Below are 72,089 nucleotides of genomic sequence, written 5' to 3' on the forward strand. Positions count from 1 at the left end.
CCTCTCCCTATCAATCTCAATGCACGTGTGAAAATGGCGGCGACGCGCGGCTCCTTATATAGAATCCGAGTCTCGCGAGAATCCGACAGCGTCATGATGACGTTCGGGCGCGCTCGGGTTAACCGAGCAAGGCGGGAAGATCCGAGTCGCTCCGACCCGTGAAAAAAAAAGTGAAGTTCGTGCGGGTTCGGATTCAAAGAAACCGAACCCGCTCATCTCTATATACTGGCTACTTTATTTTTACACTGCAATTTAGATTCCAGTTTGAACACACCCAACCCAAATCTAACTCTCTGCATATGTTACATCTGCCCCACCTGCAGTGCACATGGTTTTGCCCATTAGAGAAAAATGTTGCTGCTGCGATCAGGTCTGCATTAGGCTCTTAGTTTGATGCAAAGTTTTACAAGAACCTGTCATAATGTCATACTTGCTCATTTTGTTTATGCCTGTTGTTACATTTTAAATGTTCTTTAATAAATATCATCTAATATAAAGCATAATATAAGAATATAGATAATAGGCTTGATAATCATACACAATGTTAAAACACAGTAAAAAAGGCAAGTAAGATGCTAGCATGCATAAAATGGGGAATTGAGTCAAGGGACTCGGATGTAATCCTACCGCTGTAAAAAGCATTGGTACATCCACACCTGGAATACTGTGTTCAGTTTTGGGCACCACTGTATAAAAAAGATATCGGTAAACTTGAAAGGGTTCAAATGTGAGCTACTAAATTGATTAAAGGCCTAGAGGGACTGGATTATGAGTAAAGGCTTACTAGGTTGAATATGTATACACTATAAAAGAGGCGTCTAAGAGGAGATACTATTAATATCTTCAAATATGTAAAGGGACATCGCAATGAGTTATCGGAGGAATTATTTATTAAAAGAACACAGTTTAGGACACGTGGGCACTCGCTGCGGCTGGAGGAGAGAAATTTCCGAACACATTGGAGGAAAAGGTTCTTCACTGTTAGGGCAATTAGGATGTGAAATTCCCTGCCAGGGAAGGTGGTAATGGTGGACTCTGTAAATGGATTAAAAAAAGGAATGGATACATGCTAAAATATCAGCATGGTTAATCCGGAGGTTATATGAGTTATAGTAGTTAACTTGTCATAAAACATTATTCTGCGGGTATGTAGAATCATCACAACTTAATACAGGTTGAACATGATGGCCAATTTGCCTCTTTTCAACCTCAATTACTATGTTACTATGTTACTATGTACAGTATTATCAGCTCTGTGCTGTCTACTATGATACCAACATCATCTCCCTTACCCCATGACCTCCCCTCCTAAGGCTGCTCTTTGTAGGAAAGATCTTACTAATTTGGGCACATCCAATTTCTCCTGTTTATTGGGCTCTCTGCTTTCCCCATTGTCATCCCCCCACCATCCCTGCCATGAGTAGGCTGCCACCCTCCAGACTCTGCTGTCCATCTAACTTCTATAAAATGTTCAAAGGAACCCTGGCCCTGATATTGACATCAGTGTTTAATGAGGCTTCTGAGAGAGGAAACTTCCTACGTGAGATGTTGGAAGCTAAGATCATAGCTCTTCCCAAAACAGGAAAGCCCCCCCTTCTGTCCAAAATGATCATCTCATTGCATTGTTGAACACTCATGTCAAGTTATACCCTAATCTGGTTGCAAATAGGCTTTGCCCTTTACTCCCATCGTTGATTCATCCGGACCAGGCGGGGTTCATAATGAGCAGATGGGCTCCGGATAGCATCCATCATGTTTTTTTTAATGTTCTAGAATACTGTAATAAGCATAAAGAGCCTTTGTTGCTACTCTCATTGGACGCTGAAAAGGCGATTGATAGACTCCACTGGGTTTATCTTAAGGCTGTTTTGCAAAAATTGGGGTTTGGAGGTAGCATACTCGACTCCATTTAAGCCTTATATTCTTCTCCTTCAGCTAGGATATTTGTTAATGGTTTCTTATCGCGTTTTATAATCCCCAACAGAATTCATCATGGTTGCCTGGTTTCCCCTCTGATCTTTGCGCTTGCTATATAACCGCTAGCAAAAAAAATTAGAAACTCTGACTCTATTTAGGGCCCACATATTGGTGTTATACCGCATAAAATATGTTTGTTCGCAGACAATGTATTATTGTGCTTATTACACCCCGAACATTCCCTGCCAGCACTGACTCCGGTATGAAGTAGTTTTGCAGACATTTCCTACCATAAACTAAATATCAACAAGACTGAGGCCCTCCCATTCCATATCCCCACTAACTTACGCTCTCTTTATAAGTACGCTTGACAAACGCGTTCGTTGAGGTTTATGGGAGTGCAGTGTGAATTTCTGATTATTTCTAATAAACATTTAAATGCCAGCGTTAATATATGCTGCGGAGGCAAGGCTCATCTTATTACCATATACGATAAAAGTGCGCTGAACATTGCAGTACTATATCCCTTAAGAGAAAGCAAGCAGTCACACACATTGTATTACTGAGGTCCAACGCTCAGATATATATATATATATTTGATATTAAAGGTTATGCATACAAAATAACATATGTACAGTATATCATTAGGTATAACATGTATATATTTATGGTTACAGAGTTACCGTTACAAAAGAAGCAGTTGCAGTTACAAAAGAATCAGTTACAGCCAGTATACGTCACCCCATGCTCAGTGAACAGTCATCTCCACTTTAGAATCTGCACCAAAAGAGCTTCCTGGGTGAGGGGAAATACCTATATACTGTGTATGGGGGGAGATACATGTCTGGGGCTGAGTCTTCTGCTATTGGTCCAGGGGAGGGAGGTCTCTCATTCATGGTGTGTTATTGGTCAGTTCATATGCAAGCAACATCCAGTTTCAAGATGCAGTTATAGGGGTTAGCCACTGGTTTTCTGCACACATGCTTTCTTTGTTCTAATAAGAGTGACTTTAGATTTCATACATTTAATCATAACTAATTGTTGCAATGTTCTACAATTTATCCATAGCTATCAAATTAATCCACACATTCTCCTGATCATTTTGACACTAAGCATGATATGATTAACTTGTTCCATTCCAATAATACATTTATATCTGATGTTACACTCTATTATATAAATACATTATAATGTCTGGTGCTTGTCATGTTTTGTCTATGTGTAATTTATGTGTTGTATGAAATATGTGCTAAATATATCTTTGTGGCTTGTCTGTGTGAATGCGCACAGAGACCTCTCTGTTTGGAGTTTGTATGTTCTGTGTATGTAATATGTTTGACTTCGACAGCAGTTAGCTGGTGAACATGATCTTATGTCTTGTAATTATGATCCTTTCCTTGGAGTGTTTAATGGCTTGTTTAAAGATTGGATGTTTCAGGAAGTGTCTTTGATGGGACGATTAGCAGCGGATAAGATGGTTTTACTACCAAAATTTTATTTTTTCTTCCAGACCATTTCTAGTAGACAACTTCTGAAAACACTGTGCAATAAATTCAGTAAAATAATAACAAAAAAGGAAGCAAACCCAGAATTGCAAGAAGAACCCTGTCCCTTCCTAAATTGGAGGGTAGAGTGGCTTTTCCAGACTTGGAGAAATAGCAAGTGGCAAGTCTATTAAATGAAGCTAGAGATTGGATTAATATTGTCTCACCTCAACCATGGGTAATAGCGGATAGAGAGTTAGTGTGGCCTTTTGACCTCCTTGATCTTTTATGGCTGCCTACAGGGCCAGTGCTAGGGTTTTCGGTGCCCCCCTGCAAACTATAAATTTGCACCCTCCCAAATTTCACAAAGGAACAGCTTGTGCTGAAGGGACAGCATGTGCCAGGCATCGCTTCCACATGGTGCCAGTGTCTGAGAGGTAGGTTGACCTAAGCAGCACAGAGGGGGGAACGGTGAGGCACCTGTACCTGTACTGATCATCAGTGACCAGCAGGAGACTGGCGGTAGGAGACCTTAACACACCACAGAAACAGAAGTGTGTGCAGCTGCTGCTGATCTACTATATCATGTAAGCAGAGAAGATTTATGGGAAGCTGCATTCAACAGGCTGCAGTGTCAGAACAGGACATTTTGGCACCCTGTGCCAGAAAGAGAATTTGTGCCCACCTCCCCCATATTTAAAACAGGGACAGTGTGCGCCAAATGTGTGTATCAAAAATATAGGGACATGGCTTCATGGGGAAGGGGCATGGTCACAATATAATACCAATTTATATTACACTGCACAGTAGTCTCCATTATTCAAATTATGCCACATTGTATTACCACTTATATGCATTGCTCCAGGTAGAGTCCCTTTTACACATTACACATTATTCCAGGTAGAGACCTCTTTTACACATTACGCATTACTCCAGATAGAGACCTCTTTTACACATTACTCCAGGTAGAGACCTCTTTTACACATTACTCCAGGTAGAGACCTCTTTTATACATTACGCATTACTCCAGGTAGAGACCTCTTTTACACATTACTCCAGGTAGAGACCTCTTTTATTCATTACACATTACTCCAGGTAGAGACCTCTTTTATACATTATGCATTACTCTAGGTAGAGACCTCTTTTACGCATTACTCCAGGTAGAGACCTCTTTTACACATTGGGGGTAATTCCAAGTTGATCGCAGCAGGAAATTTTTTAGCAGTTGGGCAAAACCATGTGCACTGCAGGGGGGGGGGGGCAGATATAACATTTGCAGAGAGAGTTAGATTTGGGTGGGTTACTTTGTTTCTGTGCAGGGTAAATACTGGCTGCTGTATTTTTACACTGCAATTTAGATTGCAGATTAAACTCACCACACCCAAATCTATCTCTCTCTGCACATGTTATATCTGCCTCCCCTGCAGTGCACATGGTTTTGCCCAACTGCTAACAAAGTTCCTGCTGCGATCAACTCAGAATTACCCCCATTACGCATAACTCCAGGTAGAGACCTCTTTTATACATTACGCATTACTCCAGGTAGAGACCTCTTTTACACATAGGGGGTCATTCCGAGTTGTTCGCTCGGTAAAAATCTTCGCATCGCAGCGATTGTCCGCTTAATGCGCATGCGCAATGTCCGCACTGCGACTGCTCCGAGTAAATTTGCTATGCACTTAGGAATTTTACTCACGGCATTTTCATCGTTCTGGCGATCGTAATGTGATTGACAGGAAATGGGTGTTACTGGGCGGAAACAGGCCGTTTTATGGGCGTGTGGGAAAAAACGCTACCGTTTCCGGAAAAAACGCAGGAGTGGCTGGAGAAACGGGGGAGTGTCTGGGCGAACGCTGGGTGTGTTTGTGACGTCAAACCAGGAACGACAAGCACTGAAATGATCGCAGATGCCGAGTAAGTCTGAAGCTACTCAGAAACTGCTACGAGGTGTGTAATCGCAATATTGCGAATACAACGTTCGCAATTTTAAGATGCTAAGATTCACTCCCAGTAGGCGGCGGCTTAGCATGAGCAAATCTGCTAAAATTCACTTGCGAGCGAACAACTTTGAATGACCCCCATTACACATTACTCCAGGTAGAGTCCCTTTTACACATTTACACATTACTCCAAGTCCCTTTTTTACACATTGCTCCAGGTAGAGTCTCCTTTACATATTACAGCGGGTAGGGTCCATGTCACACATCCAGGTAAAGCCCCCTTTACATGTGTGTGTGTGTGTGTGTGTGTGTGTGTGTGTGTGTGTGTGTGTGTGTCAGTCTGCCTGTCTGTCTGTAATTATACTTACGTTTTGCTACGAAGCACCAGCCAGGAGGGGTGGACTGTAATGAAGGATGGGAATCTGCAGCACTGCCTGGCTACCTATGTCACAAGTAGCTGAGCGCTGCAGCTACAGGGACACACATAGGGCCTAATTCAGCATGGGTTGTAGTTGTACGAAAAATTGCACAACTACAACCATTTACACTGACATGCGTGGGGACGCAGTTTAAGACCTTGCACATGCATGCACCTGCATGCACGCATGCGTACAAGTGCTGAAATTGCTCAAAAGCGATTTCAGCAATATTGCAATTTATGCTGAATGAAGCCCATAGTGTTGAGGCTGCTGCCAGCGAATCTGTGCCCAAAATGCATATGCGCTCTGCGTCAGGCACCGATGGCACAGTGTCTGTGCATCAGGCACCGAAGGCAAGGCACAGCACTAGTTTGGCACCATGCAGGGTTTTGCATGGGAAGGGGGGCACAGTAGCTGGGATAGAACATGGGGGTGGGGTTTACACAATAACTGGGTGACACAGTGACTAGTGCAGAACATAGAGAGGGTGTGACAGAGTGACAGATGATGAGGGGGTAACACAGTGATAGAACATGGGGGGGTTGTGTGACATAGTGACAGAACACGGGTGGGGGGGTGAAACAGTGACAGAACACAGGGATGGTGACACAGTGACAGAACACGGGAGGGTGACACAGTGACAGAACACAGGGGGGTGACACAGTGACAGAACACGGGGGGGTGACACAGTGACAGAACACGGGGGGGGGGGTGACAGTGACAAAACACAGGGGGAGACACAGTGACAGAACACAGGGGGGTGACACAGTGACAGAACACGGGAGGGTGACACAGTGACAGAACACAGGGGGGTGACACAGTGACAGAACACGGGGGGGTGACACAGTGACAGAACACGGGGGGGGTGACAGTGACAAAACACAGGGGGAGACACAGTGACAGAACATGGGGGGGTGACACAGTGACAGAACACGGGGGGAGTGACCAGAGCCGGCCATAGCTATAGGCAAACTAGGCAATTGCCTAGGGCATTTGATATGCCTAGGGGCATCTGCAGCTTCTGCTGATTAAAATGATATGCGGCATGCCTATATTCTGTATAGCATTTCATATGCAGATACAGCCACAGTCTCACACAGTATATAGGCATGCTGCATATCATTTTAATCAGCAGAATCTGCTTGTGCATCCTAGCCACATAGCAATGCAAATAAGATGCATTTTCATAAAAAAAGGTGCCCGACGTTAGCATTGAGGCAAGATTTATGAGGACACATCTGTATCCAAGCAGAGACAGAGGTCACAGTGTTAGTGGTAGTGTGAGTGCTGTGTGCATGTGAGTGGGTTGGTTGTGCAGTAGTGTTCGGAATATGTGTAAGGAGCATTATGTGTGTCATGTAAAAATGCATTAATAATGTGCAACATATGTGTAAGGGGCACTATGTGTGTCATTATGTGTATAAGGGCATTAATAATGTGTGGCATATGTGTAACAGGGTACTACTGTATGTGTGTCATTATGTGTATAGGGGCACTAATAATGTGCAGCAAATGTGTAGGGGGCACTATGTGTCATTATGTGTATAAGGGCATTAATAATGTGCGGCATAAATGTAAGGGACATTATGTGTAAAAGGGCATTAATAAAGGTTGTCATAATGTGTAAGGCACATTATGTTTATAAGGACATTAATAATGTGTAAGGGGCATTACTGTGTGGAATTATGTGTATAAATGCATTACTAATGTGTGGCATTATGTGTATAGGGTGCTCTACTATGTGGCGTTGCGTATAGAAAGGGCACTACTGTGTCATCTAATATGAATAAAGAGCAATAGGGTGTGGTGTAATGTGAATAAGGAGCAATTCAGTGTGATGTAATGTGAATAAGTGGCTCTACTGTGAGGAGTAACGTTTATAAGGTAAAGTGATACTACTGTGTGATGCAATATGAATTATGGACACTATCGCATGATCAAATGTGAATAAAGTTGCAGTACTGTGTGGCGTAATTGGAATTGGGGTTACTATTGTGTGGTCATGCCCCTTGCCAGCAAAAACACACCCTTTTTGGGCTGTGCGCCAAATGTGCGAACTGTTCCTATTTAAAATATAGGGGGTACAAACACCAAAATAAGGACTGCTATGGGTGAGGGGTGATGGTGCTGGGAAAGAGGTGCAACCAGTGGTGGTGCTAGGGGGCACCAGCCAAAATCTTGCCTAGGGCATCATATTGGTTAGGGCCGGCCCTGGGAGTGACACAGTGACAGAACACAGGGGGTGACACAGTGACAGAACACAGGGGGGTGACACAGTGACAGAACATGGGGGGGTGACACAGTGACAGAACATGGGGGGGTGACACAGTGACAGAACACAGGGGGGGGGACGACATTGACAGAACACGGGGAAGTCACACAGTGATAGACCACAAGGGGATGACACAGTGACAGACCACAGTTGGGGGTTGACACAGTGAAAGAACACGGGGGGGGGTGGTGACACAGTGACAAATACTGGGGGGGTGACACAGTGACAGAACATGGGGGAGTGACACAGTGACGGAACACGGGAGTGACATAGTGATAGGACACAGGGGGGGGGTTACACAGTGACAAATATGTGTGTGTGGGGGGGGGGGACAGCGAGACAATGTATCTGCACTATCAATGAGATCCCGTGCTCTCCGCCAGGCCTGATGTCACCCACTTTCACTATGTGTTGGGAAGCTAGGGGCACCATACTCAGATTATACCCCCCTCAACCTAAAAACATTCCCCTTACCACCCCCTTTTGCCGGAACACAGCTGCTGTCACAGGGGAGGGAGGAGGAGGCGGCTCCAAGCTGCCAGCGTTGCTGCCTGTCAGTGTGACAGGCACAGCAGCCGGCAGCAGTAAAGGGGACAGGTGGTGCACTGGCGCAGCAGGGATGCAAAGTAGGAAGCGCCTCTCCTGCCTGGCGCCTACCTGCTTTGCATCCCTTTGTTGAGCGGGTAGCGCCAGGCCTGGCTGCCTAGTAATATTAACCTTCCACAACTTGGTTGCTCTAGAGCAGTATAATGTACTGTGTTAGCCTGGAGGAGGTTTGTGCTTCAATCTGATGACATTTCATTACCTTCTCCTGCTCTGTCTTTAGCAGGTATCACCAAAGAATGTGTTTGCATGTTACATAAAATATCTTATTCAATTCTAAAGTTTCCATATACAGTAATTAGTACTACTAATGGGCTCTGTGCACTCCAGTCTAACACTGCCAGTGTGCACAGGTTTTTTCCCCCCCCATTTTTACTTAGCATGGTCCAAAAAACATATACGCATTGGGGGTCATTCCGGGTTGATCGCTCGCTAGCAGTTTTAGCAGCCATGCAAACGCATTGTCGCCGCCCACTGGGGATTGTATTTTCGCTTTGCAGAAGTGCGAACGTTTGTGCAGCGGAGCGCCTGCAAAATCATTTTTTGCAACACAAGACCAGCCCTGTAGTTACTCTTCATGTGCGTTGATTCTAATGATGGAGGGATGGCTTTTGACGTCACACACCCGCCCAGCATTTGCTCAGCCATGCCTGCATTTTTCCTGGCACTCCCTGTAAACGGTCAGTTGACACCCAGAAACGCCCACTTCATGTCAATCTTCCTGCATACTGCTGTGCGACTGGAATGTTCGTTAGACTCTGTGCAAACCCACGATGCTCATTGTACCCGTATGACGCGCCTGCACATTGCGGTGCATACGCATGCGCAAAAATGCCAAATTTTTAGCGTGATCGCTGCGCTGCGATCAACGGTAGCTAGTGATCAACTCGGAATGAACCCCATTGATCTGTTCTACAGAAACACAATATTGTTGTACAGAGTTGAGGAATGTCAGCGGACATCAACATTTCAGCTAATATAGTTACTGCTGTACTGTATATCCACCATTTTGTAGCCTGAACCGATTTTCACAAGAATGGTAGCCGATGGTGCCACTGAATTGACAAACTGCACTCTTGGTGCTGTCACCAGTCTTGGCTGCAGAGTGAGGAGCATTACAGAAAACATAATGGCAACCAAAATGGCGTCCGAGCAACTGTTGCACTTTAAGTTAATCATCATCATATGGACTATTAATTATAGATTACAGACTAAAGGTGCCCAAACTGGTTCTCAATAAACACAGCAGTGAGGAAAGTAATGTATTTGTGAAGCTGTCCAGTGTTTCAAACAATACATTAAAAGGATAACGGAGCCTTAACTAGCAAATACTTTAAAAACCTACAGTCCAAGAGGGAGATGTACATTATCAAATACATTCAATAAAAATGTTAGATCAAAGCTGATTGGTTGGTATTGGAATGTTCTCCCCCTGTTTCCTTTAAGAGATTGGATACATCTGCCACCCTGATATTCCAAGTCTTGTATGAGATTGGTCAGGAGACCTCCCATTTATGGATTAGTGCAATAAAACTGTTTTCATGTTGATGTCACTGGTTCATAGTGAATTGTTAGGTTGTATTCCTGTGAGATCACATACAAGGTTTAAGCTAAGCGGGCAGTTACGTGGTCTCGGCTGATGAAGGGCTTTTTGCCATCTCTTATTCTACCACAAAGTGGTAATTTTACATCTAAGTGTCATGGTATTCAGGAAAACCATACATTATAAGCTGGAGGAGAGCTGAATAGTTGCTGTCTGTCCCTGAGGGATATGTATCAAGCTATGGAGAGAGATAAACCATCAACCAATCAGCTAATAACTGTCATTTTATAGGATGTGTTTGAAAAATGACAGCTGCTGATTGGTTGGCACTTTATCTATCTTCACTTTATCTCTCTCTGACATTTGATACATTCCCCCTATTTACAGTTAAACCTTCAAGCAGGCATAAAAAATAGTGAATTAAAGTCATTTGAAGAGGGACTATTAAAAGTTTAGGAAAATAAAACATACTAAATAGGACATTTGTGTATCCTAGGGCTCAAAAAATGGTAAAGTACAATGTGTATCCATCTCATTGATAGGCAGATGTACTAAGCTATACTACTCAACTGTCCAAATTTTGGGGACTGTCCCGTTGCCCGTCCAGTGGGCCACATGTCCCGCGGTGTGTGTGTGTGTGTGTGTGTGTGGGGGGGGGGGGGTTGGGAGACTTCAGTCACTAACTGTAGCAGCAGTGACTAGATACTGTGTGCATGCGCACAGCGTCTATTCACGGGAGACAGAGGTACTGGGGGCATGTTAGCAGCTCATAGGGCTCATAGAGCGCTGGCCATGCACCACTGTGACGGAATATGGGGATGTGGCTCATGATAGTGGCATTCCCGTGGAGCCACACCCCATTTTCCATAGGCCATGCCCACTATTCGAGAGTGCGCAGATATGCCGAGCGAGGGAGTCTCGCATCTGAGGGGGAGAATGTTGGGAGGTGTGACTAAGCCTTGGAGATGATAAAGCTGAGAGAGATAATGGGGTGTATTCATAAAGCAGAGAAAAGTCCTGTTTTTGTCACAAAGCAGGTTCCCGACTTCTCAAATTCCACCCATGCTCTACCCCTGATTCGCATTACCATACACTTTAGAATGGAGAGTGAAATTCCTGAAGAAAAGGAGAGCTCAGCTTTCCTGCTTCTCCAGGGACTTCAGATTCACAATCTCTGAATGGCACAATCTGAACTTCAGTGCGGAATCTGCAGGCACTGTAAGCTCAATGCTTTTCTGCTTTCTGCCCAGAATCCGGTGCTATATCTGCCCTCTAAACTCCCAGCACCCTTTGCAGCCTCCTGTGACCTCAGCTGCCAGTGCATGCACAGAAGAGACTTACTGGCTGACTCCATACTTCACAGAAGTGACTGCAGAAGAAGACACCACCGCTGGAGCCATGGATATTGAATTGCATTATTGGAAGGGTAAGGTACATAAATTGACACTTATAAAAGCTATATATTGCATACCCTCCAACTGTATCTTTTTGGCAGGTACAGTACAGTTTTTTTATGGTCTGTACCGGCCAAAAAGGGCTTTGTACCGATTTTTTGACTCTCCAAATTAACATTGAAAGTATAGGAAAGAGGGCATGCCACACCCCCTTTTGCCCATGACCACACCCCCTTTCTTAATTTGTACCGGTTTTCATGTGTAAAATGTTGGAGGGTATGATATTGCCTCAAACTGATGAGATGTCTAGTGATAAGTAGAGATGAGCGGGTTCGGTTTCTCTGAATCCGAACCCGCACGAACTTCATGTTTTTTTCACGGGTCCGAGCAGACTCGGATCCTCCCGCCTTGCTCGGTTAACCCGAGCGCGCCCGAACGTCATCATGACGCTGTCGGATTCTCGCGAGACTCGGATTCTATATAAGGAGCCGCGCGTCGCCGCCATTTTCACACGTGCATTGAGATTGATAGGGAGAGGACGTGGCTGGCGTCCTCTCCATTTAGATTAGGGTTGAGAGAGAGAGAGAGAGATTGACCTGAGGCTGTGATACTGTAGAAGAGAGTGCAGAGTTTAGTGACTGACGACCACAGTGACCACCAGACAGTGCAGTTGTTTGTTTTATTTAATATATCCGTTCTCTGCCTGAAAAAAACGATACACACAGTGACTCAGTCACATACCATATCTGTGTGCACTGCTCAGCCCAGTGTGCTGCATCAATGTATATATATATCTGACTGTGCTCAGCTCACACAGCTTATAATTGTGGGGGAGACTGGGGAGCACTGCAGTGCCAGTTATAGGTTATAGCAGGAGCCAGGAGTACATAATATTATATTAAAATTAAACAGTGCACACTTTTGCTGCAGGAGTGCCACTGCCAGTGTGACTAGTGACCAGTGACCTGACCACCAGTATATATAATATTAGTAGTATACTATCTCTTTATCAACCAGTCTATATTAGCAGCAGACACAGTACAGTGCGGTAGTTCACGGCTGTGGCTACCTCTGTGTCGGCACTCGGCAGCCCGTCCATAATTGTATATACCACCTAACCGTGGTTTTTTTTTCTTTCTTTATAGTCATACTAGTTACGAGTATACTATCTCTTTATCAACCAGTCTATATTAGCAGCAGACACAGTACAGTGCGGTAGTTCACGGCTGTGGCTACCTCTGTGTCGGCACTCGGCAGCCCGTCCATAATTGTATATACCACCTAACCGTGGTTTTTTTTTTCTTTCTTTATACATACATACTAGTTACGAGTATACTATCTCTTTATCAACCTGTCTATATATTAGCAGCAGACACAGTACAGTGCGGTAGTTCACGGCTGTGGCTACCTCTGTGTCGGCACTCGGCAGCCCGTCCATAATTGTATATACCACCTAACCGTGGTTTTTTTTTCTTTCTTTATACATACATACTAGTTACGAGTATACTATCTCTTTATCAACCAGTCTATATTAGCAGCAGACACAGTACAGTGCGGTAGTTCACGGCTGTGGCTACCTCTGTGTCGGCACTCGGCAGCCCGTCCATAATTGTATATACCACCTAACCGTGGTTTTTTTTTCTTTCTTTATACATACATACTAGTTACGAGTATACTATCTCTTTATCAACCAGTCTATATTAGCAGCAGACACAGTACAGTGCGGTAGTTCACGGCTGTGGCTACCTCTGTGTCGGCACTCGGCAGCCCGTCCATAATTGTATATACCACCTAACCGTGGTTTTTTTTTCTTTCTTTATACATACATACTAGTTACGAGTATACTATCTCTTTATCAACCAGTCTATATATTAGCAGCAGACACAGTACAGTGCGGTAGTTCACGGCTGTGGCTACCTCTGTGTCGGCACTCGGCAGCCCGTCCATAATTGTATATACCACCTAACCGTGGTTTTTTTTTCTTTCTTTATACATACATACTAGTTACGAGTATACTATCTCTTTATCAACCAGTCTATATATTAGCAGCAGACACAGTACAGTGCGGTAGTTCACGGCTGTGGCTACCTCTGTGTCGGCACTCGGCAGCCCGTCCATAATTGTATATACCACCTAACCGTGGTTTTTTTTTCTTTCTTTATACATACATACTAGTTACGAGTATACTATCTCTTTATCAACCAGTCTATATATTAGCAGCAGACACAGTACAGTGCGGTAGTTCACGGCTGTGGCTACCTCTGTGTCGGCACTCGGCAGCCCGTCCATAATTGTATATACCACCTAACCGTGGTTTTTTTTTCTTTCTTTATACATACATACTAGTTACGAGTATACTATCTCTTTATCAACCAGTCTATATTAGCAGCAGACACAGTACAGTGCGGTAGTTCACGGCTGTGGCTACCTCTGTGTCGGCACTCGGCAGCCTGTCCATAATTGTATATACCACCTAACCGTGGTTTTTTTTTCTTTCTTTATACATACATACTAGTTACGAGTATACTATCTCTTTATCAACCAGTCTATATTAGCAGCAGACACAGTACAGTGCGGTAGTTCACGGCTGTGGCTACCTCTGTGTCGGCACTCGGCAGCCCGTCCATAATTGTATATACCACCTAACCGTGGTTTTTTTTTCTTTCTTTATACATACATACTAGTTACGAGTATACTATCTCTTTATCAACCAGTCTATATTAGCAGCAGACACAGTACAGTGCGGTAGTTCACGGCAGTGGCTACCTCTGTGTCGGCACTCGGCAGTCCGTCCATAATTGTATACTAGTATCCAATCCATCCATCTCCATTGTTTACCTGAGGTGCCTTTTAGTTGTGCCAATTAAAATATGGAGAACAAAAATGTTGAGGTTCCAAAATTAGGGAAAGATCAAGATCCACTTCCACCACGTGCTGAAGCTGCTGCCACTAGTCATGGCCGAGACGATGAAATGCCAGCAACGTCGTCTGCCAAGGCCGATGCCCAATGTCATAGTACAGAGCATGTCAAATCCAAAACACCAAATATCAGTAAAAAAAGGACTCCAAAACCTAAAATAAAATTGTCGGAGGAGAAGCGTAAACTTGCCAATATGCCATTTACCACACGGAGTGGCAAGGAACGGCTAAGGCCCTGGCCTATGTTCATGGCTAGTGGTTCAGCTTCACATGAGGATGGAAGCACTCAGCCTCTCGCTAGAAAAATGAAAAGACTAAAGCTGGCAAAAGCAGTAGCACCGCAAAGAACTGTGCGTTCTTCGAAATCCCAAATCCACAAGGAGAGTCCGACTCCAATTGTGTCGGTTGCGATGCCTGACCTTCCCAACACTGGACGTGAAGAGCATGCGCCTTCCACCATTTGCACGCCCCCTGCAAGTGATGGAAGGAGCACTCGCAGTCCAGTTCCTGATAGTCAGATTGAAGATGTCAGTGTTGAAGTACACCAGGATGAGGAGGATATGGGTGTTGCTGGCGCTGGGGAGGAAATTGACCAGGAGGATTCTGATGGTGAGGTGGTTTGTTTAAGTCAGGCACCCGGGGAGACACCTGTTGTCCGTGGTAGGAATATGGCCGTTGACATGCCTGGTGAAAATACCAAAAAAATCAGCTCTTCGGTGTGGAAGTATTTCACCAGAAATGCGGACAACAGGTGTCAAGCCGTGTGTTCCCTTTGTCAAGCTGTAATAAGTAGGGGTAAGGACGTTAACCACCTCGGAACATCCTCCCTTATACGTCACCTGCAGCGCATTCATAATAAGTCAGTGACAAGTTCAAAAACTTGGGCCGACAGCGGAAGCAGTCCACTGACCAGTAAATCCCTTCCTCTTGTGACCAAGCTCACGCAAACCACCCCACCAACTCCCTCAGTGTCAATTTCCTCCTTCCCCAGGAATGCCAATAGTCCTGCAGGCCATGTCACTGGCAATTCTGACGAGTCCTCTCCTGCCTGGGATTCCTCCGATGCATCCTTGCGTGTAACGCCTACTGCTGCTGGCGCTGCTGTTGTTGCTGCTGGGAGTCGATGGTCATCCCAGAGGGGAAGTCGTAAGACCACTTTTACTACTTCCACCAAGCAATTGACTGTCCAACAGTCCTTTGCGAGGAAGATGAAATATCACAGCAGTCATCCTACTGCAAAGCGGATAACTGAGGCCTTGACATCCTGGGTGGTGAGAAACGTGGTTCCGGTATCCATCATTACTGCAGAGCCAACTAGAGACTTGTTGGAGGTACTGTGTCCCCGGTACCAAATACCATCTAGGTTCCATTTCTCTAGGCAGGCGATACCGAAAATGTACACAGACCTCAGAAAAAGAGTCACCAGTGTCCTAAAAAATGCAGCTGTACCCAATGTCCACTTAACCACGGACATGTGGACAAGTGGAGCAGGGCAGGGTCAGGACTATATGACTGTGACAGCCCACTGGGTAGATGTATGGACTCCCGCCGCAAGAACAGCAGCGGCGGCACCAGTAGCAGCATCTTGCAAACGCCAACTCTTTCCTAGGCAGGCTACGCTTTGTATCACCGGTTTCCAGAATACGCACACAGCTGAAAACCTCTTACGGCAACTGAGGAAGATCATCGCGGAATGGCTTACCCCAATTGGACTCTCCTGTGGATTTGTGGCATCGGACAACGCCAGCAATATTGTGTGTGCATTAAATCTGGGCCAATTCCAGCACGTCCCATGTTTTGCACATACCTTGAATTTGGTGGTGCAGAATTTTTAAAAAAAACGACAGGGGCGTGCAAGAGATGCTGTCGGTGGCCAGAAGAATTGCGGGACACTTTCGGCGTACAGGCACCACGTACAGAAAACTGGAGCACCACCAAAAACTACTGAACCTGCCCTGCCATCATCTGAAGCAAGAAGTGGTAACGAGGTGGAATTCAACCCTGTATATGCTTCAGAGGTTGGAGGAGCAGCAAAAGGCCATTCAAGCCTATACAATTGAGCACGATATAGGAGGTGGGATGCACCTGTCTCAAGCGCAGTGGAGAATGATTTCAACGTTGTGCAAGGTTCTGATGCCCTTTGAACTTGCCACACGTGAAGTCAGTTCAGACACTGCCAGCCTGAGTCAGGTCATTCCCCTCATCAGGCTTTTGCAGAAGAAGCTGGAGACATTGAAGGAGGAGCTAACACGGAGCGATTCCGCTAGGCATGTGGGACTTGTGGATGGAGCCCTTAATTCGCTTAACAAGGATTCACGGGTGGTCAATCTGTTGAAATCAGAGCACTACATTTTGGCCACCGTGCTCGATCCTAGATTTAAAGCCTACCTTGGATCTCTCTTTCCGGCAGACACAAGTCTGCAGGGGTTCAAACACCTGCTGGTGAGTAAATTGTCAAGTCAAGCGGAACGCGACCTGTCAACAACATCTCCTCCTTCACATTCTCCCGCAACTGGGGGTGCGAGGAAAAGGCTCAGAATTCCGAGCCCACCCGCTGGCGGTGATGCAGGGCAGTCTGGAGCGACTGCTGATGCTGACATCTGGTCCGGACTGAAGGACCTGACAACGATTACGGACATGTCGTCTACTGTCACTGCATATGATTCTCTCACCATTGAAAGAATGGTGGAGGATTATATGAGTGACCGCATCCAAGTAGGCACGTCACACAGTCCGTACTTATACTGGCAGGAAAAAGAGGCAATTTGGAGGCCCTTGCACAAACTGGCTTTATTCTACCTAAGTTGCCCTCCCACAAGTGTGTACTCCGAAAGAGTGTTTAGTGCCGCCGCTCACCTTGTCAGCAATCGGCGTACGAGGTTACATCCAGAAAATGTGGAGAAGATGATGTTCATTAAAATGAATTATAATCAATTCCTCCGTGGAGACATTCACCAGCAGCAATTGCCTCCACAAAGTACACAGGGAGCTGAGATGGTGGATTCCAGTGGGGACGAATTGATAATCTGTGAGGAGGGGGATGTACACGGTGATATATCGGAGGATGATGATGAGGTGGACATCTTGCCTCTGTAGAGCCAGTTTGTGCAAGGAGAGATTAATTGCTTCTTTTTTGGTGGGGGTCCAAACCAACCCGTCATATCAGTCACAGTCGTGTGGCAGACCCTGTCACTGAAATGATGGGTTGGTTAAAGTGTGCATGTCCTGTTTATACAACATAAGGGTGGGTGGGAGGGCCCAAGGACAATTCCATCTTGCACCTCTTTTTTCTTTTCTTTTTCTTTGCATCATGTGCTGTTTGGGGAGGGTTTTTTGGAAGGGACATCCTGCGTGACACTGCAGTGCCACTCCTAGATGGGCCCGGTGTTTGTGTCGGCCACTAGGGTCGCTTATCTTACTCACACAGTCAGCTACCTCATTGCGCCTCTTTTTTTCTTTGCGTCATGTGCTGTTTGGGGAGGGTTTTTTGGAAGGGACATCCTGCGTGACACTGCAGTGCCACTCCTAGATGGGCCCGGTGTTTGTGTCGGCCACTAGGGTCGCTTATCTTACTCACACAGTCAGCTACCTCATTGCGCCTCTTTTTTTCTTTGCGTCATGTGCTGTTTGGGGAGGGTTTTTTGGAAGGGACATCCTGCGTGACACTGCAGTGCCACTCCTAGATGGGCCCGGTGTTTGTGTCGGCCACTAGGGTCGCTTATCTTACTCACACAGCTACCTCATTGCGCCTCTTTTTTTCTTTGCGTCATGTGCTGTTTGGGGAGGGTTTTTTGGAAGGGACATCCTGCGTGACACTGCAGTGCCACTCCTAGATGGGCCCGGTGTTTGTGTCGGCCACTAGGGTCGCTAATCTTACTCACACAGCTACCTCATTGCGCCTCTTTTTTTCTTTGCGTCATGTGCTGTTTGGGGAGGGTTTTTTGGAAGGGCCATCCTGCGTGACACTGCAGTGCCACTCCTAGATGGGCCCGGTGTTTGTGTCGGCCACTAGGGTCGCTTATCTTACTCACACAGCGACCTCGGTGCAAATTTTAGGACTAAAAATAATATTGTGAGGTGTGAGGTATTCAGAATAGACTGAAAATGAGTGGAAATTATGGTTTTTGAGGTTAATAATACTTTGGGATCAAAATGACCGCCAAATTCTATGATTTAAGCTGTTTTTTAGTTTTTTTGGAAAAAAACACCCGAATCCAAAACACACCCGAATCCGACAAAAAAAATTCGGTGAGGTTTTGCCAAAACGCGGTCGAACCCAAAACACGGCCGCGGAACCGAACCCAAAACCAAAACACAAAACCCGAAAAATTTCCGGCGCTCATCTCTAGTGATAAGTAACAATTCACTATTTGTTTTCTACATATATAGACCCCAAAGTACCAGCCAATCAGCCCTAATTGCCATTATTCAAACACTACCTGTAACATATCCATTAGGAGCTGATTGGTTGGTAATTTATCTCTCTCCACTTTACCACTCTCTAAGGCTTAGTATATCTCCCCAACATTATATGTTTGTCATAGTTAAAGTCTTTTCACAATGTTGGTTCTGTTTATTGCATTACCACTATATCGCTTGTGTACTGTTCTTGTGTATCTTATATAGAACACACCATATAGCTGCTTATGTATTTGCCTTACAGTATGTTGCTGTGTTTTCTGGGTGGAACATTAGGAATAAATACTGAAAGTTAAAACAATATGGGGGAGATGTACCAATCCTTGGAGATAGAGAAAATGGAGAGATATAAAGTGCCAGCCAATCAGTTTCTGTAATTTGAAAAATGACAGTTAGAAGCTGATTGCTTGGTACTTTGTGTCTCTTCACTTTATCTCTATGCAATGTTTGATACATTTCCCCCTATATATAGTAAAACTTGCAATCAGACATATATAAACCAGTGAATCAAAGTAAGGAGAAGAGGGACTACTTTAACTTTAAGAAACAAAAAATACCAAACACGAAATCCTAGGACCCAAAAGTTTATAAAGTACGATATATATCCATTCTATTCATACTGTATATATTTGTCGTTGTCGAAGCATCTTTGCTTACTTACTGTTCCCGTGTGCAGTCAGTTGTATGTCAGTTGGAATCTTAGATAGATACATAAATCATGATAATGATGAGTTGGTGGAAAAGTTATCCTGAATGATGGCATTTTATTAAACACCCCCCTGCACCCACTGAAACAATCCCTCAAAAACAATAATTAGCAGTTTTGCAATTCATTTTGCTTTTGTCTAGTGAAAGTTACATGGTGATATGTAGTTTCTGATTGGCTGCAAAGTGCACACTGAAATGCTGTGATATCAGATGAGCATTGCAGCCTCTTAGCTCAATTCATACTAAATACCATATATACAGTAGATGTGTGACTTACGGCCATGATCTGCCTCCAGTAATGAGACATAGGAGGGAAACACTGAGAATTCTCATCCACAGCATCCTGGCAGATAGTGATGAGAGGTGCTGGAGGATGGACTTTTATAGACCACAGCATAGAGGTAGAAAGTGATCATTACCCGTCAGCCTTATAGAGTCATCTCATCAGGTGCCAGATTTGCTTGAGGCAGAGACAAAGTCTTCTCTACAAAGAGGAATCTTTGCCAAGTATGATGCATGGCCAATAAATTAAGTATCAGGTGTTTGGGTTGCAGAAGGAAGCCATGGGGTGGCCAGGCATTTTTATTCAACATCTAAAATGTTTTGATTTCTTCTTCCTCTTCTGTGATGTAGGAGGATACAGCAAGCCTGGGTGCAGAGATAATGCCTCTCTAGCAGGGGCATGTCTAGAGAGGAGGGGACCCATGTGCAGTGTCCAGGTATGGGCCTCCTCCTCTCCTGTCCCGTAGCCGGCAGCAGCACTATTAGCACTCTGTCTGGGCGCTAGAGACTCTGGCACAGTGCCAGAGTCTACAGCTCATGCGCATGTCTCTGACAAAATAGTGCAGCACCCATTTTTTCGGAGACCTGCGTATGCACTGTAGACTCTGGCACTGTACCAGAGTCTCTAGTGCTCAGAGTGCTAATAGTGCTGCTGCAGCTGCCGGCTCCGGGACTCGGGAGAGGAGGGGACCCATACCCGGTCACCAGAAAGGTAAGTATATAGAAGAAATGGGTGCAGTGTGTGCGGTCTGGGACCCCTCTGGCCCAAGGTGCCCGTGTGCACCACACACACTGCACCCATTATAGATATGCCACTGTCCTCTAGACAATGTTCAATGTGTCTTGCATGGCTAGATGCATACAGTCAGTGGTCAAAGTGGAAAATTTGAAGTGGGGGTATGGAAAAGAAAAGGTTGTATTTGTGCTCTGAAAAAGAGGGTGCGGCCACTCAAGTGTACATACCCCTTATACACATTATGCACCACAATAGTAGGGTCCCTAATACTATCTAGTACTGGGGCAACTTTCACATTATGCCACATGGAATGAGCCAAAATTCACATTATGCGACACAGTATGAGACAAAATTCAAATTATATCACACAGTATGAGCCGAAATTCAAATTATATCACACAGTATCAGCCTAAATTCACACTGAATGAGACAAAATTCAAGGACAGGGAGAGTGGCAGCATGGACAGGGAGAGTAACAGAAGAGATATAGGGACAGGGAAAATGACAGCAGGTACAGGGAATTTGACAGCAGGGACAGGGAGAGTAACAGCAGAGACATAGGGACAGGGAAAGTGACAACAGGTACATAGGGACAGAGAGAGTGACAGCAGGGAGATAGGGACATGGAAAGTGACAGTAGGGACAGGGAGAGTGACAGCAGTAACAGGGAGAGTGATAGCAGGGACATAGGTCAAGGGAGAGTGACAGTAGGGACAGGGAAAGTGATAGCAGGGACAGTAAGAGTGGCAGAGAGAGGAACAGCAAGGACATACAGTTGGGACTAGGGAGAGAGAAAGGCAGCAGTGTAAGAGATTACCTAATGAGCAGCGGGGGTGCCGAGGAGAGGAGGGTGTGGGTGGCGGAGGAGGTGGCTGTGGATGTCTGTGGCTTGGACGAGGCTATAGTCATCTGTGGTGTTGCGGATGAGGCTATGGTCGGTGGTGCAGTGGATGAGGAGGCCCTGGGCCGCGGCAGTGCAGAGGAGGTGGCTGTTGGCATCTGCGGTGTGGAGGAGGCTGTGGATGGTGGCACGGGTGAGGAGGCTGTGGTCGGCAGCCTTTGGTGTGGCTCCTATGACTGCCACTATTTTCAAATCTGCCGCGGCCGAGCAGCCAATCAGGAGCATTATGAAACAAGAGTACAACATGAATATAATTCAAATAATTGTATACTTAATACATAGAAAATGGTGTCCATCCAGCAGTTAGACCGTGGGACGTTAATGGAAGGATTAGTTATTGATATCTAGCTTGGCATAAGAGGTATTGGAGACCCACCTTACTGCCAGTGCTGAAAGTAGGGTGGTACGGAGTACCATTAAGAAATATGGTGGTGTTACGGAGTACCACCAACCACCACTGGGACATAATTTATAAGGGGCATTTTTGTGTGTGGGACATAAAATGGTGTCAGTGGCATAACTGTGTGTGGCATAATATATAATAGGCATTACAGTATGTGGTATAATATGTAAGGCATTATGGTGTGAGGCATAATGAGTAATGGGCATTATGGTGTGTGGCATAATGTGTAATGGAGTGTTACGGTGTCTGGCATAATGTGTAATGGGCATTAGTGTCTGGCATAATGTGTAATGGGCTTTACGGTGTTTGGCATAATGTGTAAGAGACATTACGGTGTGTGGCATAATGTGGTAATGCCCCTATTGTCATGTAGCCACTCCACTAGTTTTGTGTGACCACGCCCCCTCATGACACGGGACCAAGTCCATTTTTACTATCAGTACGACTAAGAGAAAATGTCCACTTGCACCACTGCTTACTACTATCATGTGAGGTCCCTCAAATCTGATGGCAAGGTATACATATGGGCCCTCATTCCGAGTCGTTCGCTCGGTAATTTTCATCGCATCGCAGTGAAATTCCGCTTAGTACGCATGCGCAATATTCGCACTGCGACTGCGCCAAGTAATTTAACAATGAAGATAGTATTTTTACTCACGGCTTTTTCTTCGCTCCGGCGATCGTAGTGTGATTGACAGGAAATGGGTGTTACTGGGCGGAAACACGGCGTTTTATGGGCGTGTGGATAAAAACGCTACAGTTTCCGGAAAAAACGCAGGAGTGGCCGGAGAAACGGGGGAGTGTCTGGGCGAACGCTGGGTGTGTTTGTGACGTCAAACCAGGAACGACAAGCACTGAACTGATCGCAGATGCCGAGTAAGTCTGAAGCTACTCTGAAACTGCTAAGTAGTTTGTAATCGCAATATTGCGATTACATCGTTCGCAATTTTAAGAAGCTAAGATTCACTCCCAGTAGGCGGCGGCTTAGCGTGTGTAACTCTGCTAAAATCGCCTTGCGAGCGATCAACTCGGAATGAGGGCCATGGTTAGTAAGAACAAATAAAACCAGTCAGTGGCAATGGGAGTTACTCAGATGTGGAAGCAAACCAAAAAAAGCACACAACTGGGCAAAACCATGCTGTACTGCAGGTCGTAAAGGTTTTTGGAGAAGAAGAAAGACTCTTTTTGTGGGTGTACTCTTATAAATATTAGTAAAATTTAAAACATACCTTTATTCTAATTAGATAAAATTGACAGTGTATCCAAAAAATGACAAAACAGCATACAGCATTTAAATTTGAACACACATTGGCATATGTCCAATATTTTATGGTCACATACAGGAACCACTAAGTGGATCTGTGGACCCTGCTGCTTCGCCTATGCCCTTTATAATTATAGAGGACCACTGGACAGTATGTTCGAACTCACATTAATAGATTGTTAATGGACCAAGGAGAATACCTTCATAGTAATGTAGGCCTGTATTCAGGTGGAAGAAAGAAGTTAACAGTGATTCTGCTGTCAGCGTTAGACACTGGGTAACCCCAAATTGGTATTCTACTGCATTCGGTATTCCCAGGGGGTCCCCCACCCTAGTACTATCCAAGCCCACTCCTGCTTAGCTTCCAAGTTATAAAGGTATTGGGCGTATTCCAGTGTGGTATGATAGTAGAATAGTATGTATCACACCTCCCAGTGAATCACTGATGAGAGACCACTTGAAAAAGATAAACTGAGATTAATGCAGTCAGAAGGAACAAAAGGTGGATCTGCTGCGAGCATTAGGCGGGGGTAGAAATATAACCTCTGGATCACTGGTGAGAGTCCATGAACCAGAAGAAGGGGAAAAAGAGAAAGGAAAAGAAGAGGAAGATATTGGTCAAGGGAAGAGCACGAGAAGGAAGAATAAAGAAGAAACAAAGTACGAATATTGTATTCACGTATTTCCCCCCTGTTCGGAAACATACTTCAGTTGCTAAGCATTTTCATGAGAAACATCAGGGCTCAACCAAGGATTTATGGGTTTTTGGATTGGACAAAATCAGCTTGGGCATCAGAGGAGGGGACTTGTCCAAGGAATTACTCAAAAGAGAAAGCCAATGGACTTTTCGCTTGGGCAGTCTTAAACCCGTGGGTCTGAATGATTTCATCAACTACAGTGTATTCTTGTGAACTCTATATTTACCCAATCCAAACAATTATGGATATCCAGTTACATCCAGGACCATCAATCAGTCTTTTTTGTATTGTACACTTGTTATCTCAGTTGTTTAATTTTGTTGCACATAGTTATTTCACTTGCTGATATAATGGACCACATTTAAAAAAAAAAACTTACTTATATTTTTTCTTTCTGTCTCAGTTAAAAATGTCACAAGGTGTACCTATACAGGTCACACCTACTCCCTTTACATATTACATGTTCAAAAAATACTATTTGACACAATATATTTGCTTTTCTTTCTTTCCCTTTTCTTCACAAGTAAGAAAGTCACGGCGCGTACCCATATAGGTTGCATCAAATTTCCTTTCACATCATCCTTTCTACACAAATGTGCTTTATAAATATTAACCACGTCTAAAAAATTCACATATATGTCACAATAGAGTTGGTGCTTATTAACCAGTTCTTTACTACTAAGTATCACTAAACAGAAAAAACGAGTTTTATGGTAAAAACTTACCCTTGTTAAAACTCTTTCTGTGAGGTACACTGGGCTCCACAAATCTGGACAATGGGGTGTAGAGTAGGATCTTGATCCGATGCACCAACAGGCTCAAAGCTTTGACCTTCTTCCCAAGATGCATAGCGTCGCCTCCTATATCACCCCGCCTTTCAGCACAGGAGCTCAGTTTAGTTAACCAGCCCAATGCAGTAGCAGGAAAAGAGACGACAACGGTTAGTAGCAACATACACCACACTCTCATGACAAGAGAAGTGTCAGCTAATGCCATATCAACCCAAAGAAGCTAAGTGCGTCAGGGTGGGTGCCTTGTGGAGCCCAGTGTATCTTGCAGAAAGAGTTTTAACAAGGGTAAATTCTTACCGTAAAACTCGTTTTCTGCTGCGGGGTACACTGGGCTCCACAAGTCTGGACAATGGGGATGTCCTAAAGCAGTTCCTTATGGGAGGGGACGCACTGTAGCGGGCACAAGAACCCGGCGTCCAAAGGAAGCATCCTGGGAAGCGGCAGTATCGAAGGCATAGAACCTTATGAACGTGTTCCCAGAGGACCACGTAGCCGCCTTGCACAAATGATCAAGGGTCGCACCACATTGGGCCGCCCAAGAAGGTCCAACAGACCGAGTAGAATGGGCCGTAATGTGAACAGGAGCTGACAGACCATCCTTCACATAAGCATGCGCAATCACCATACTGATCCACCTGGCCAGGGTCTGCTTGTGAGCAGGCCAGCCATGTTTGTGAAATCCAAACAAAACAAAGACAGAATCAGACTTTCGAATAGAAGCAGTTCTCTTCACATAGATACGGAGAGCCCTACCACATCCAAAGACCGCTCTTTGGGAGACAATTCTGGAGAGGCAGAAGCTGGAAACACAATCTCCTGATTAAGGTGGAACGAAGAAACCACCTTAGGTAAATATCCGGGATGAGTCCTAAAAACAGCCCAGTCACAGTGAAATATCAGATATGGGGAACTACAAGACAAGGCACCCAAATCCGACACTCTTCTAGCAGAGGCAATAGCCAGCAAGAACACCACCTTAAGGGAAAGCCACTAAAGGTCTGCTGAACCAAGAGGTTCAAATGGAGGCTCCTGCAACACCTCCAAAACCACGACAAGTCCCAAGGAGCCACAGGTGGGACATAGGGAGGTTGGATACGCAACACACCCTGAGTGAAAGTATGAACATCAGGTAAAGTCGCAGTTTTTATCTGAAACCACACCGACAAGGCAGAATTATGAACCTTGAGGGAGGCCAGACGCAGGGCTAAATCTAGGCCCTGCTGTAGAAAAGCCAAAATTTTGGCTGTACTAAACTTGGAAGCGTCATAAAGATTAGATGCACACCAAACAAAGTAGGAATGCCAGACCCGATGGTAAATCCGAGCAGAGGCTGGTTTCTGGGCCCGCAACATAGTTTTAGTGACCTTTTCAGAAAAACCCTTAGCTCTTAAGATGGAAGCTTCAAGAGCCACGCCATCAAAGACAGCCGGGCTAGGTCCTGGTAGACACAGGGGCCCTGAACGAGGAGGTCTGGGCGTTGTGGAAGTAGAAGTGGACGCTCTGACGATAGGCCTTGCAGGTCTGAGAACCAGTGCTGTCTGGGCCACGCTGGAGCTATGAGAAGCAGATTTCCTTTTTCTTGCTTGAACTTCCGAATTACCCTGGGCAGGAGTGACACCGGAGGGAACACGTACGGCAACCGAAACCTCCACGGCACTGCCAGCGCATCCACGAATGCTGCTTGAGTATCCCTTGTCCTTGCCCCGAAGACCGGAACCTTGTGATTGTGTCGAGACGCCATCAGATTCACATCTGGAAGACCGCACCTTTCCACAAGGAGTTGAAACACTTCTGGATGGAGGCCCCACTTGCCGGCATGCATATCCTGACGACTGAGAGAGTCCACTTCCCAATTCAGGACTCCCGGAATGAATATTGCCGATATTGCCGGTAGATGGCTTTCTGCCCAACGTAGAATCCGTGAGGCTTCCTTCATTGCCAAACGGCTTCGAGTGCCGCCTTGATGATTTATGTAAGCCACTGTGGTGGCGTTGTCTGACTGTACTTAAACAGGACTGTTATGAATCAAATGCTGGGCAAGGTTCAACGCATTGAAGTCCGCCCGCAATTCCAGAATGTTGATCGAGAGGAGAGATTCCTCCTTGCTCCACCGACCCTGCAAGGAGTGCTGCTCCAGCACCGTGCCCCAACCTCTTAGACTGGCATCTGTCGTCAACAGGACCCAGTTGGATATCCTGAAGGGACGACCTCTGCACAATTGTCGGTCCAGGAGTCACCATAGCAGCGACAGACGGACCTCCGGAGTCAAAGAGATCATGTGAGACCTGATCCGGTGAGGCAGGCCGTCCCACTTGGCTAGAATCAGCTTCTGGAGGGGGCGAGAATGGAATTGAGCATACTCCACCATGTCGAATGCTGACAACATGAGTCCCAGTACCTGCATTTTCGAATGTATCGACACTTGCGGACTAGAAAGGAAGCAACGAATCCTGTCCTGAAGTTTCAGGACTTTCTCCTGAGACAAGAACAACCTCTGGTTGTGAGTGTCCAACAGCGCTCCCAGATGCACCATGCTCTGAGCAGGGACCAGGGAGGATTTCTTCCAGTTGATGAGCCACCCGTGGGCTTGTAGAAACCGGACCGTCATATCCAGATGACGCAGGAGAAGATCTGGGGAATTTGCCAGGATTAACAAGTCATCCAGATACGGCAGTATCCTGACCCCTTGAGGGCGGAGTACCACCGTCATCACCGCCATAACTTTGGTGCAGACTTGCGGAGCCGTTGTTAAACCAAAAGGTAACGCCCAAAACTGGTAATGGAGGTTGCCAATAGCGAACCTCAGGTATTGTTGATGTGACACTGCTATAGGAATATGCAGGTAAGCATCCTGTATGTCCAGAGAGACCATGTAGTCCCCAGGTTCCAAGGCCAGAACTATAGAGCGAAGGGTTTCCATACGGAACTTGGAAACCTTCACAAACTTGTTCAGTGCCTTGAGGTTGAGAATGGGCCGGGAGGACCCATTCGGTTTCGGGACTAGAAGAGCGGAGAATAGTACCCCTGGCCCCTCTGAGCAAGAGGCACCTGTACTACGACTCCTGTATCCAGGAGGGTCTGTACCACCGAATGCAGAGTGTTTGCCTTTTCTGGTCCGATGGGACGTTTGTCTGGCAAAATCGATGAGGGGGTCAGTTTTTGAAGGCTATGGCGTAACCTCGAGTGATGACTTCCCGTACCCAGGCATCTGAAGTGGTCTTCAACCATTCCTGGGTATACCCTAGGAGCCGGCCCCCCATGCTGGGATCCCCCAGGGGGAGGCCCGCCCCGTAATGCGGCAGGCTTATCGGTCTTGGCTGCTGGCTGACGGGCAGCCCAGGCTCTTTTGGGCTTCGGCATACCAGGTTTGGAAGTGCGGGCCTGCTTATGGTACGCCTGACCTTTTTCTTTACCTGTAGGACGAAAGGGGCGAAAGGACGTGTCTTTGGCCTTCGACACAGAAGGAGCTGTATTAGGCAGACAGGCAGTTTTGGCAGTAGCCAAGTCAGCCACTATCTTATTTAAGTCCTCCCCAAACAGAATATCCCCCTTGAAAGGGAGTATCTCCAGGGTTTTTCTAGAGTCCAGATCCACAGACCAGGATCTCAGCCACAATATCCTGCGAGCCAAGACTGACGTAGTAGAGGCCTTGTCTGCTAGGATACCGAAGCCGCCTCTTTAATATAGCAAGAAGCTGTGACAATAGATGACAAGCATTGTCTAGCATGGTCAGAGGAGATTTCAGCTTCTAACTCCAAGGCCCATGCTTCAATAGCCTCTGCCGCCCATGTAGCTGCAATAGTGGGCCTTTTAGACAACCCTTGACACGTTTATCCGTAGGCTCTTTTAGAGACGTGACGGTAGTGACAGGTAGAGTTGAGGAAACCACCATCCTAGCCACATGTGAGTCTACTGGAGGAGGCGTTTCCCAATTCTTAGACAGCTCTGGCGCGAGGGGATAGCGAGCCAGCATCTTCTTTTGAGGCACAAACTTCGTACCCGGGCTTTGCGAGGGTTCCTGACGTATATCCACTAGGTGGTCAGAGTGAGGTAAAACTTGTTTAATCACCTTCTGACGCTTGAACCTATCTGGTTTCTTAGGAGGAACGGATGGCTCGGGATCATCCGTAATCCTCAGAATTAACTTAATAGCCTCCAAAAGATCAGGAACATCCACATGTGAACTACCCTCCCCATCAGCCGTATCTGAGTCAGAACCTGTGGGGTCAGTGTATGTGCTGTCTTCATCAGACGAGATGTCAGTGACAGAAGTGGATTGTGAGGAGACGACGCTCGCTTAGAGGACCTCTTGGACTTAGGCGAGCGTTGGTCAGACTTTTTAGTAGTAAGGTACTGGTTCAACTTCTTTAATTGAGCAGATAAATCGTCCGCCCACGGCGGGTTAGCTGCATGGACCACATACGATTGTTCTGGCATTGGGGGTCCCATAGGGGTTGTTAGTTTATGAACTAGCGTATGTAGCAGCGTGGAAAAAGTGGCCCACGGAGGGTCAGTATGTGCATCCGTTGCCACAGTCCCACTGGGTGGCAAGGAGCTCCCAGAAACAGAGCCCACAGCTGCTATATTCTCCCCATATGTGCCTGTGGCTTCAGCAACACCAGGCACATTTGCCTAGTGTTGCTGAAGCCTAGTGTGTTCCGCGCCAGAACCGTTACCCTCAGAAGCAGACATGATATAACTTGCAGTATGAGGTAACACAGTACAATTATTAGCAGAACTATATCCCTAAACCCAAACCCCTGCGCAGTGTAGTCAGCACCAGCAGAGATAAAGGAGAGATATGGTGACTAAATCACATAGAAAAATACGTAATACAGTATATCTTTGGGAAAATCCTATATTAAATAACACCTGACGCACCAAGCCCCCTCAGGTTATAGAATATAGTGTGGAAAACACAGAGATGCAGCTCCAGGGCGGGAACACTTGCTAGAAATGGCGCCCTGGGGCTGGGGGAGGGGCTTCAGGTCTAAGCCTTATCCCCTTGCTGGCAAAACCAACGGGTACTGTAGGCGATATTAAAATCGGTTTTAAGAAAAAACCTGACCTGCGCCCATGCCCTGGTGATCTAGTGGGATCGCCTGTATCCACAGTGTCCACCGCCAGCGCGCGCGGCCCGCCTCCCACTGACCGCGCCGGATCGCAATATAGACCGGGTCCCGCGAGCGGGACCCACTTACCACCTCCCGAAGCACGGCCACGCGATCCCGGTGAGCCCCAGCCGTGTGTGTTTAACATGAAGAAAACCGGTGCCTCCGCTGTAGGTACCCAGCAACCAGGGCTCGGGAGTGTACAGCGCCGCTGGGGAGAGCTGGAGCTGCAGCAGTGAATGTCACAAGACATTTACCACCGCTGCTGCCCTTGAAGTCTTCACTTTTTACCTCATAAAAAGCTTTTCTCAGGGCTGCTTGGAACTCTGTTAAGTGCCTGCTTACTGCAGCACCAACTGACAAACTGAGCTCCTGTGCTGGGAGGCGAAGTGATATAGGAGGCGGCGCTATGCATCTTGGGAAGAAGGTCAAAGCTTTGCGCCTGTTGGTGCCTCGGATCAAGATCCTATTCTACACCCCATTGTCCAGACTTGTGGAGCCCAGTGTACCCCGCAGCAGAAATTATTTTTTACACACTAGTCGTCTCTTGGATGGCAATTCACCTGTCACCAGCGATATTAGTTTTTCGCTCACCTCACTTACACATTATAGTTCTAATATGGACCTGGAATACTGGCTCTCCAGAATGTGTTTGAATTTATAGAAGATGACGTCAAGAACCTGCTTTAAGAATAGTACCTAAGTCAACCGCTATAGACATTAGATCCGCCACATTGAACCAGAATGACAGCTTTTATATGTGATGCTGTGATGGCAGCTTGACACCATCAGAAGCTAGGTGACCGAGCCTAGGAAAACGCGTTAAGTGTCAAGCTGCCATCATCACTAGTGTTCCACTCTCTAAAGTATCCAGATATGGACTTTTAACCCTTGCTTTTGGAACTTTCTCTGTGGGATTTTACCATCACAGCATCGATTGGAGAGACCCAGCTTTCACATAAACGTCACAGCTTGCTTGCTGTCAATTTCCAAGCCTCTGGAAGTCTCCGTCATCATGGGTAACACCAGCTGTATCTAACATAATTTTCCCCAGGGAACTTTGCACATTGTTTCAGTCCGGGATCCTCTGTGGACACTTATTAGCAGCTATCACAATTCCATTCTCAGCTCCATTTATGCCTTAACTTCATGTTTTTATTGAATCAAATTTTTTTTTTTTTTTTGTCTGTTGTATGTGATGTTTAGTTAATAAATTGCATGTCTTTTTAAAGAAATTCATCCACAGTTACTCAAAACTATTGGAGAAACACGTAGCGCCAGTATATCTTTCTTTTCAGAAGGAGTAACAGTAACCTCACAATATCTATTAGGTACATATGGATCAATTGGAACATCAGTGTTAATACTCACAGTTAATTCCCTAGCACTTTCTCAAACCTACGGTTTACTATTTTTGTGAAATTAAAGCCAATATCGTTATAAAAACATGGCTTTCTCCAAAAGTGCAGGCAATCAGCCGATGGCCTAATATCATTTATTTGCATTACCTAGAATCCACCCGAACAGGGGTGAAATACGTGAATACAATATTCGTACTTTGTTTCTTCTTAATTCTTCCTTCTCGTGCTCTTCCCTTGTTTCTTCCTCTTTTCCTTTCTCTTTTTCCCCTTCTTCTGGTTCGTGGACTCTCACCAGTGATCCGGAGGTTATATTTCTACCCCCGCCTAATGCTGGCAGCAGATCCACCTTTTGTTCATTCTGACTGCATTAATCTCAGTTTATCTTTTTCAAGTGGTCTCTCATCAGTGATTCACTGGGAGGTGTGATACATACTATTCTACTATCATACCACACTGGAATACGCCCAATACCTTTAGAACTTGGAAGCAAAGCAGGAGTGGGCTTAGCTAGTACTAGGGTGGGGGACCCCCTGGGAATACCGAGTGCAGTAGAATACCAATATGGGGTTACCCAGTGTCTAACGCTGACAGCAGAATCACTGTTAACTCCTTTCTTCCACCTGAATACAGGCCAACATTACTATGAAGGTATTCTCCTTGGTCCATTAACAATCTATTAATGTGAGCTCGAATATACTGACCAGTGGTCCTCCACAATTATAAAGGGCATAGGCAGAGCAGCAGGGTCCACAGATCCACTTAGTGGTTCCTGTATGAGACCATAGAATATTGGACATATGCCAATGCGTGTTCAAATTTAAATGTTGTATGTTGTTTTGTAATTTTTTGGATCCACTGTCAATTTTATCTAATTAGAATAAAGGTATGTTTTAAATATTACTAATATTTATAAGAGTACACCCACAAAAAGAGTCTTTCTTCTTCTCCAAAAACCTTTGCAGTTACTGTATTGTTTGACTTTGGGTGTACCACCAGAACTAATGATTATGAGTGTCTCTCATTGATAGGATATTTCTGCTATTTAATTCTTTATTAAAATTTTGCTAGTGTTTTTGCTATTGCGGAATCACCCGTGTTTGTGTTCTACATATGTACTGCAGGTCGGGCAGATGTAACATGTGCAAAGAGAGTTAGATTTGGGAGGGGTGTATCCAAAAAGAAATCTAAATTGCAGTGTAAAAATAAAATTGTCTAACATTTGTGACTACACTTAAAAGCAGACTGTATTTTCCCTGCACAGAAATAATATACATGTATTTCCTCCCCTTCCATTGGAAAATAGTTTGTTCCAGATACAAACGTACATGCTTTTTCTCCCTTGCTTCAAAATCTGAATCAGGCCCATTTTATTAGACTGCTGTACTGTATGCGAAGCCTGTAGTGAGAACATTGTGTACCTCATTCAGGGAGAGAGAGCACTGGCACCCACACAAAATACTCTGTGTTGGAATAAAAGTCTAACAATTTGTGCTAATGCTCAGACTGTCTCCCACACCAGGACAATACGAGGGATGTGCAAAACGTTTCCAGATGCACAAAAAGTTTTATATTTACAAAGTGAACATAACATTTTTTCAAAGTGTTCACCAGAGGTGTCTATGCAAACTTGCATGTGCTCAAATGACATGGTGAAGCGTTGGAACAATCTGAAGCCAGTAATCCCACACATCTTGCGCTTGATTTGTGGGAACACAAAGAAGTCGCAGGGTGCTAAGTCTGGACTGCATGGCAGAGGACCAAGCACCAGGATGTATTCATGGGCCAGAAAAGCCATCACTTGAATGCAGTTGTATTGTTGAGATGGAGAAGGACACCACAAAGGTAAGTTCTTGGACGGGACGTCATAATGGCTTCCAGAACTTGCAGCAGGCATTGGTTGGCATTCCAGTCCCCAATGCACTGCTGCACGAGTGGTACGGTAGCTACATGACTAGTCTTAGCCATAAAAACAGCCACCATCTGCTTGACCACACTATGCTCATGTCAGAACTTCTCTGTTGGCGCTCCTTCAACTGGGGTCTATTGTGCCAACCTTTATTTGGTCTTGGGGTCAAAACTGTAGATCCAGGATTCACTGAAGATCTCCCAGGTACCATCATCTCCAACATCAAACTTTGCAAGCCTGTTGCATCACCAAGTCACTCGAGCCTTCTTCTTCTGCTCTTGAGTCAGCTGATGGGGCACCCAGAGTAAAGATACCATGCACCATCAAATCTTTTTATGAAGTATCAAGCAGATGGCTCTCAATGAGATGCCTATCTCCCTCATTAACTTTGCCAGTCACCTGATATCCACCTCAACTATGACCCGCATGGCAGCAATGTTTTTCTCAGTGATGGCAAAAACAGCTTGGCATTATGATATCATGATATTCTCATTTCCCACTTACTGTGTAGTGTTATTACTAAGAGTAGGGGAGCAGTGTGTTCTGCCCTCAGGAATCACAAATGCCACCTGGCTATACAGCAACCTTCCAATATTATTCATATCTACCCAGTTCCTCTTTACAAATTTCCTGTATCCTCTAGAATTCCAGATCAATCCAAAACAAACTGCTCACTATATATGACGTCTTCTTACCCAAATCTCCTGCCACACTACTCCACTATCTGCTGCCTGGCACCCATTCCTACATCCTCCTGATGCCTCCAGACTGTTCCTGCTTCTGAACCTCCACTTCTGTCCACAGTCCTCTAGAGCTCTTCCTGATGGTATCCTCTAGAGATGTGCAGCGGGCATTTTTCGTGTTTTGTGTTTTAGTTTTGGATTCGGGTCTGCGGTCGTGTTTTGGATTCAGATTCGTTTTGGCAAAACCACCCTTTCGTGTTTTGGATCCGGATGCGCTTTGGATTCGATTGATTTTTAAAAAAACATCAAAAAAAGCTAAAATCATAGAATTTGGGGGTAATCTTGATCCTATAGTATTATTAACCTCACTAACAATAATTTCCACTCATTTCCAGTCTATTCTGAACACCTCACAACATTATTTTAAGTCCTAAAATTTGCACCGAGGTCGCTGGATGACTAAGATAACCCAAGTGGGCGGCACAAACACCTGGCCCATCTAGGAGTGGCACTGCAGTGTCAGACAGGATGGCACTTAAAAAAATAGTCCCCAAACAGCACATGATGCAAAGATAAATAAAAAAAAGAGATGCAAGATGGAATTGTCCTTGGGCCCTCCCACCCACCCTTATGTGTTAGAAACAGGACATGCACACTTTAACAAACCCATCATTTCAGCGACAGGGTCTGCCACACAACTGTGGCTGAAATGACATGTTGGTTTGGGCCCCCACCAAAAGAGAAGCAATCAATCTCTCCTTGCACAAACTGGCTCTACAGAGGCAAGATGACCACCTCCTCCTCAACGTCCGATTCCTCACCCCTTTCACTGTATACATCCTCCTCCTCACCGAGTATTAATTCATCCACACTGGAATCCACCATCACAGGTCCCCGTGTACTTTCTGGAGGCAATTGCTGGTAAATGTCTCCACGGAGGAATTTATAATTCATTTTGATGAACATCATATTCTCCACATTTTCTGGAAGTAACCTCCTACGCCGATTGCTGACAAGGTGACCGGCTGCACTAAACACTCTTTCGGAGTACACACTGGAGGGGGTGGGGGGCAACTTAGGTAAAATAAAGCCAGTTTATGCAAGGGCCTCCAAATTGCCTCTTTTTCCTGCCAGTATACGTACGGACTGTCTGACATGCCTATTTGGATGCTGTCACTCATATAATCCTCTACCATTCTTTCAATGGTGACAGAATCATATGCAGTGACATTAGACATGTCAGTAATCGTGGGCAGGTCCTTCAGTCCGGACCAGATGTCAGCACTTGCTCCTGACTGCCTTGCATCACCACCAGTGGGTGGTTTTGGAAATTTTATCCTTTTTCTGGCAGCTCCAGTGGTGGTAGAAAATGAAGGAGGAGCTTTTGGCGGTTCACATTCCGCTTGACTTGACAATTGTCTCACCAGTAGGTCTTTGAACATCTGCAGACTTGTGTCTGCCGGAAAGAGAGATACAACGTAGGCTTTAAACCTAGGATCGAGCATGGTGGCCAAAATGTAGTGCTCTGATTTCAACAGATTGACCACCCATGAATACTGGTTAAGCGAATGAAGGGCTCCATCCACAAGTCCCACATACTTTGCGGAATCGCTCAATTTTAGCTTCTCCTTCAATCTCTCCAGCTGCTTCTGCAAAAGCCTGATGAGGGGAATGACCTGACTTAGGCTGACAGTGTCTGAACTGACTTTACGTGTAGCAAGTTCAAAGGGTTGGAGAACCTTGCACAACATGGTAATCATTCTCCACTGTGCTTGAGTCATGTGCATTCCCCCTCCTTTGCCTATATCGTAGGTAGATGTATAGGCTTGAATGGCCTTTTGCTGCTCCTCCATCCTCTGAAGCATATAGAGGGTTAAATTCCACCTCGTTACCACCTCTTGCTTCAGCTGATGGCAGGGGTGTTTGCTGACGCTCCAGTCTTCAGCACATGGTGGCTGAATGCCGAAAGTGGCCCGCAATTTTTCGGGCCACCGACAGCATCTCCTGCATGCCCCTCTCATTTTCAAAAAATTATGCACCACCAAATTAACTGTATGAGCAAAACATTGGACGTGCTGGAATTTGCCCAGTTGAAATGCACGCACAATATTGGTGGCTTTGTCCAATATCACAAATACCCAGAAGAGTCAAATTGGGGTAAGCCATTCTGCGATGATGTTCCTCAGTTTCCGTAAGAGGTTGTCAGCTGTGTGCCTCTTATGAAATGCGGTGATACAAAGCGTAGCCTGCCTAGGAACGATTTAGTTTAGTTGTCAGTGGACTGCTTCCGCTGTTACCCAAAGTTTTTGAACTTGTCAATGACTTCTGATGAATGCGCTCCATGTGATGTATACGGGAGGATGTTCCTAGGTGGTTAATGTCCTTACCCCTACTTATTACAGCTTGACAAAGGCAACACATGGCTTGACACCTGTTGTCCGCATCTCTGTTGAAATAATTCCACACCGAAGAGGTGATTTGTTTTGTATTTTGACCAGGCATGTCAATGGCCTTATTCATCCCACGGACAACAGGTGTCTCCCTGGGTTCCTGACTTAAACAAACCACCTCACCATCAGAATCCTCCTCGTCAATTTCCTCCTCAGCGCCAGCAACACCCATATCCTCATCCTGGTGTACTTCAACAGTGACATCTTCTATTTGAATATCAGGAACTGGATTTTGGGTGCTCCTTCCAGCACTTGCAGGGGGCATGCAAATGGTGGAAGCAGCCACCTCTTCCCGTCCAGTGTTGGGAAGGTCAGGCATCGCAACCGACACAATTGGACTCTCCTTGGGGATTTGTGATTTAGAACGCACAGTTCTTTGCTGTGCTTTTGCCAGCTTAACTCTTTTCATTTTTCTAGCGGGAGGATGAGTGCTTCCATCATCATGTGAAGCTGAACCACTAGTAATGAGGTACATAGGAGAGGGCCTTAGCCATTCCTTGCCACTCCATGTCGTAAATTGCATATTGGCAAGTTTACGCTTCTCCTCAGACAATTTTAATTTAGATTTTTGGGTCATTTTACTGAACTTTTGCTTTTTGGATTTTACATGCTCTCTACTATGACATTGGGCATCGGCCTTGGCAGACGACGTTGATGGCATTTCATTGTCTCTGCCATGACTAGTGGCAGCAGCTTCAGCACTAGGTGGAAGTGGATCATGATTTTTCCCTATTTAACCCTCCAAATTTTTGTTCTCCATTTTTTAATGTGTGGAATTATATACCAGTAATATATCTGGAATTAGATGGCAGTAATGTCTGGAATTAGATACCACTAGATAGATACCAGATACCACTGTGACTGGAATGATGATGAACTATGCACAGTGACAGGACACTACCACAGCATTCTACAGCAGCAAGATGCAGCACAAGACACTCTACTAGTATTAGTAATGTAGTATTACTGAGCACCAGAAGACAGTGCCAGATTAAGGACCACATGGGCCTGGAGCTGAAATTTATGAAGGGCCTATTGTGTACCGTCACAGGAGGAGTGACCAGCAACAGCAGGATTGTGATTAGGGGTTGTGTCACGCAGGGTCCGCCACACATTGGGGGTCATTCCGAGTTGATCGCTAGCTACATTTGTTCGCTGTGCAGCGATGAGTCTAAAAATCGTCACTTCTGCGCATGCGCGACATACTATTACAATGTCCAATGTAGTTTCACACAGGGTCTAGTGAAGCTTTTCAGTCGCACTGGTGGCCGCAGAGTGATTGACATGAAGTGGGCGTTTCAGGGTGGCAACTGACCGTTTTCAGGGAGTGTTTGGAAAAACGCAGGTGTGCCAGGAAAAACGCAGGCGTGGCTGGGTGAACACAGGGCGTGTTCGTGACGTCAAATCCGAAACTGAATGGTCTGAAGTGATCGCAAGCGCTGAGCAGGTTTTGAGCTGCTCTAAAACTGCACAAATTATTTTTGTAGCCGTTCTGCGATGAAAGCAATCGCAATTCTGCAAAGCTAATATACACTCCCAGTGGGCGGCGGCATAGCGTTTGCACGGCAGTGAAAATCTGCTAGCGAGCGACCAACTCGGAATGACCCCCATTGTCCCTTGAGTCTGCCAATAATTATAGCAGCCAGTCTCAAGGCAACAAGTAACTGCAGGTAATTTTTGGCTTGAGAGCGGCTGCTGTAATTGTTGGTGGTCTTGAAATTGGTCTGGAAGAGGACCAAAGCATTGACAACCATTACTATAGCATGTGATGCAGGTTATACTGTTTCTGGTGGTATTACATTTACATTCTTTCTTTTATATCTATCTTTCGATCTCTCTCTATATATATACATAATAAGGTTGGGTATGTGTTACCGGCGGCCGGGATCCCGGCTGCGCTCGCCACAGGTTCTATTTCCACTCTATGGGTGTCGTGGATACCCACGAGTGGGAATAGTCCCTTTTAGTCGACATGCCAACTGTCAGGATTGTCAGGCTTCGGGATGCAGGGGGAGGTATTGTGACCGACAGTCACATAACTACATCCAATATATATCTATATATATCTATAGCTCGATCTCTTTCTATATATCTATCTCCATATATACGCTGGTATATTTTATTAGTAATAAATCAATACAGTTCAATCAATGTATTGTCCCAGAAGTGAGTATCAAAACAATTTAAAAACCTATTAAAGTTGGTGATATAGGTGCTGGCCAATGTTTAATAGAAGTGTGTAGAATGTAATGTGTGTACAACACATACAACATGAAATATTTGACAGTATTCAGGGTGGATGTGTGAGGGAAGTGTATGAAGACAGATATGGGTGTGGAGAGCACCAGCGGTAAGTAGAAGTTCACTAGGGGAACACTTGTATAGCACTGTCCTTGAGATAATAGCTAGACGTCTGGCTCTGAGTGTGGGCTTGCAGTGTTGTGGTGCCTTGCTGATGTTATATGCCGGCTGACAGGTGGTATAACTTACAGTCGGTTGGAGGTGCGTGCCTGTCTGTGCAGCAGCTATTTATCCCGGCTTCCCTTAGCAATAAGCAGCAGCCAGATAGCTCAGTCACGATCTCCCGGGCCATCTTCACGGAGTCCCTTTTATTCACGTTATGCCAGGTAGAGCCCCTTTTATACACGTTACAGCAGGTAGAGCCCCTTTTATACATGTTACACCAGGTAGAGCCCCTTTTATACATGTTACACCAGGTAGAGCCCCTTTTATACATGTTGCGCCAGGTAGAGCCAGATATACACACTGCGTCAGGTAGAGCCGTTAAACAATCTGTGCCAGGTAGAGCCCGTTATACAAACTGCGCCATGTAGCCTCTTTTACACACTGCACCAGGTAGAGCCAGATATACACACTGTGCCAGGTAGAGCCAGATATACACACTGCGTCAGGTAGAGCCCGTTATACAAACTGCGCCAGGTAGCCTCTTTTACACACTGCACCAGGTAGAGCCCGTTATACAAACTGCGCCATGTAACCCCTTATACACACTGTGCCAGGTAGCCCATTTTACACATTGCGCCAGGTAGCCCATTATACAAATTGCACCAGCTAGCCGTCACTCACCATTCGGTGCCTGTGGTCCCGCGGCTCTATGCTCTCCTCATACTTCCGCCCAGCATGAAGCTGAAGGGGAGTAAGTAGTGGCAGGAGGCGGCCGGCAGGAAGCGTCCAGGAGAGGGGGGTAGCCGGCATGAGGAAGCGGTGAGGTGCGGGCAGAGTGAAGTGGCAAGGACAGGGGCCGGCTGGCCCGCAGCAGGAAGTGGTGGGGGGTATTGCGGTGCAGGCAGCAGAGGGGTGTTGATGGCGCTGGTGGGGTAACTGCAGCCTCAGGCCACAGCACCGTGGGCGACCACCCTGCTAACCCGCAAATACTACAGCCACTGGCGGGATCCCCTGTGCTGGATTACCAGCGACCCTCCCCCCCCCCCCCCTGCACCAGCACTCCAACGTCGACAACAAAGCCCCTCCCAGTGCACATAGTGCAGCCAAATGCACAAGGACCGAGTGTCCACAGACATGAAGATCACCCACCTGAGCATAGCCTCCAACGTGAGCAACCCAGTCTGTGCATGCATTAATCCCAGCAACATACCCATGTCACCACAGACACACAAAGCCTGCCCCCCCCCTACACACACAGCCTGTTTCCCCTGTCCCTACACATACAGTACACACACACAAAGCCTGTTACACGCGCACCCCCCCTCCGTCTCCTCCAGTCACCATACACACACTCTCACCCTGTTCACCCCAGTCCCTACACACACCCCCAGCCTGTCCTTTCCAACACAAAATCCTTGTTCTCCACAGTCCTCCCACTCTCCCCCATTTTCCCCAGTCACTGAGCCTTCCGTCCGGACACAGCAGGAGCACCAGACAAACTGGGGGCGTGGCCTAATCACGGACCATGGTCACGCCCCCTTTGAGGGAACACTCCCCCCTACGATTAAGCAAGCATCACTAGCCGGCCCTGCACAGGGGTCACTGTTGCTAAATCACCCTGCATTCCAGCAAGCAAGGTGAGGAGAAGAGAAATCTTTCAGCGCAGGGAGGCTTTCTGGTGCTACTGACTTGCTGGAACAGGAAAAATATTTTTCCTGTTTCCAGCAGCAGGGGATGCTGTGGGCCTATTTTGATGGGGTGGCCTGGAGCTGCAGCTCCATCCGCCCCATTGTTAATCCGGCTCTGCCAGAAGACAATGAGCAGTGATACTGATCGCTGATGTTACTGAGCACTAATGATACTACGGAGAACTGACACTGAGCAGCACGATAAGCACAAGACACTGTACTAGTATTAGTAATGTAGTATTACTGAGCACCAGAAGACAATGAGCAATAATACTGAGCACTGATGATACTGAGCACTGATGATACTGATAATACGGAGAACTGACACTGAGCAGCGCGATTAGCACAAGACACTGTATTAGTATTAGTAATGTAGTATTACTGAGCACCAGAAGACAATGAGCAGTGATATTGAGCACTGATGATACTGAGCACTGATGATACTACGGAGAACTGACACTGAGCAGCATGATTAGCACAAGACACTGTACTAGTATTAGTAATGTAGTATTACTGAGCACCAGAAGACAATGAGCAGTGATACTGAGCACTGATGATACTGAGCACTAATGATACTACGGAGAACTGACACTGAGCAGCACGATTAGCACAAGACACTGTACTAGTATTAGTTATGTAGTATTACTGAGCACCAGAAGACAATGAGCAGTGATATTGAGCACTGATGATACTGAGCACTGATGATACTACGGAGAACTGACACTGAGCAGCATGATTAGCACAAGACACTATACTAGTATTAGTTATGTAGTATTACTGAGCACCAGAAGACAATGAGCAGTGATACTGAGCACTGATGATACTACTGAGAACTGACACTGAGCAGCACGATTAGCACAAGACACTGTACTAGTATTAGTAATGTAGTATTACTGAGCACCAGAAGACAATGAGCAATGATACTGAGCACTGATGATACTGAGCACTGATGATACTAATAATACGGAGAACTGACACTGAGCAGCAGGATTAGCACAAGACACTGTACTAGTATTAGTAATGTAGTATTACTGAGCACCAGAAGACAATGAGCAGTGATATTGAGCACTGATGATACTGAGCACTGATGATACTACTGAGAACTGACACTGAGCAGCATGATGCAGCACAAGACACTGTACTAGTATTAGTGAGCAGTACAAAAGCACTCTGGAATTGTCACCCCCCCAGATACCACTGTGACTGGAATGATGATAACTGATGCACAGTCACAGGACACTACTACCACAGCACCCTACAGCAGCAAGATGCAGCACAAGAGAGACACTGTACTAGTATTACTGAGCAGCAATAAGCACTGATACTGAGCACTGACACTGAGATTTGACACTGAGAGAACACAGCCACGCCCCCTCTGTAAACTCTACAATGCACAAGTTAAAATGGAGGCGACGCGCGGCTCTTTACATGGAATCTGAATCTCTCGAGAATCTGACAGCGGGATGATGATGTTTTGCCTCATTCGGGTTTTCTGAGTCAGGCAGGAACAATCGAGCCTGGCTCGGACCCGTGTTTGACACGTGAAGTTCGGTAGGGTTCGGTTTTCAGAGATCCGAACCCGCTCATCTCTAGAATCCTCCATACACATGACTGGAACACCTTGCTCCCTTACTACTATGGATATCGAGGGTAATTCAGAGTTGATCGCAGCAGCAAATTTGTTAGCAGCTGGGCAAAACCATGTGCACTGCATGTGTGGCAGATATAACGTGCAGAGAGATTTAGATTTGGTTGGGGTGTGCTCAAACTGAAATCTAAATCGCAGTGTGAAAATAAAGCAGCCAGTATTTACCCTGCACAGAAACAAAATAACCCACCCAAATCTAACTCTCTCTGCAAATGTTATGGTTTTGCCCAACTGCTAACAAATCTACTGCTGCGATCAACTCTGAATTACCCCCATCATCTTCTGCTCCCTGAAATGTGTGAAATCTAATTATATTACTTTTATATTGACCTCACAACTGTTATATTTCCACTTTTTATGCCACTGTTTTACTAATTTCCCACACAGTAACCTTTTTAGTGCACCTAACATGGCTGCCTCATTTGGTACCCTCGTGGATGGGATGAAAAATACATGGACCCAACGGTTATGTTGCGACCCTACTCCTAGCTTTAGGATGCTGCAATTACTCATGTTGTGTCATTTCTTCTAGGAATGACCTATCCCACCCAGAGTAATCCTATGTAGTCCGCACGAGATAGCTGCCTCACCTATTACCTTTCGTGGGTTGACTATATATTGGGGAAAGAGGGCCTGGACTGCACACCCTAGCTACTGAGAATGGGATGTGCCACCTAGCTGAGACTTAATACTACAGCATAGAAAAAGAAAGCAGATGCACCATACAACCAATGGAATTATTATATATGTAAAAATTACACATCTGAGGTTTTTTGCATAAAAGTGGCCAATATTATGAGCCTGCCCACCAATCATCAAGGTAACCTCATCGGGCAGGTCCCAAATATTATAGGGGTTTGCCTCTGGGGCGCAACCGCAAACCACCCCAGGGCACCACACAAATAAAGTATAGCAGTGAAAAGTCAAAGTGTTAGGTATGTGAAAGTAGCTTCTGAGTGTTAGAAGACAACAGTGAAGTATTAAAGTGCTAAAAAAGTGAAAGTACATAATCAGTGTTAAAAGTGAAAGATACAGTAGATGTGTGAAAATGTTACATAAATAAAAACAAACAGTGTGATATAAGCGTTATCAATAAATGTTAGATGGTGATGCCCTAAAGTGGCCCAGCCAGAGCAATCTAAGGAGTCCGACACCCCAAAAGTTCACCCCACAACTGACTTGCTATATAATTATAAATCTCTTACCTATTGCTTTCATATACAGATTGTGCAGTCAGCATGTGCTACAGTAGGTTCCTATAATTAAAACCACTTAACTGGCATGGTCAGATTTCATGAAACTGCGCCGTCCCACCCTATCCCCCCGTTTTTGGCGAGGAGATCCATTCTGCAGATGTGCATAATATAATGTTTAAATATTTAAAAAAATACTTTTTCAACTTGATTAAATAAAATAATTAAAAAAATAATAATAATGCTTTAACGCTTTTGAAGGGAAAAATCGTCAGTTTAGTGGTTGCCTCATAGGCAGTAGTAGGGGTGCCAATCAAGATAAAGTAAGTCTTTAGCCTTCAGGTGTGTATACACACACACACACACACACACACACACACACACACACACACACACATAATATTAAATATATTGGGGAGAGAGCACTTGGTCTACACACCCTAGCTACTTTTAATGGAACGTGCTACCTAGCTGGGACTTTGATCCTAATTCAGAACTGATCACAGAAGCAAATTTGTTAGCTAATGGGCAGAACCATGTGCACTGCAGGGTGGGGGGACAGTTATAACATGTGCAGAGAGAGTTAGATTTGGGTGGGGTGTGTTGAAACTGAACTCTCTCTGCACAGGTTATATCTGCCCCCCTGCAGTGCACATGGTTTTCTCCATTAGCAAACAAATTTGCTGCTGTGATCAGGTCTTAATTAGGCCCTTAGTTCTACAACATAGAAACAAGAGAGCAGATGCACCATACAACCATTGGAATTATAATACATGTAATAATTATATATCATATCTGAGGTTTTTGGCATAAAGTAGCATATTTGCATACCTCACAACATGACCCGCTCCAGGAGGGACAGAATGCTCTGATCTTGGACTCCCCTCTTAATTTATGATTGCCATCACCTGTGCTGAAAGACCTTTCTTGTCCATTAACCTGCTCAAAACAGGTTCCAGCAATCATACATTAAGAGAAAAGTCCAGAAGCAGAGCATTGTGTCCCTCCTGGAATGGGTCATGTTGGGAGGTATGATCTTTGGACGCAGCTACTGTGAGTAAATTTTACTGTATAGCGTGGTGCAGATGAACAATAGCTCCTGGGGTGAGACACCCAGACAACTGCTATACAATATACTAAGGATGAGCAGGTTCGGTTCACCCCCCTCCCCTTCACCCCCTCCCCCCCCCTCCCCCCCCCGAACTTTGAGATCTGAGCCCGGATCCAAATCAGGCTCAGTTTTTTGCGCCTAACTCGGAACTGGAAACGAGGCGAAATATCATCATCCCGCTGTCTGATCTCGTGGGTTTTGGATTCTGTATATATATTCCCCGTGATCTGCACCATCTTTTCTCCGAACTTAGAGAGTGCACAGTAAGGGCATGTTCCTTCTATGCTGTATTCTGTACTGTAATCAGATAGGCAGGTTAGGGAAGGGGGCAGGAGAGAGCAGAGGGGTTTCAGCAGGAGAGTGGAGTTAACCTGGGGTGCTGCTTGTGTAGGTGTGCTGTGACTGTCACTGTGATAGGGCTCTGCATAGCAGACAGTACACTGCATATAGCATACTCTGTCTGTGTGTTGGAACCGGTGTTGTTCTCTGTCTACAAGGGGCTGTGTACTGCCATACACTACTGCTATATATCCTCTGTATGTGATCCAAAGCAAAAAATATATTTCTATTGGTGTGTTACTTTGACTACTGGTACTGTGGCTGCCGTACACTTCTGCTATATATCCTTTGAGTGTGATCCAGAGCAAAAAATATATTTCTATTGGTGTGTTACTTTGACTACTGGTACTGTGGCTGCCGTACACTTCTGCTATATATCCTTTGAGTGTGATCCAGAGCAAAAAATATATTTCTATTGGTGTGTTACTTTGACTACTGGTACTGTGGCTGCCGTACACTTCTGCTATATATCCTTTGAGTGTGATCCAGAGCAAAAAATATTGGTGTGTCACTCGTGACAATTACTAGTACTGCCATACACTACTGCTTTATATCTATGTGTGATCAAAAGCAAAAAATATATTTCTATTGATGAGTCACTCTGACTACTAGTACAGCGGCTGCCGTACACTACTGCTATAGATCCTCTGAGTGTAATCCAAAGCAAAAAATATATTTCTATTGGTGCGTCAGTCAGTGACAACTATCAGTACTGCCATACAGTACTGCTATATATCCTCTGTGTGTTATCCAAAAAATATATACATTTATAATGGTGCTTCACTCAGACTACTAGTACAGAGGCTGCCATACAGTACTGCTATATGTGTGTGATCAAAAGCAAAAAATGTATTTCTATTGGTGAGTCACTCTGACTACTAGTACAGCGGGTGCTGTACATTACTGCTATATATCCTCTCTATGTGATCAATAGCAGAAAAATATATTTCTATTGGTGCATCACTCAGTGACGACTATCAGTACTGTCGTACACTATTGCTATATGTCTATGTGTGATCCAACGCAAAAAATATATTTCTATTTGTGTGTCACTGAGTGATGGCCCCTAGTACTTCCGTACACTACTGCTATATATCTGTGTGTAATCTAAAGCCAAAAATATATTTCTAATGGTGCATCACTCATTGATGACTACCAGTACTGTCATACACTACTGATATATGTCTGAGGGGATAATTCGGAGTTGATCGCAGCAGAAAATTTGTTAGCAGTTGGGTAAAACATTGTGCACTGCAGGTGTGGCAGATATAACATGTGCAGAGAGAGTTAGATTTGGGTGGGGTGTGTTCAAACTGAATTGCAGTATAAAAGTAAAGCAGCCAGTATTTACCCTGCACAGAAACAAAATAACCCACCCAAATCTAACTCTCACATGCAGTGCACATGGTTTTGCACAACTGCTAACAAATTTTCTGCTGCGATCAACTCCGAATTATCCCCTCAGATATATATCAGTAGTGTATGACAGTACTGGTAGTCATCAATGAGGCCCAATGTGCAATCCAGAACAAAAAATATATTTCTATTGGTGTGTCACAGAATAATGACGACCAGTACTGCCATACACTACTGCTATATATACTCTGTGTGTGATCCAAAGCAACAAATATTTCTATTGGTGAGTCACTCAGCTGTACACTACCGCTATATAGCCACTCTGTATGATCCAGAGAAAAAAATATATTTCTATTAGTGCATCACTCAGTGATGATTACCAGTACTGTCATTCACTACTGCTATATATCTGTGTGTAATCCAAAGCCAAAAATATATTTATATTATGTATTTGAAAGGGGTGCCCTGTCTGCTGTATCTGAATGGGCTGATCTGTCCGTCCATCCAGGAGCTCCGCCCAGTGTAAATTTAAAATAATAAAAGCTAAAAGCAAAAAGCCCAAAATTATAATTATAAAAAATATATCTATTTTTTTGTTTGTGCTGTACCCCAGTGTACTATATATTTTTTTTCATAAGTACTGTGACAGTATATTATTTCCTACTCATAAATGCATTGTGCGATACTGTTGGTGTAGTCAACCACAGTGTGTAATTATTATATATATTTCTGATTCATTTGTGTGACACTAACCACTGGTGTGCAATATAAAAAATATGTCTACAAATTTTTAACGGACTTGTGCGACACTGTAACCGTAGTGTGTGATATAAAAATAATATATATAATTTGATTTAAATTGATATTTTGTGCTGTGTCATCCCAGTATACATCCGGGGACTGCAGCTATTCTATCCATCTAGGGGTGTTCTGTCAGTCCACCCAAAATAAAAGACATCTTTTTTTCTATATTTTGTGCTGTATCCTCCCAGAATACATCCAAACGTGCTCCTTCCATTTCAGGGAGTGGTGTTCCTAGCTCATATTTTTATAATAACTTATTATCCTATATTCATAACTCTTCTTATCACCACATTGTATTTATTCTTCTTTGCCTTAATCATATTTTTGTGAACTGAAAATCTTGAACCTTTTCTTAAGTACTAGAACAAAGAATGAGACAGCGCTTTTCACGTTGTATAAAAAGATAACCTTTGCTTTATATTTTATATATAGAATACAGATTTAAAAAGATTTTCACCTATACATATATATAGAGATATCACACTAAGATACCAGCCAGTATCAATTTAATCTAAAAAATATATAATATATTAAAATTATCTCCACAACAGAGAACAATTCATTCAAAATTATCCAACCAGAATAACAGATGCCCTATATCTCTATAATTCTCCTAATATAGCTCTAAAATGTAAATTCCTTAGATTTTCTATACAGCACAGTAAACCTTACTGGTAAGCAGAGAAGTCCACATGCACATGTTAGCTTAAGCAAGAAAGATTTTAAAGCAGAGAAATTTATCCAACAGTTCAAGCAGGTTGTTTGTTAGTGCACTATAGATATAATTGATGGTGTAGCTGTTAATTTGAGATCAGCTGTTAGCGTTTTAGTCAGATAGATATTGAGCCTGTGTTATATTCAATACCGTCCATACCTTACAGCAGACTTGATGTTGATGTTGTTATATTAAGCATTTATCGCTATTAGTATATAATCAACTGTTTATACAATTAGGCAGTATATATACAGCCCCGTCTGAATAGCTGAGAATCCACAATACACCACAAATGCAGTACACTCTGTACTGTAATGGATACCTCTCCTCACAATGCTTATAGGCATATTAGCCTTCCAGCCAGTGGCAATGATAACTGTGATCCGTATCTCACTCTCCGGTGTATGGGCTTTTCTCCTTAGTACTATGGATGCCTGATAACGGCTTCAAACACTGAGGAAGCCGCCGAAGCTGGAGGGTAGGTGGAGAAACGCGTTTGTGGACTCACTGTGGTATTACCACATCATCATTTGCTGCTGCTGCCGTGACTGACTTAGCGCTCGTACCAGCGCTGGCTGTGCTGAGGAGAGCCGGGATCCATTGCAGCTATCACCACGCTGTGCTGCCGTGGCCGCGGCTGTTTGAAGCAGTTATCAGGCATCCATAGTACTAAGGAGAAAAGCCCATACACCGGAGAGTGAGATACGGATCACAGTTATCATTGCCACTGGCTGGAAGGCTGGTATGCCTATAAGCATTGTGAGGAGAGGTATCCATTAGAGTACAGAGTGTACTGCATTCGTGGTGTATTGTGGATTCTCAGCTATTCAGACGGGGCTGTATATATACTGCCTAATTGTATAAACAGTTGATTATATACTAATAGCGATAAATGCTTAATATAACAACATCAAGTCTGCTGTAAGGTATGGACGGTATTGAATATAACACAGGCTCAATATCTATCTGACTAAAACGCTAACAGCTGATCTCAAATTAACAGCTGCACCATCAATTATATCTATAGTGCACTAACAAACAACCTGCTTGAACTGTTGGATAAATTCCTCTGCTTTAAAATCTTTCTTGCTTAAACTAACATGTGCATGTGGACTTCTCTGCTTACCAATAAGGTTTACTGTGCTGTATAGAAAATCTAAGGAATTTACATCTTAGAGCCATATTAGGAGAATTATAGAGAGATAGGGCATCTGTTATTCTGGTTGGATAATTTTGAATGAATTGTTCTCTGTTGTGGAGATAATTTTAATATATTATATATTTTTTAGATTAAATTGATACTGGCCGGTATCTTAGTGTGATATCTCTATATATATATGTATAGGTGAAAATCTTTTTATATCTGTATTCTATATATAAAATATAAAGTAAAGGTTATCTTTTTATACAACGTGAAAAGCGCTGTCTCATTCTTTGTTCTAGTTCCTTTAAATCTTGGGACAACTGGGATCAGTGTCCCGAGACTAGCTGCTTTTACATTGTAGGTGACAGCGCCAGGTGTATATTTCTAAATCTTTTTTCTTAAGTACATTTTTTTAAATATTTTATCCTCCCAGTATATACAGTGCATCCGTAAAGTATTCACAGCGCTTTCCTTTTTCCACATTTTATGTTACTGCCTTAATCCAAAATAGTATAAATTCATTTTGTCCCTCAAAAATCTACACACAATACCCCATAATGACAACGTGAAGAAAGTTTGAGATTTTTACAAATGTATTAAAAATGAAAAAACTAAGAAATCACATGTACATAAATATTCACAGCCTTTGCTCAATACTTTGTTGATGCACCTTTGGCAGCAAATACAGCCTCAAGTCTTTTGGAATATGATTCAACAAGCTTGACACACCTATCTTTTGGCAGTTTCACCCATTCCTCTTTGCAGCACCTCTCAAGCTCCATCAGGTTGGACAGGAAGCGTCAGTGCACAGCCATTTTCAGATCTTTCCAGAGATGTTCAATTAGATTCAAGGCTGGGCTCTGGCTGGGCCACTCAAGGACATTCACATAGTTGTGCTGAAGCCACTCCATTGATATCTGGGCTGTGTGCTTAGGGTGGTTGTCCAGCTGAAAGGTGAAACATCGCCCCAGTCTGAGTTCAAGAGCGCTCTGGAGCAGATTTTCCTCCAGGATGTCTCTGTACATTGTTGCATTCATCTTTCCATCATCCCGACTAGTCTCCCAGTTCCTGTCACTGAAAATCATCCCCACAGCATGATGCTGCCACCAACATGCTTCACTGTAGGGATGGTATTTGCCTGGTGATAAGCGGTGTCTGGTTTCCTCCAAACATGACACCTGGCATTCATGCAAAAGAGTTCAATCTTTGTCTCATCAGACAGGAGAATTTTGTTTCTCATGGACTGAGTCCTTCAGGAGAATTATGGCAAACTCCAAGTGGGCTGCCATGTGCTTTTTACTAAGGAGTGGCTTCCTTTTGACCACTCTACCATACAGGCCTAATTGGTGGATTGCTGCAGTGATTGTTGTCCTTCTGGAAGATTCTCCTCCCTCCATTAAGGAATGCTGTAGCTCTGACAGAATGACCATAGGGTTCGTGTTCACCTCCCTGACTTTGGCCCTTCTCCCCCGATCGCTCAGTTAAGATGGCCGGCCAGCTCTAGGATGAGTACTAGTAGTTCCGAACTTCTTCCATTTAAGGATGATGGAGGCCACTGTGCTAATTGGGACCTTCGAAACAGCAGATATTTTTCTGTACACTTCCCCAGATTTGTGCCTCAAGAAAAACTTGTCTCGGAGGTCTACGGACAATCCCTTTGACTTCATACTTGGTTTGTGCTCAGACATGCATTGTCAAGTGTCGGACCTTATATAGACAGATGTGTGTCTTCCCAAATCATGTCTAATGAACAGAATTTACCACAGGTGGCCTCCAATTAAGCTGTAGCAACATCTCAAGGATGATCAGTGGAAACAGGATTCACCTGAGCTCAATTTTGAGCTTCATGGCAAAGGCTGTGAATACTTATGTATATGTGATTTCTTAGGTTTTTTATTTTTAATACATTTGCAAAAATCTAAAAAAAAAACTTTTTTTTCACGTTGTCATTATGGGGTATTGTGTGAAGAATTTTGAGGGAAAAAATAATTTATTCCATTTTGGAATAAGGCTGCAACATAACACAATGTGGGCAAAAAGTGAAGTGCTACGAATACTTTCCGGATGCACTGTACATCCAAGGGCTGCTGCTCCTCCATCCAGCTACCTCAGTGCAACCTTTTGGCCTAAGCTGGATGCAAACAATATTGTGAGCTGTTAGGTGTTCAGAAAAGTCTGGGAGTGAATGGAAATGTATGTTATTGAGGTTAATATTACTGTAGGAACAAAAACACCCCCAAATTTTATTATTTTAGCTGTTTTGATGGTTTTTTTTCTAAAAAATCCATATCCAAAACTCGCAAGCGTGGTTTTGACAAAACCAATCCATATCCAAAACACAAAGGAGATCTAGATCCAAAACCAAAACACAAAACCATAAAAATGGCCCCACACCCCAATTTCTAATATGGCCATGGGCATCTTCAGATTCCTCATGTGACAATTTTTTAGAATGTCTACACTTATACTACTGTAGTTTTATGATACTACTGCACTTTGTGATTTTTCTTCTGTGTTGGTCTTCTATGTTTCTTTCCCATTTGTATTTTCCTACCCCCCTGTTCATTTCCCTTTCCTAGGTCTCCTCAAACACTTATTTTAGAGAACACGTGTCCCTGAATCGGTTCATTTGGGTATTTAGTGATTTAGGGTATGGCTTTCCCCTTTGTGTTGTCTGCTTATCTCCATCTGTTGATCTGAACATTTCCTCTATTAATGTAAAAGGGCTTAACATCCCTGAAAAATGGACACATGCCACCTGGGAGTTTCGTGGTGAGAGTCTGGATGTGCTTTCATGCTAGAAACACACTGTAAGTAAGGGTTTCTTCCCTCATTTAAAAAAGATTAGCCATTTGTTTTACACAGATGGACAGCAGTGGTAACCCAGCAAGGAAACCGGCAGGAGTGGCAGGAAAACAGGCATGACAGACAGTCTGGTATAACCAGGCAGAGTATCCACAGGAACTAGCAGAGAATTCTTCGGATGGACAAATAATCCACAGGAACCTAGGGTAGAGACCAGTGACTTACACACAGGGTATAAGCTATAACTGGCACAGTTCTGGAGGGCTGTCTGCCTTATAACAGGGAGAGCACCCAATCAGAGATGCAGGAAACAGACAGGCCACAATGATTAGAAACATTCTGCAGCTGCATCGCAGCACGTAGTCTTGAGTTCTGGATTCACTAAGCAACCTGAGACGCAGTAGCTGTCCGGCGTCCCAACTGCCCAGCAACCAGCACGGACCACCGGCGCTTGTGGCCGGAAGACACTATGTCCCGGTTGCCTGACAACAACTGGGAGCCGTCATGGATACAAGCCACACGAAGTCTTGTAACACCATGGGGTGGTTCCGAGTTGTTCGTTTGCTAGCTGCTTTTAGCAGCATTGCACACGCTAAGCCGCCGCCTACTGGGAGTGTATCTTAGCATAGCAGATTTGCGAACGAAAGCTTCTGTAATTTTCTCGTAACGATTAGCCCGCAGTTTCTGAGTAGCTCGACTTACTGAGCCATTGCGACGAGCTCAGTCCTTTTCGTTCCTGGTTTTACGTCACAAACACCCCCAGCGTTCGCCCAGCCACTCCCGTGTTTCGGAACTCGATCGCCTGCGTTTTTCCGCACACTCCCATAAAACGTCCAGTTTCCGCCCAGAAACACCCACTTCCTGTCAATCACACTACGATCAGCACAGCGATGAAAAAGCTTTGTTATGCCGTGAGTAAAATACCTAACTTTTGTGTAAAATAACTAAGCGCATGCGCTCTGCGAACATTGCGCATGCACAATTAGCAGATAATCGCAGTATAGCGAAAATCGTCAATGAGCGAACAACTTGGAATCACCCCCTATGTTCTCTTATGCAGCTGCTTGCATGGACATGCTCAGGGACACTCCCATAACATGATAACACACCCTCTGAAATTACTTTATGTGTGCACTACAAGTCACCTCCCAGTCAGAAAACGCCATCACTTTCTGACACATTTCTGATACCGTCTGACCTGATCACAGCCCCACCTTTGTGTGTACACCAGGGTAATGCATGCACCATAGAAGATTTCATAATTTTTCACACACGCAGATAATTTGGTACTTGGAATGCACATTTGCAAGATCCTGCGCTTGTTCCTGTGTTTTCATAACTTTTGGTTCAGCCAATAAAATGGCAGCTTCCACTTACGGAGGACTGTGATGCACAAATGAAACTCTCCGGACACACTGCTACAGATTGGTTGATTTTATTTTTGTTTCATAAGTAAATATTACCAGATGTAACCTCTTTATGTACATGGCACGAGCTACACCGGGAACAAACTTAGTAGTGACAGAGACTGTGACCAGGGACATCTACTGATCTATTCATTATTGACGGAGTGTGAAAATTTGCAAAATGTAAAAATGTTTCTAGTTGTCAGACAAGTACGAGTTAATTTGTTCAAATCACAAAGCATCAATTTTGTCTAATCATAAAAATGGGGTGTTACTTGCAAAATATTTTTTTCCTTATGGTTAGACACTTTAACATTCCCCGTATCATATCCTTCCTATTGCATACGCTTATTCATAACAGATCAGAATTGTATTTTCCAATGATTAGAATGATCTCTTCAGCTGTGTAATGTATCAGGCTGTAATCAGGTTTCTGTTGTGTTTCTTAGACTGTGATCAGGCTTCTTTCATTTGCTGGTGCCACCCGGGTTATTACTGCAGAAAGAATACAGAGAGTTACTATAACGCCATCACTGTCCTCTGCCTTTCATAAATGACCATGCAGGAGAGTTGTACAGTGTTGTCAGACCAAGACCTGTCACCAAACAATTTCATTTAAAGTCCATTAGGAAACAGTTGGAACAAGTAATGTGCACCTGAAAACCTTTCAAAGTCAAACCCTGGACAATACAGCCCTACACCAAATCCACTCAATCCCACTGAGACCCACCCGGCATTCTTTATATACCAAAAAATCCACGCAAACTCTCATTTTGAAATCCACGCAGAAAACGCACAAAATCAGGACTATTGGATTTACTTTTTTTATTTTTTTCTGACACTAAATAATATATATATATATATATATATATATATATATATATATGTATATATATATATGTATAACCCCATGACACTATATGTTACATCTGAATAGATGGAAAGGCAAAGGAGGACACATCTGTATGATGTCACACAGCAAAGTTTTTCTAAAGCCAGAACCCACTTATTTTGTTACGGTAACTTGTCTGGGTCACTTCTTAGACATATGAAGCATTTATCAATGTTATGTGATTAAAGTGGTCATATGTTTCTGAAACATCTGCCACCAACGGAATGTGGCCCTCCTACAATAGCTAATAGGTTTGTTTGGCTCCATCCTGTGCCAGCCCTTAACAAATACATTCCAGCAGCCAGTGTCCATGTACTGTAAGCTGGGAGATCGGTAAACGTGAACATGGGCAGAATTCCAGAGCCCGGAACTGTGACAAGTGGTCAAGGGGCCCATTCATCAATTGATCAATAAGTTTATTGTCACTACAAAACTTTAAACAATGCATTGTACTGCAAATGAAATTACATTGTGATTCTTGCAGGAAATTCAGGAATAAAACAAAGGTTACAAGTCTAATAACAATTCAATTACTAATTCAGGCCAGAAAGCACTGATGTAAAAATAAAATTCAACCTGTTAATGCTGGTTCTGTTACCCCTGAAGCGTTTATTAGAGGGCATTACTGGCATCACATAAAGCACGACTGGGATGCCAGCAATAATCTTATTGGTCTACATCAGGATCCTTCTCCCATGAAAGTCTTCCAAGTGAGGCAAAGTTTAACCACCCTACTAATGAACTTCCGTGAGAATGCTCTTAATAAGAAACCTAGAAATTCATAAGGATATTTCTTGGCAAACCTACATCCTGCAATCTTCTGAGGAAGAAAAGCTGCAATGCCTTCCCAAGCACAGAAGAGTGTCATAAGCATGATAAATCTGCACAGATGCTAACACCCACTAACAATCTCCTGGTGGATGAAGTGGCCATGCCCCTTCCCCAAATAGCCACACCCCTATCTTTTTGACCGCACCTGCCCTATTTAAAATGTGGAGGAGGGAGGGGGCACCAATATTCTTTTTGGCACAGGGCACCAAAATGTCTTGTTACAGCACTGGTTCTTGGGTTCTGATTGGATCTCTGACCAGTTAAAACACAGTCAGGGCTTTAGTGCATAGCCAGTTATAGCTTCTGTACTGCCAGAAGTCTCCTGCCCTGCTGCAGCTTTCTGGGAGTTATTCTGATAGTTCCTGCCTGACATTCTTGCCTTGAAACTTGTCCCTGGTTTTTGGAAACCCTGCCTGCACCCTGTCTTTGCAGTCCTGCATCGGTCAGAATTCTACCTTTTGTTTCTGGACCTAGTATTTTCAGCCTGCCTTACGCCACTCCCATCTTTCAGTCTTTACCTGTTTCTGTCTGTGTATTTGCCTACAGCTTCAAAACTACAGAATTATTTCTGTTCTCACTACACTCCCACCTTTCAGTATTTACCTGTTTCTGACTGTGTATTTGCCTACAGCTTCCAAACTACAGTATTATTTCTGTTCTCACTACACTCCCATATTTCAGTCTTTACCTGTTTCTGTCTGTGTATTTGCTTACAGCCACCAAACTACAGTACTATTTCTGTCCTCACTACACTCCCATCTTTAAGTCTTTACCTGTTTCTGACTGTGTATTTGCTTACAGCCACCAAACTACAGTATTATTTCTGTTCTCACCTCAGACCATTCCGTTTGCACACCTAGTTTCAACATTTGACTCTTTTTTTTTATCTGTCATAAGTCCTGGTGGCATCCAAGTACCAGGAGAACTTACTTCTCCTTGGAATGGTAGATTTTTTAGGTGAATCCCGTAATAGTCCCTTCAGTAGTCACGCGCAGGGCCGGATTAAGGGCCACAATATTCAGGGGCCTATTGTGAGAAGCAGGGGAGGTGTTATCAGTGCTGTGGGGGTGTGGTGAATGTCATTTGGGCGTGTACATCCCCTAACCTATCAGCTCCAAAGTCTCCCTAAATATGTAACAATATAAAAAATAGCATTATTTTGAGAGGAAAATAGAAATGTAATCTTAATAGCTAGTAAATGTGTGGTGACAAGACTCCTAGGCTGGCTCGATGTACCACATGGGTTATCCCAAAGAACCCATGTGAGCTAAGAAAAACAAATAGGGGCATGGTACATGGATGGCGTTACCCTGTAGCTATGAAAATTTGTAAAAAATTGTAATTTATACTGAATAGAATAAAACTTTAATTTATTTGGTACTTTAAAACTGACAACAATATAAATCAGTTTAGAAGATCCTATTGGGATTCTCACAGCATTAAATACAGTATATGAATCTGGTGTTGCAGAGTTAAGATTAATTAGGAGTAAAGCAAGTAACAAATGATAATGAAAACACGAAGGGCAATGTATGTAGAGACGGACTGTAGATGAGCTGAGGATAATTATTTCCACAGCAGTTACTGTAGAGACAAAATGCACACAGATAAAAATATGTTGTTTAAAACAAGTATAATTACATGCTGTGTTAAATCAAGTAGTCCTACCGGAGATTAGGAATAGGAGCCACAGGTCTAAAAGTGTGCAGAGTAGTCTGGACATACCTTGCACTGGCTCCCAGATCTTACAGTATGTCCTCTGCTGGTAGGGCATTCCTCCATCATCTTGTAGGTGGTAAAGGGTGCTGGCACCGATGCATTGCGGTACCTCTATGGTCCATTTTTCAAGGCATATGGCTAGCTGGTGGCTACTGCTCATCATGCTGCCGTGATGATGGGCCTATTTCTATGTGCAGGCCTGGAGCTGTAGTTTTGTCCGCCCTATTGTTAATATGGCCATAGTCACGTGGTTAACTAGATGTGCCCTAACATTTAAAATCAGTCATAAATTTGGCTGACTGCAGGTATTTTCCTTATGGATTCTACACAGATAAATCCGGACCAGATTTTGACAAATCAGGTATAGACATTGTCTTAGGTAGTTGTAGTTCAAGACCTGTCACATTGTGTAGCTGCACAAGAGGAGGCTTTGATATCCTTTCCTGTATCCAATGGTTACATAACTGAAGCTAAGATTCAACTTTCATATCACTGGAGACCAGAGATTGTTACTGAATTTTAAAGATAGTTGTAAATTATATTTCAGATTGAGACTCCATTCCTCTGGGTCACAGCAACAGAGGATTAGAATTATTATCTCCATACTCCAGGGGGACCCTTAAACTTGGGCTTTCAGCTTAAGTACCAATCACTCTTCTTTCCAGTCTGTAGAGGAATTTATATCAAGCCTTTGGTTTACTTTATGAAGATTCTGACCGGGTTGTGACTGCTGTGTCTCATTCACATTTCCTCAAACAGGGCCGTAGAACTGCAGAGGAATATTTGGGGTCATTGCGAGTGGTTCGTATGTAGCAACTTTTTGCTGCTCGTGCGATCAACTAGACGCCGCCTATAGGGGAGTGTATTTTAGCATAGCTGGGCTGCGATCTCTTGTGCAGCCCTGCTATGCTAAAAAGTTTTGTGTAAAACCAGACTAGCCCTAGACATACTCACCCTGTGTGATGGATCCAGCGATGAAGGTACCGGAATTGGCATCGGACATCTGCCCTCCAAACGCCTGGGCACGCCTGCGTTCGGATCTCCATGCCCGGAAAGCGATGAGTATCTGCCCCGGAATGCCTCCCCACTATCAATCTTCTTGCGATTGTACTAGCGATCACTTTCTTCTTTCTTCTGGTCATTGCCTGGTGATGGCTGTTGCTGGACAACGACGCACGTGCGCTTTGTCGATGCTGCACAGGCGCAGTCCTTACCCATTCGCACCGCAGCAATGAACCGCAGCGTGCGAACGGGTCAGAATGACCCCCATTGTTCTGAATTCAGACACTGGTCCACTGAATGTGAGTGGAATAATCAAGTACTAAGAAGTGAGTTTCTTTTTGGCTTATCAGATATGGGGAGGTGGGTGAGTGTCAGAAGATCAACTGTCAATAGGTCGAAACCATATGGTTGACGGTTAATAGGTTGACAAGTTCAAAAGGTCGACAGTACAAAAGGTTGACAGGTATATTATATTGACAGGTTCGAAATGCCAATGTGAAAATGGTTGACACTTTTTTTCATGTTTTTACAACTTTTGCTGAATTTACTATCCATGTAGGAATAGTACCCGAAGTAGGAATGCAGCAAATAAGGCAAACAAGGTATTAGCATGTATAAAGTGGGGTATTGATTAGAGATGAGCGCCTGAAATTTTTCGGGTTTTGTGTTTTGGTTTTGGGTTCGGTTCCGCGGCCGTGTTTTGGGTTCGACCGCGTTTTGGCAAAACCTCACCGAATTTTTTTTGTCGGATTCGGGTGTGTTTTGGATTCGGGTGTTTTTTTCAAAAAACCCTAAAAAACAGCTTAAATCATAGAATTTGGGGGTAATTTTGATCCCAAAGTATTATTAACCTCAAAAAACATAATTTACACTCATTTTCAGCCTATTCTGAACACATCACACCTCACAATATTATTTTTAGTCCTAAAATTTGCACCGAGGTCGCTGTGTGAGTAAGATAAGCGACCCTAGTGGCCGACACAAACACCGGGCCCATCTAGGAGTGGCACTGCAGTGTCACGCAGGATGGCCCTTCCAAAAAACCCTCCCCAAACAGCACATGACGCAAAGAAAAAAAGAGGCGCAATGAGGTAGCTGACTGTGTGAGTAAGATTAGCGACCCTAGTGGCCGACACAAACACCGGGCCCATCTAGGAGTGGCACTGCAGTGTCACGCAGGATGTCCCTTCCAAAAAACCCTCCCCAAACAGCACATGACGCAAAGAAAAAAAGAGGCGCAATGAGGTAGCTGACTGTGTGAGTAAGATTAGCGACCCTAGTGGCCGACACAAACACCGGGCCCATCTAGGAGTGGCACTGCAGTGTCACGCAGGATGTCCCTTCCAAAAAACCCTCCCCAATCAGCACATGATGCAAAGAAAAAGAAAAGAAAAAAGAGGTGCAAGATGGAATTATCCTTGGGCCCTCCCACCCACCCTTATGTTGTATAAACAAAACAGGACATGCACACTTTAACCAACCCATCATTTCAGTGACAGGGTCTGCCACACGACTGTGACTGATATGACGGGTTGGTTTGGACCCCCCCCAAAAAAGAAGCAATTAATCTCTCCTTGCACAAACTGGCTCTACAGAGGCAAGATGTCCACCTCATCTTCACCCTCCGATATATCACCGTGTACATCCCCCTCCTCACAGATTATCAATTCGTCCCCACTGGAATCCACCATCTCAGCTCCCTGTGTACTTTGTGGAGGCAATTGCTGCTGGTCAATGTCTCCGCGGAGGAATTGATTATAATTCATTTTAATGAACATCATCTTCTCCACATTTTCTGGATGTAACCTCGTACGCCGATTGCTGACAAGGTGAGCGGCGGCACTAAACACTCTTTCGGAGTACACACTTGTGGGAGGGCAACTTAGGTAGAATAAAGCCAGTTTGTGCAAGGGCCTCCAAATTGCCTCTTTTTCCTGCCAGTATAAGTACGGACTGTGTGACGTGCCTACTTGGATGCGGTCACTCATATAATCCTCCACCATTCTATCAATGTTGAGAGAATCATATGCAGTGACAGTAGACGACATGTCCGTAATCGTTGTCAGGTCCTTCAGTCCGGACCAGATGTCAGCATCAGCAGTCGCTCCAGACTGCCCTGCATCACCGCCAGCGGGTGGGCTCGGAATTCTGAGCCTTTTCCTCGCACCCCCAGTTGCGGGAGAATGTGAAGGAGGAGATGTTGACAGGTCGCGTTCCGCTTGACTTGACAATTTTGTCACCAGCAGGTCTTTCAACCCCAGCAGACCTGTGTCTGCCGGAAAGAGAGATCCAAGGTAGGCTTTAAATCTAGGATCGAGCACGGTGGCCAAAATGTAGTGCTCTGATTTCAACAGATTGACCACCCGTGAATCCTTGTTAAGCGAATTAAGGGCTGCATCCACAAGTCCCACATGCCTAGCGGAATCGCTCCGTGTTAGCTCCTTCTTCAATGCCTCCAGCTTCTTCTGCAAAAGCCTGATGAGGGGAATGACCTGACTCAGGCTGGCAGTGTCTGAACTGACTTCACGTGTGGCAAGTTCAAAGGGCATCAGAACCTTGCACAACGTTGAAATCATTCTCCACTGCACTTGAGACAGGTGCATTCCATCTCCTATATCGTGCTCAATTGTATAGGCTTGAATGGCCTTTTGCTGCTCCTCCAACCTCTGAAGCATATAGAGGGTTGAATTCCACCTCGTTACCACTTCTTGCTTCAGATGATGGCAGGGCAGGTTCAGTAGTTTTTGGTGGTGCTCCAGTCTTCTGTACGTGGTGCCTGTACGCCGAAAGTGTCCCGCAATTTTTCTGGCCACCGACAGCATCTCTTGCACGCCCCTGTCGTTTTTTAAAAAATTCTGCACCACCAAATTCAAGGTATGTGCAAAACATGGGACGTGCTGGAATTTGCCCATATTTAATGCACACACAATATTGCTGGCGTTGTCCGATGCCACAAATCCACAGGAGAGTCCAATTGGGGTAAGCCATTCCGCGATGATCTTCCTCAGTTGCCGTAAGAGGTTTTCAGCTGTGTGCGTATTCTGGAAAGCGGTGATACAAAGCGTAGCCTGCCTAGGAAAGAGTTGGCGTTTGCGAGATGCTGCTACTGGTGCCGCCGCTGCTGTTCTTGCGGCGGGAGTCCATACATCTACCCAGTGGGCTGTCACAGTCATATAGTCCTGACCCTGCCCTGCTCCACTTGTCCACATGTCCGTGGTTAAGTGGACATTGGGTACAACTGCATTTTTTAGGACACTGGTGAGTCTTTTTCTGACGTCCGTGTACATTCTCGGTATCGCCTGCCTAGAGAAGTGGAACCTAGATGGTATTTGGTAACGGGGGCACACTGCCTCAATAAATTGTCTAGTTCCCTGTGAACTAACGGCGGATACCGGACGCACGTCTAACACCAACATAGTTGTCAAGGACTCAGTTATCCGCTTTGCAGTAGGATGACTGCTGTGATATTTCATCTTCCTCGCAAAGGACTGTTGAACAGTCAATTGCTTACTGGAAGTAGTACAAGTGGGCTTACGACTTCCCCTCTGGGATGACCATCGACTCCCAGCGGCAACAACAGCAGCGCCAGCAGCAGTAGGCGTTACACGCAAGGATGCATCGGAGGAATCCCAGGCAGGAAAGGACTCGTCAGACTTGCCAGTGACATGGCCTGCAGGACTATTGGCATTCCTGGGGAAGGAGGAAATTGACACTGAGGGAGTTGGTGGGGTGGTTTGCGTGAGCTTGGTTACAAGAGGAAGGGATTTACTGGTCAGTGGACTGCTTCCGCTGTCACCCAAAGTTTTTGAACTTGTCACTGACTTATTATGAATGCGCTGCAGGTGACGTATAAGGGAGGATGTTCCGAGGTGGTTAACGTCCTTACCCCTACTTATTACAGCTTGACAAAGGGAACACACGGCTTGACACCTGTTGTCCGCATTTCTGGTGAAATACCTCCACACCGAAGAGCTGATTTTTTTGGTATTTTCACCTGGCATGTCAACGGCCATATTCCTCCCACGGACAACAGGTGTCTCCCCGGGTGCCTGACTTAAACAAACCACCTCACCATCAGAATCCTCCTGGTCAATTTCCTCCCCAGCGCCAGCAACACCCATATCCTCCTCATCCTGGTGTACTTCAACACTGACATCTTCAATCTGACTATCAGGAACTGGACTGCGGGTGCTCCTTCCAGCACTTGCAGGGGGCATGCAAATAGTGGAAGGCGCATGCTCTTCACGTCCAGTGTTGGGAAGGTCAGGCATCGCAAACGACACAATTGGACTCTCCTTGTGGATTTGGGATTTCAAAGAACGCACAGTTCTTTGCGGTGCTTTTGCCAGCTTGAGTCTTTTCAGTTTTCTAGCGAGAGGCTGAGTGCTTCCATCCTCATGTGAAGCTGAACCACTAGCCATGAACATAGGCCAGGGCCTCAGCCGTTCCTTGCCACTCCGTGTGGTAAATGGCATATTGGCAAGTTTACGCTTCTCCTCCGACAATTTTATTTTAGGTTTTGGAGTCCTTTTTTTTCTGATATTTGGTGTTTTGGATTTGACATGCTCTGTACTATGACATTGGGCATCGGCCTTGGCAGACGACGTTGCTGACATTTCATCGTCTCGGCCATGACTAGTGGCAGCAGCTTCAGCACAAGGTGGAAGTGGATCTTGATCTTTCCCTAATTTTGGAACCTCAACTTTTTTGTTCTCCATATTTTATAGGCAGAACTAAAAGGCACCTCAGGTAAACAATGGAGATGGATGGATTGGATACTAGTATACAATTATGGACGGACTGCCACGGTTAGGTGGTATAAAAAAACCACGGTTAGGTGGTATATATTATAATAATAATACAATTATGGATGGACGGACTGCCTGCCGACTGCCGACACAGAGGTAGCCACAGCCGTGAACTACCGCACTGTACACTGGTTGATAAAGAGATAGTAGTATACTCGTAACAACTAGTATGACACTATGACGACGGTATAAAGAATGAAAAAAAAACCACGGTTAGGTGGTATATATTATAATAATAATACAATTATGGATGGACGGACTGCCTGCCGACTGCCGACACAGAGGTAGCCACAGCCGTGAACTACCGCACTGTACACTGGTTGATAAAGAGATAGTAGTATACTCGTAACAACTAGTATGACACTATGACGACGGTATAAAGAATGCAAAAAAAACCACAGTTAGGTGGTATATATTATAATAATAATACAATTATGGATGGACGGACTGCCTGCCGACTGCCGACACAGAGGTAGCCACAGCCGTGAACTACCGCACTGTACACTGGTTGATAAAGAGATAGTAGTATACTCGTAACAACTAGTATGACACTATGACGACGGTATAAAGAATGAAAAAAAAACCACGGTTAGGTGGTATATATTATAATAATAATACAATTATGGATGGACGGACTGCCTGCCGACTGCCGACACAGAGGTAGCCACAGCCGTGAACTACCGCACTGTACACTGGTTGATAAAGAGATAGTAGTATACTCGTAACAACTAGTATGACACTATGACGACGGTATAAAGAATGAAAAAAAAACCACGGTTAGGTGGTATATATTATAATAATAATACAATTATGGATGGACGGACTGCCTGCCGACTGCCGACACAGAGGTAGCCACAGCCGTGAACTACCGCACTGTACACTGGTTGATAAAGAGATAGTAGTATACTCGTAACAACTAGTATGACACTATGACGACGGTATAAAGAATGCAAAAAAAACCACAGTTAGGTGGTATATATTATAATAATAATACAATTATGGATGGACGGACTGCCTGCCGACTGCCGACACAGAGGTAGCCACAGCCGTGAACTACCGCACTGTACACTGGTTGATAAAGAGATAGTAGTATACTCGTAACAACTAGTATGACACTATGACGACGGTATAAAGAATGAAAAAAAAACCACGGTTAGGTGGTATATATTATAATAATAATACAATTATGGATGGACGGACTGCCTGCCGACTGCCGACACAGAGGTAGCCACAGCCGTGAACTACCGCACTGTACACTGGTTGATAAAGAGATAGTAGTATACTCGTAACAACTAGTATGACACTATGACGACGGTATAAAGAATGAAAAAAAAACCACGGTTAGGTGGTATATATTATAATAATAATACAATTATGGATGGACGGACTGCCTGCCGACTGCCGACACAGAGGTAGCCACAGCCGTGAACTACCGCACTGTACACTGGTTGATAAAGAGATAGTAGTATACTCGTAACAACTAGTATGACACTATGACGACGGTATAAAGAATGCAAAAAAAACCACAGTTAGGTGGTATATATTATAATAATAATACAATTATGGATGGACGGACTGCCTGCCGACTGCCGACACAGAGGTAGCCACAGCCGTGAACTACCGCACTGTACACTGGTTGATAAAGAGATAGTAGTATACTCGTAACAACTAGTATGACACTATGACGGTATAAAGAATGAAAAAAAAACCACGGTTAGGTGGTATATATTATAATAATAATACAATTATGGATGGACGGACTGCCTGCCGACTGCCGACACAGAGGTAGCCACAGCCGTGAACTACCGCACTGTACACTGGTTGATAAAGAGATAGTAGTATACTCGTAACAATTAGGATGACACTATGACGGTATAAAGAATGAAAAAAAAACCACGGTTAGGTGGTAGGTATATAATAATAAATAATACAATTCTGGTCGGACGGACTGCCTGCCGTGTGCCGACACAGAGGTAGCCACAGCCGTGAACTACCGCACTGTACACTGGTTGATAAAGAGATAGTAGTATACTCGTAACAATTAGGATGACACTATGACGGTATAAAGAATGAAAAAAAAACCACGGTTAGGTGGTAGGTATATAATAATAAATAATACAATTCTGGTCGGACGGACTGCCTGCCGTGTGCCGACACAGAGGTAGCCACAGCCGTGAACTACCGCACTGTACACTGGTTGATAAAGAGATAGTAGTATACTCGTAACAATTAGGATGACACTATGACGGTATAAAGAATGAAAAAAAAACCACGGTTAGGTGGTAGGTATATAATAATAAATAATACAATTCTGGTCGGACGGACTGCCTGCCGTGTGCCGACACAGAGGTAGCCACAGCCGTGAACTACCGCACTGTACACTGGTTGATAAAGAGATAGTAGTATACTCGTAACAATTAGGATGACACTATGACGGTATAAAGAATGAAAAAAAAACCACGGTTAGGTGGTAGGTATATAATAATAAATAATACAATTCTGGTCGGACGGACTGCCTGCCGTGTGCCGACACAGAGGTAGCCACAGCCGTGAACTACCGCACTGTACACTGGTTGATAAAGAGATAGTAGTATACTCGTAACAATTAGGATGACACTATGACGGTATAAAGAATGAAAAAAAAACCACGGTTAGGTGGTAGGTATATAATAATAAATAATACAATTCTGGTCGGACGGACTGCCTGCCGTGTGCCGACACAGAGGTAGCCACAGCCGTGAACTACCGCACTGTACTGTGTCTGCTGCTAATATAGACTGGTTGATATTTAAAGAGATATTAGTAGTATACAACAATACTATACTGGTGGTCAGGCACTGGTCACCACTCCTGCAGCAAAAGTGTGCACTGTTAATTAATATAATTGTACTCCTGGCTCCTGCTAACAACCTGCAGTGCTCCCCAGTCTCCCCCACAATTAATTATAAGCTTTTAATTTATACATTGATGACTGTGCAGCACACTGGGCTGAGCTGAGTGCACACAGACTGAGTCACACTGTGTGACTGACTGTGCTGTGTATCGTTTTTTTTTTCAGGCAGAGAACGGATATAGCAGAGAGAAGTGAACGGATATATTATATTAAATAAAAGTTAACTAGCAACTGCACTGGTCACTGACTGTGGTAAACTAACTCTGTCTGCGACTCTGCACAATCTCTCTCTATCTAATCTATCTATCTCTATTCTAATGGAGAGGACGCCAGACACGTCCTCTCCCTATCAATCTCAATGCACGAGTGAAAATGGCGGCGACGCGCGGCTCCTTATATAGAATCCGAGTCTCGCGATAGAATCCGAGCCTCGCGAGAATCCGACAGCGTCATGATGACGTTCGGGCGCGCTCGGGTTAACCGAGCAAGGCGGGAAGATCCGAGTCGCTCGGACCCGTGGAAAAAAAAGTGAAGTTCGTGCGGGTTCGGATTCAAAGAAACCGAACCCGCTCATCTCTAGTATTGATGCAAGGGATGAGAGTGTTATACTCCCATTATATAGGTCACTAGTGAGGCCATCTTGAATACTGTGCCCAATTATGGGCACCATACTATAAGAAGGATATACTGGAACTAAAAAAGGTTCAGAGACAGGCAACAAAATTGATTGAGGGGATGGAGATGCTAGAATATGAAGAAAGGCTTGCTAAGCACTGCATGTTTACACTGGCAAAAAGGAGATTAAGAAGGGACATGATTAACATTTAAAAAAATATAAGGGACAATACAGAGAGCTAGCGGGTGATTTGTTTTTAGTAAGGCAACACAAAGGAAACGCGAACACCCGCTTAATTTAGAGGAGTGGAGGTTTTGCATCCAGAGACGGAAAGGTTTCATCACAGTAAGGACAATACGTATTTGGAATTCTCTGCCTGAGAAAGTAGTAATAGTGGACTTGGGCCCTCATTCCGAGTTGTTCGCTCGCAAGCTGCTTTTAGCAGCTTTACACACGCTAAGCCGCCGCCTACTGGGAGTGAATCTTAGCTTCTTAAAATTGCGGACGAAAGATTCGCAGTATTGCGAAAATACATCTCTGTGCAGTTTCTGAGTAGCTCGAGACTTACTCTGCCAGTGCGATCAGTTCAGTGCTTGTCGTTCCTGGTTTGACATCACAAACACACCCAGCGTTCGCCCAGACACTCCTCCGTTTCTCCAGCCACTCCCGCGTTTTTCCCAGAAACTGTAGCGTTTTTTCCCACACGCCCATAAAACGGCCTGTTTCCGCCCAGAAACACCCACTTCCTGTCAATCACACTCCGATCACCAGAACGAAGAAAAAGCCGTGAGTAAAATACCTAACTGCATAGAAAATTTACTTGGCGCAGTCGCAGTGCGGACATTGCGCATGCGCACTAAGCGGAAAATCGCTGCGATGCGAAAAAATTTACAGAGCGAACAACTCGGAATGACCACCTTGGTCATTACTTTTAAGAATTGGCTAGATGAATTCCTAACAGATAAGGATTTACAGGGTTATGGTGGGTAAATCATGCACTATAAAAAAAAAAGAGGAATGGACATATTTGGCTAAACATTCACCACAGTTAAAATTAGTTTAAACATATTACAGTGTAGGAGATTACTAACAGGTTAAACTCCGTGGACAAAATTTATTTTTTCAACCTCAGAAACTATGTACCTATGTCAGAAACTTTTACCTTTAGTAAAGGTGCATACACACTGGGCGTTTCTGACTGTGTAACAGTATCACTATGCTTCTGATGAAAGTTATATTATCCAAAACGCATTAAGCAAGTGACGTTTTCTACTCTGGGGAAATCCATTGCTACGAGTGTCCGGGACTTCTGGGACCTTGACCCAACAAAATCTGGGAGGGTAACTGGTGATTCCTGAAGCAAGAGTGATACCCCGTATCCACTGATGTGGCTATATGCCTTTTAACCTTGTTTTTATGTGAGTGTAAATGTGTAAATAAACTCCCTATTTATGTGTAGTAAGATTGTAGTATGCTCTCCTTTTTTCTTTTCTTGAGATAGGAAATAACTTGAAAAGGTCTTGAAGCACAAAACCATAAAGTGTGGTAATACCCAGATAAGGATGGGAGACTTACTGATGTTTTAATGTAAGGACATTTCTGAGAGAGTGTAAAACTTGATTGCTGTTATATGAGTGTGCGCCATAGTGGAACAATTCCTTTTTTACCTATGCTATTTGAGGACGATTGATGAAAGAATTCACTATTTGTACCACTAGGCTACACTGTTCATAGGTTGTGCATCCTTCTAATTATCGATTGTTATTGTACCTTTAGTAACCTTGTGGTGAGTGAAACAATCCCCCGTATCAGAAGTGCGGCAAGTGAAGCGAGCTTGCAATGGGTGTGTTTCTACTAAGTTGGGTGATATATGCTTAAATATTTAAAATAACACCCCCAAAAAACTGTCAACTTTTTTGTGTCTGCCATTTTCAAGTTGGTCTGTTGTAGATGTTAACGTTCTTTACAGTCAAGCTTTTACATGTCGACCTTTTGACCATCGACCATATGGTGTCGACCTATTAACTGTCTATCTTCTGACTGTCTATCTATTAAACCACACACTCATATCAGAGTAAGGAATCCTTACTGCAATACCCGTATCTGGATTCCACGGAGGGATCTATGCAATTAGCAATTAAAATTTTTAAAAGGAGAAAAAAATGGAGAAAAAAAATATTAAAATCCACTTGGTTTCGTAATTCTACTCCATCTTTGGTAGACTCTTCTGAGCCTCTGCAACTTGGCGCATGTAGATTGTCAGTGGAAGAGAAATCTAGGAGACACTCTCTTGGCCTATGTCTATACTGCAGAGGTGAGGGTCATGGCTCATTCCTGCCCTAACATTCCAGGAAAAGACCAAGCCTGATGGATAAGGAAAGGGTCTATTTAGGCTTAAATTTCATCTCTTCCAAAAACTCACTTCTTGTACCAGCTTAGATTCACCGATAATTCAGCCTTTATTGACTGTGGTGCTGCTGATAATTCCATCGACATCAAGTTTACTGACACCTTAATTACTACCTCAATTTTACTAATTCCAGCTATTACTGCTTGAGGCTTGGATGGTAGTCCTTTGGTTGCTGGCAGGATCACACATCAAACTCCAACCATCCACTTATCCATAGGATCACTATATTCTGAATCCGATTGACTAGATAGACTTTATGGGCCAAGTGATTCTTATATGCCATCAAATTCTATGTTTCTATTGCTTGCCTCCACACCGGAACTAATACTGTGCTATTTATCTGGTTCCAGGCACTGAATTATCAAAAGAAATGCTTTGTTAGCTCCAGTGACAAAAGCCATGGATAAATATATAAAAGGGGCTTCATCAGGTTCTCCAAGTCCCCTTCTGGTACAGGGTTCTTTTTTTTGTCTCTATCTCTAAGAAAGGAGGCAGTTTGTGACCCTGCATTGATTACAGGACGTTGAATAAGATCTCTATTAAAACACCTACCCTGTACCACTGATATCTATGATCTACTCCAGTACACCAGAACATTCTCCAACACTGATCACCACAGAGCCTTCAATCTTATATGCGTCAAGGAGGAAGATGAGTGGAAGACAGCATTTAATACCCACTCAGGCCATTATGTCTATTTGGTCATACCTTTTGGCATTTGCAATGCGGACAAAAAAGAGTAGTAGCCGCACAGGTCCCAATCATCCAAACCCCAATTACAGAAATGAACTGCAATAGTATTCATCAAGGGGGAGTGATACCAATTTCCAAATGCATAACTATGTTTCAAAGAGAAGGATAGCTACAGTATGTGGTTCAAGCTGATGATTTGTAAATAATACACACATAAAATATAATTTTTAATAGAGTTAGTTAAAACCAATTTCTCCCTCACCAAGATGGTTGAAATATTAAAAAGATTGAAAATAGGTAGAAGAATGAAAGTGTTAAACACTGCCAGGGGTACTGCTAGTACACTTATTAGTATTCTTTGAGTTAATCTTAATCTCAATGGATATCACATTTATTAAATACTGCCTGACTCAGAGTATATTCCTTGCAGATGTACAGTAATTGTTAATTCAATAAACTGAATTATCTAATTCGGATGTGTGTGTTGTTACTTGCCTTACATCAATTAAAAGATTCCCTTATATCAGTCATGTGTTGTCGTCTTTATAGGTAGATACTAAACCTCTCCTCGAAAGAGATAGAATAGGGAAGTTATAAATCTACATAAAATAAAGATTGATGTAGAATATTATTCCTAAAAAGGATTGTGTATCAAGATTGTTCGCAAAAGCTTGGAGATATTAAAGCTAGAAATACCTATATTGGTCCTCAAGAATATCCAATCCCATGGTTTGATTATAATATATTGATAATAATATTAATCTTTTGGTTGAATCTACCAGCTTCTTTCCCAATATTGTCACATACAAGAACGGGGTTAATACATCTCCTTAGTATCCTATTGTAATTAGCGATACTCGGATAACCCCTTCAAAGGTATATTCCTCTGTAAGTGGTTATATTGATTTAATAGCTCTACCTGCTTATTGATTCTTGCAGTGTTGTTTATATATTGACAGTCGGGTAATGTTATCTGTATAATACTGATCAAATAATATTGTTTGTATACTCACAAGCTCAATATCATATTCTCTCTATCCAAAGAATACAAGAAAGGATTACAGATGTAGTTCAAGTTACAAACTCTTATTGTCTCAGGTAATTGTGTCTCCTTTCTTACACTAGTATGACATATACATATGTATCCAAAATGTGTTACCTATATTACCTATATAGTAACAGTTGCAAGTTGCAGTGTATTCATAGGATACAGAGTATTAGTTGGATACAAAGTCACAAATGTGTTTGCTGCTGGCATAGTATGCTTATAAGTTGTGTCAAAGTCAAAAATATTACATACACACAACATACAAACTCCAAACAGAGTAGCCTCTATTTGTGTGCATTGCCGGCGTGCGTGCGCATACATGCAGCGTGCAGAGGTTTGCGCACTTTGCGTATTATTGCACGGCAAGAGTATATACAGTAGCATACGCATTCGCACAGAGAAGCCACAAAGACATATTCAACACATATTCATACAACACATAGATTACACATAGACAAAACATGTTTAGCACCAGACTTGTATTTTATTGTATTTATATAATTAATAAAACCAGATATATATATATATATATAAATATATATATATATATATGTATTATTGGGAAGGAACAAGTTAAGTATATCATGTTTAGTGTCAAAATGGTAAGGAGAATGTGTGGATTAATTAGATAGCTATGGGTAAATTGTAGCACATTGCAACGATTAGTTATGACCAAACATATGAATATAAAGCCACATTCTAGGAGAACAAAGGACTTCCTGAGAATTCCAGTGGTTGGTCCCTGTATCTGCATCTTCATACTGGACATTGCTTGCATATGAACTGACCAATAACACACAAGGAACGAGAGACCTCCCTTTCCTGGGCCAATAGAAGGAGACCAAAACCAACAACCTGTTAACTCCCACTGTTTGATATATGCAGTTTCTAAGGCATAGTTAGTTAGTTGCTGTTGCTTGCTGAGAAGGAGACATGGAGGAAATGTTCTATGGGAAAGGGTAATGTATGCTGGCTGTAACTGATTCTTATGTAACTGTAACACTGTAACCCTATCTTACATTTATATATGTTATACTGAATGATATACTGTACATATGTTATTTTGTATGCATAACTTTTAATATCAAATACATATATATATATCTGAGCGTTGGACCTCTGTATACCATGTGTGCAACTACTTGCTTTCTCTTAAGGGACATAGTGCTGCAACGTTCAGCGCACTATTATCGTATATGGTAATAATATGCGCCTTTCATCCACAGTATATATTAACACTGCATTTAAATGGTTATTTAAAGAAATGGAAATTCACAGTTGTAACACAAGAGGTAGGGATAGTTTCTCTGTTAATTTCCATCTATTTAGCCACAGAAGCTGAGTCTATGCGGTATTCTAATGTTACTGGTGACGGGCGCAACAACTTAATTTCAGCTCACTACCCTCAGATTTAGCAAACTGAAATGCGTGTAATCAGATCCGTTTGGGCACCCAAATGTGTGTCTCTTCACAATCGCACCCATTACTTTAGTCAGGTTTAGTCACTTAACGTGCCTAAACCAAACTGGAATTAGCGCAATCAGCATGATAGTGGGGCACATTTGAATATTGCCCCTCTAGCTCCTTTCACTTTTTATGGGAGATAGAGGGTGTGATACACTTTGAATCCGGCCCTATGTGTCGTAAGTATATTCATAGACACATTATATGTTTGCAATTCAGGTAATATTCTTCTACATATTACACCTCAGGAAAACATGCACAATTATATATACGTGTGTGAGCGCCGTAGCATTTACTTAAATAAGTCCTCCCGCCATTGTAGCCTTATTACATTCACTGCTTCAAATAGGACACAAATATAAATTACACTGATAAACTCAATAATGTTGCAATGTTTATTAAACAATTAGGTGTACATAGCGGGCCACTGGCGCATTTGCGCATTTTGCCCATACCTAAGTCGACCCGATGAGTGGGTCCGCCATGTTTAAATAGGTTAGGACAGTAGAGTAGGAGACCTTACCAATCAACCTCTTAGGAGAGAGGTACTGTATGTCGCATCTTCCTGATGGGAAGTATTTATCTCTATGGACTTAATGAGAAGAATCATTACTCAACCTTTCTCTGAATGAATAATTTAGACTATACAGTATATTACAGTCTATTAAATGGTAGTCATGACACAATGTTGGGGTAATTGAATTACTCGTGATTATAACTTAAATATAGAGACCGTTGACTAATGGGAAATAATAATATTCAACATCAATCTTTATTTTATGCAGATTTATAAATGATCTATTCTGCCTTTTACGAGAAGAGGTTTGGTATCTACCCATAAAGATGACAACACATGACTGATATAAGGGAATCTTCTTATTGATATAAGCCAAG

At 44.0% G+C, this 72,089-nt stretch overlaps 2 pseudogenes; one reads left to right on the forward strand and one right to left on the reverse strand.

Moving 5' to 3' along the window:
- Positions 1-23,497: 23,497 nt before the first annotated feature.
- LOC134896896 (5S ribosomal RNA) lies at positions 23,498-23,617 on the reverse strand (annotated as a pseudogene).
- Positions 23,618-31,600: 7,983 nt separating this feature from the next.
- On the forward strand, positions 31,601-31,720 carry LOC134897881 (5S ribosomal RNA; annotated as a pseudogene).
- Positions 31,721-72,089: the final 40,369 nt, after the last annotated feature.

Source organism: Pseudophryne corroboree, chromosome 3, assembly GCF_028390025.1.
Source record: "Pseudophryne corroboree isolate aPseCor3 chromosome 3, aPseCor3.hap2, whole genome shotgun sequence".
In the NCBI taxonomy this organism is placed as follows: Eukaryota; Metazoa; Chordata; class Amphibia; order Anura; family Myobatrachidae; genus Pseudophryne; species Pseudophryne corroboree.